The sequence below is a fragment of the Kogia breviceps genome, chromosome X (assembly GCF_026419965.1).
Source record: "Kogia breviceps isolate mKogBre1 chromosome X, mKogBre1 haplotype 1, whole genome shotgun sequence".
NCBI lineage: Eukaryota > Metazoa > Chordata > Mammalia > Artiodactyla > Physeteridae > Kogia > Kogia breviceps.
Window position 1 is genome coordinate 69,543,918 of NC_081330.1, and position 72,089 is coordinate 69,616,006.

Sequence of the window (72,089 nt, forward strand, 5' to 3'; positions counted from 1 at the left end):
TATGGCCTTCAAAACCTAAAATATTTACTACCTGGCCATTAAAGAAAAACTTGGAAAGTTGCTCTATTGCAACAGTTGCCAGATCCCTCACAGCATCATCTTTGATGGCTTTAAATGCCTAATTAACAGCTCTGTCATGGCCTCCTAGTGGCTATTATCATTCTATTCTAATATGTGGGGGGATTCTCACTTCCTTATCCCCTACTGTGACACCCTAACCAAATCGAGCAAACTCACATTCTTGGTGAGCTTCAGTTATGCCTGGAATTCTGTTAGCAATTTCTGGTATTGTAGGTTCTTTTATTTTTAAGAAACGGACCTCTCTTGGGTCAGCCAGGCAATTTGGACCACCCATGGCTATGCATAGCCAGCCTCTAGTAAGGTAGACAAAGGTTTCATAAGAGTCCAAATAAAGAAAATCCAGTATTTGAATAAGACAATTAAAAAATAAAGAAAATGAAATTCAGTTTCCTCTCTGAGGAAAATGCTTTAAGGATTGGAAACGGTTCCAAGATAGATGCAAGCAACAGGGGTTTGTATCATTCATCTAGTATGCCACCTTTAACATCTTTTTTATAAATAAATATTCTATATATTTAAGGTACAACTTGATGATTTGATATACATAGTGAAATGATTACTATAGTCAACCGTCAAACTAATTAACTTCTCACCTAGTTACCTATTTTTTTGTGATGAGAGTACCTGCAATCTATTCTCTTAGCAAATTTTCAGTATTCACTATAGTATTATTAACTGACCTTATGCCATATATCTATCACATGTCTTCATTCCTCCTTTTCTCTGCTTTTCTGCCTTCCTCATTATCTACTTAAGATTTAGTTTACTTCCTAGCTTTGTTTATATTCTGCTTCCTCATAAATTTTAAGTTATTCATCACTAAACCTTGCTTATAGTTCCAGTGTCCTTGGCTGTATCTCATGTTTCCCAGCGCTGTCATTTAATATTCAGCTCCCTCTGCTATGGGCCTCACTCTTCTTGTATTTCACAAATTTTATTCCTCAATGCAAGGATTTAAATGGCTTAGCTCACCCCCTGCTTGGGTAGTCAGTTTCTGAGTCTTGCAATGACACAGCACTTAGGTAGAGTGTCCCACACCTGGTACATTCAGCTTTGGGTGACAGGACAGGTCATATTCTAAAATTCATTGCTCTCTCAGACTGCCTCATCTCCAGAACTGTGAGTGGGACAGTTTACCTTAGATGAGGCTGTGAGTGTAGCCACCACTTGATTCAGGTGTGTTTGTATTGCATTTCTACATTTTGACCACTAATCACATATACCCCTCATCTCATTTTCTCATTTTTAAAGATGCTTCTGTTTATATTTTTCCAGCTCTTACTTAAGCAGAAATGTTGGAGAGTAACTAAGTCACGGCCGGATGCTATAGTCTGATGTCATGAGGCCACTTTAGAAATTTCCCTGCCAATTTTAGAAGCATCCACCTGTTTGATCTTCTTGGCCACTTCAGTTTTCTCTGTTGCGATTGTACCACAAGTTACCTTCATTGGATGTGTGGTCCTGTGACAATAACTTGGCTGCAGTTCCTGTAGGCCCTTAACCTTCTAGCCTGGGTTGTGGTGGGGTGTGTCTGTTCTCTGCCCCACCACCAAGTCATAACCAGGTCTAAATATTTTACTTCCTGCCAAAGTTCTGTTTATGTAGCCCAACTCTACATTATTTTCTAAATTACATAAGATTTCTGGTTTCAAGAAATAAGACGCAGGATTAGCTCAAGAAATAGACATTTATCAAATAGATACATATAGTAAGATACACACAGTAAGGTAGATAGGATTTCATAGGAATCTTAAGAACAGTGTGGTATGGAATTGCATTTGTGGTGGCTCTAGGAGCTTAAGCACATGGAGTTTGTAGACCTTTTCCATTGTGCCGTTGACTTGAATTAAATCAGTTATTTGTTCAGCTATTCTCTTCCTCTCTACTTTTTTTTTTTCTTCCTCATGACTGACTTTGCTACTACTTCAGTGAGGCTTTCAGCTTCAGCTTTTACTGGTAATGACCTAGTTTTCATTGTTTCTACTCAAATTCCAAAGAGTGAGAATCTAATTGGCCTAGTTTATCTTTACTTATGCAGTGCTTTTTCACGCTTAGACATGCTGGAAATGTATGGATTGGTCCCGACAATCGTGCTCATTGGAGAGGATGTGGTACTAGATAATGTGAAACAAAAGCTGGTCATTAAGGGCTGTGCTACAGCTGTGACAATAGATAGGGTGGTGATCTTTAGAAGGATGCGGGTGTACATTTGTAGGAACCTGAACACTGGACACATTTAGTCCAGTGGTTCTCAAGCTTGGGAACCTATGGTCTGATCCATGTTATTCCATGTCTATTGGAATGGTAACTGAGCACCATGTCTAGCTATAAGAGAGATAAAATCATGCTTTCCAGGGTCAGCACCTCATGGTTATGTTGGAATTTGCACATCATTGTCAGAAGAGAAATAACTGCCAAACCCTGCTCTGCTTATTTTTTTGTTGTTGCTATAATACAACCACTACCAATAGCCTCAGTGCTTCACCTTAAGTGGCTGTATGTATCAGGCAATTATGCAATTAGTGGCTTTGCCACAACATAACCTGGACTTGTAAAAAAAACTTTGCATCCTGGTATCTGGAGGGGATTGTGTATGATTTTCTACCCTACAGTCATACCCTAACAATTCCAAATGTTTTATATTTCTCCTGGGGGTCTGTTTTCATGCAACTGTATTTCTGATACAAATTTCTATACAAAATTGGCTCTTTTGGTCTCAAGAAATGAAGAATCACTCAGCCTGCCTCATTAATAGGGGTTTATTTTATATAAATATGTTGAACAATGTGGAAAATGGGGCTATAATGGGAATCTAAATATAGGAACAATATTGAGTATGGGAACTGGATTCGAGCAGCTCTGGGCACCTTAACAGCAGGTATTTTTGGTTCATTACTCTTGTGCTACACCACTGACATTACTCAGCCACTGTGCGTTTGCTGTTCCTTCTAGCTCAGTGGCTCTCTATCAGAGCTGTACATTAGAATCAACTGAGGAACTTTAAAAATAAACCAGGGTGAGATATTGTGATTTAATTGCCACAGGCATCAGTATTTTTTAACTTCCTTCATGCTTCTTTTGCTTTTATTTTTATTTTATTTTTATTTTTTTTTTTGGCTGCACTGCATGTGGGATCTTAGTTCCCCGACCAGGGATCGAACCCGTGCCCCCTGCAGTGGAAGTGCAGAGTCTTAACCACTGGACTGCCAAGGAAGTCCTCTTTTGCTATTAACTGGCTTCCCCAACCTTTATTTCTCTACCTGCCAGCTTCTGCTTACTTGTGATATTCATGGATTGTATTACCTGGTAAATTTGCCTTCTCTTGGTCTTAATGAGCTCCCTTAGAGAAGAGCCTATGGCATGACAGCAAAATTAAAGTGTCTATTGCAAGGGTTGGCAAACATTTTCTATAAAATTCCAGATAGCAAATATATGAGGCTTGTAGGCCACAGAGTCTCTGTTGCAACTATTCACTCAGGGACTCAACCAGAGACAGTGAATGCAAGATCTGTCTGCAGCCAGATTTGACCCATTGGCTGTAGTTTGCTGACCCCTGGTCTGTTCTTCCTTGTTCATAGTAAAATTTCTTGTTTATTCTTTCTCAATATCTTCTTAGCTACTGTTCTCCAATTCATCATTAACTTGAATATAAGAATTACTTTGGGGACTTCCCTGGTGGCGCAGTGGTTAAGAATCCACCTGCCAATGCAGGGGACACGGGTTCAAGGCCTAGTCCAGGAAGATCCCACATACTGCAGATCAGCTAAGCCCGTGCGCCACAACTACTGAGCCTGCGCTCTAGAGCCCACGAGCCCCAACTACTGAGTCCGTGTGTTACAACTACTGAAACTGCACGCCTAGAGCCCGTGTGCCACAGCAAGAGAAGCCACCACAATGAGAAGCCCACGCACCGCAATGAAGAGTAGCCCCTCCTCGGCGCAACTAGAGAAAGCCCGCATGCAGCAACGAAGACCCAATACAGCCGAAAAAAATAATAATTTAAAAATTAAAAAAAAATACTTTGTAAAATTCTACTTCATCTAAAAAAATTCATTTAGAGATATTTATCGTAGTAGCATTTGATTTATAAATTCATTTGGTCAGAATTAACTTGCTTGTAACATTTCTTCTAGAGACATTTAGTCAAGTCTTTTTATGTCCTAATAATCATAATTTTCATCGTGTAGATCCCCCCAGTATTTCTTATGTTACTCCTTAGGTATTTTATGCCATATGTAGCCACAATTTTCTATTAATTTTAATGACTTTATTTTTCCTAGCTTATTTCAAAATGGAAGTGCTATTTTTCCTGGTTATAAAGAGGTATTTATAATAAGCAATTCAAATAATACAAGGATATAAAGAGTACAGTCAAGATAAGCTTTAATCCCATCATTCATCTAAAACCACTGTTAATGGTGTATAGGCTTCAATGTTGGGCTGTCTTTGTTATTGAGCATTTATTTTATCTAATTATGCCACCTGTTCAGATTCTGTGCTGATTAAGCAATTTCATGATTACAATTTGGCTACAAGAAAAGCATATGCTCCTCACGTGGAAACAAGTATTCTGGTTACATAGATGAGTATGTTTCTTGTAGTAATTGGCATGTTGAAGATTATTTACCTCTCGTTATATGTCAGCTATGATGAATGCCCTTGTAATTTATCTTTGCACAGTTGACTTATCATTTCCTTACCAACCATAATTTTTAGTCACAGAAGCTGCAGTGAATTCTCTCAGGGCCCTTAAGCCTGGTTTGTCTCCATGGAAAAGAGCCTAACAAAAGACTGATAGTATCGACATGTTCCTGGCAGCAGGCATGAGCATAAGTATGTATTTGAAGAAGTATTAGAGAATATGATAAAAATCAGTGGTTACAGTTTGTTAGGAGAAACTCCCTCATTTTCTAATTTACCTAGAAAATTACTTTAGTCAGTTCAGAGATAGCACCATGTATATGTTTTGTCTTGTTCCTGAGGCACAGTTGTTGGAAGTTGGCTACAATGGGCCACCAAAGGATTTTTACACTCCTTGAATACATCCAACTAGGGAGAATTGCATGAAGTATTTGTAATTGAAAAGTGTGCGTGCCTGCTTTTAGTAGCCTGGAACTTGATAGAAATATCATTAACTAAAGGTAGGATATAAAATATTTTAACTCAGAGTAACAGCTTAATATCTAAAAAGAACTTCTGCATCACTAAGAAGAAAAATGTCTTGCTGGGAACAAGTTTGGGAAACAAATGTACTTTTTTTTAGTTCTGGGGGGAGTAAAGTGCCCTCTCAAAACAAACAAACAAACAAACAAAAAACACAAAAGCACCTTGCCTAGTTCAGAAAATGCATTGTTTTGCTTAAAAACCAGCTTAACATTTTGTTCTAAGTCAGAGTTTTATGATAGTTGTAACCTCATTTATTGACAGTTCTAATCCAGTGATTTAAAAAATGTGACAGTAAGGATAATTATAACCAAAACCATCTAATTGTTATAATGTAAATATATATTATATTTGATTGTGGTTGTAAAAATGCATTTTGAAACTTCAAGGAAAACAAAGGTGGCCTATATGATTTGGCTACTTAATATCAAAAAATGGATGGTATGTGGGGGTGTCACTGGGTCACAGGACTCAGCATATAGTTCTACTTAGGGCTAACATAGTAAGGATACATAGCCTTTCTAAAGTTAGCATAAAGAAAAAGACACACGTGGAGTCTGGAGGAGTCCCTGTGCAGGCTTCCATCTGCTTTCTCCTTCCCATGAGCAGTCACACAGAGCATCCCCTTGCAATAAAAATACAGCAGCATGGGTGCAGTGTTTCTGCCAGGGAAACCTGTTAAGAGACTCAGCAACCAGGGCTTTTATTGTGGGCTGGTCACATAGGCACTTTCTGCTTAGCACATACCAAGATATCAGACTTCCAGAAGGAAAGTAGGTATTCAACGTGATCCACATTATTTATATAAGCAATTTAGGCACAGTGAGCCACCCTTATCAGTTAGGGAAAGTTTTCTATCGGTGCAGGGAACTGTTTACCAGTAGTTTCCTGATGCCAGCCAAGGGCCAACCTTGCAAGCGGGGCTTTCTGAGGATAGTAGTCGTAGGCCTGCTATGTTAACTCTTTCCTGTGTACATGGGTTGAATGTATAATAATCAAAATTATAGCATTCTATGATTGATCACATTCAGGTCCTGCTTAAGGTGATAAGAGTGAGTTTAAATATATGATTTTCGTTCTGTTTGGGGCATGTAAAAAAATTTGGGGGAACCTTTTAGATTATGTCAAAGAGTGACTTAAGCTTAACTTGTGAAGTGTTTTTAACAAAATCTTTGATATATTGGCTATTTTTCCCTTTTTTCCTCCTTATACTGTTGCAAATAGTTAACTGAGAGAAGTGTGTTAATTTAAAATTTTGGGTGTCATTCCCCACACATTAATTAGGAAATTGACCATCAAGGAACCATTCTTTAAGAAGTCCAAGGGAATATTAGTTTTGTTCTATGGTTTCACATGAATTCAATTAAAAAACTGAAAGTTAGTTTAAAGTAACAGGCCTCTCCATTTGAGAAGGTTTAAAAGCAGATTGATTGTGCTATCGGCATAATTCGATTCAGGTAATACTATTTTTCTCCCTTACCAGAAATTGAAGAAATTGCTGTAACCCCTTTGATGCATTTTCCTGCATCAAAAGTAAAAATGTGGAAGTCTATTAAGACACCAAAATGTTCACATTGGTTATCTTTTGAGACAGGTTTACATAAGTAATTATTATTTCTTATGGGGTGTTTTGATTTGATTTTTTTTCTTAATGAAAATATACTATGTTGGAAAAAATAAATAGTTGGTAGGTTGACAGTGAGAGATTGATACTGTTATGACACCAGGTCTCTGACACCACCTGGCTTCAATTCAATTCTGATGCTAACTACCCCAAGTTAATACCAGATCCCACAAGTTAAGGGCAACATCTTCCTGAAGACTGCCTTCCCTTTAGTAAATCTTAGGGCAACCTATACTGACCAATCAGCTAAATTCAGGGATTCCTGTGACCATCTTGGGTTTGTTAATTTGCTAGAATAATTTCTAGAACTCCCTGAAAGTGCTATACTTACAATTACAGTTTTATTATAAAGGATACAACTCAGGAGCAGCCAAATGAAAAAGATACATAGGACAAAGTCTGGGAGCACCCTGGATAAGGAACTTCCATTCTCTCACCCCTTGGACTCAGGATATGTCACTTCCTGGCACATCAAAGTGTTCACCAACCAGGAAGCTCCTTGAGCTCTGGGTTTCTAGAGTTTTATTGGGGTCTTATCATTGGTTACTTGGTTAAGTTCAGTCACCAGCCCCTCTCCTCTCTCTGAAGGTCTAGAGGATAGGGCTGAAAGTTCCAGTCTTCTACTAATATGCTTGGTCTTTCTGGCAACTAAGCCCATCTTGAGTCACCTTGTTAGCATAAACTCAGGTGTGCTCAAAATGGACTTCTTGTAAATAACAAGCACACTCCATCACTCATGCTTTTTAGAGATCTGTGCTTCCAACAGAGGACAAAGACCAAATTTATATTATACATTTTTATATTTTATCTCTGATTTTGTAAAGTTTTTTGTTATGAGGCGTGCAAATGATAGATCCAATGAAGGGATAATAATTTGCAAGGTTACAAGGGATCGTGAGCAGTAAGAGAGGTAAGAATTTTACTGGAAACCCACCAAAGGAACTGGTGAGTGGCTGTGCCTCTCTGGCATGGTAACTAGAAGGCCACCAGAAAATGGAGGCATCAGGAGAAACCCTTTATGGGTTTGTTTTTATTTATGGGCCATGTTCTGCTCTTTTTCTTTTCTTTTTTTTTTTTTTTGGTGGCTTGTGGGATCTTAGTTCCCCGACCAGGGATCAAACCCAGGCCCTCAGCAGTGAAAACGTGGAGTCCTGACCAGTGGACTGCCAGGGATTTCCCCTGTTCTGCATTTCTGCTCTATCATTATCTTACCTCTGATTGTTTTGCTCTTTCCTTTGACCTTTTATATCCTTCTCTACATTAGAGCTTCTGCTTACTCATAGTTTATGCTTTTGCATGAATCCTTAGAGATCCAGTTCTAGCTCTCACTTCGTAATGCATATTTAAAACTTGAGTGCGTGTAAATTGTCAGCCTGTCATCCTGATTGGCTCTTTCCTAGGCTAGGTTGGGAATTAACAGTAGTAGACTCAGAAGACTACTACTTCAGAGAAGTTTCACTTAGGAGTCAAGGGAAGAGAGGCTTATTACAATGGAAAGCACTTCTAAAACAACATTAAAATGTTTATCTTTAAAGAGTGCTTAAAATATTAAGGATATCAATGCTTTTCCTAATACCAAAAGCAAAATTCTTAATATGGAAGATTGATAAATGTCATAATATTTAATCGAGTTTAATGTATTAAAAAATGTTTGACTTTGGATTTACTTTTAGAAAGGAATTCTAAATCTCAAGACTAAATCAGTATATTTGTTTATATATTTTTTCTTATTCTGTCAAAATCTTGCAATCCTTAATTAATCTTTTTTTTTTTAAGTGGAAAGGATTTACTTTTTTCTCTCTCCCAATTGTTTGGTTATTATATTTGTCAGTTAATCCATTCTTTGCTCACTGATTTGTAAACACATCTTTATCTTTCTATGTCTTCAAACATAGAAGCCATAAAATGATTCATAAGTGCAGCTAACATAATAAAATACTTCACGTCAAAAACACTAAATGAAGTCAAAAGAAAATGAGAAATTTGGAAAATATATGCAACATGTATTACTTAGTGCTAATCTCCGTTAATGTATAAAAAGACTCTAAATAAAGAAAAACAAAAGACCACAGTTTAAAATGAGCAGTGGGCATGAACAGAGACAGTTCACAGGAAAACAACACTTAAACCTATGAAAGAATGCTCAAGCTCATTTATAAGAGAAATGCAAAACAAAACTACAGAGAAAGTTAATACTTGAGAACTTTGCTGGAAGGACCATGGGAAAACTGGCATTTATAGAATGTTTGTTAAGAGTACAAAATAGTATAATACTTATGGAGGGCACTTTGGAGATATTTATCAAAACTATAGTTGCCTTTATTCTTTGATCCAGTGATGCTGTGTATCTGCACATGTGAAACAAATTGCATATGTAACATTGCAGATGGTTATATAATAGTAAAAGATTGGAAACAACCCAGGAGCCCATGAGTGTGGAATACTAGGTTGCTGTAAAAACACATGAGGAAGCAGTCTCTGCAGTGATATATTGTTAAGTGAAAAAGTGAAATATACAATGTTCACTATGTTAAAAAAAATAACAGATTATATAAAGGTGGTTACCTGTAGGTGTTGGGAGAATGGGGCAGGTGTATCCAGGGATGAGAGCAAGAATTTTCTATATATAATTTTAGATAGAGAGGGGGAAGGTAGCAGAATTGATAGGTTTGGAAGGTTCTGGTAACAAGATACACCTTTAATTTTTACTGTAATGTTTTATATATTGTGTATATTTCTAAGGTATATTGTGTTCGCTGATCTCTTGTTTTCTTTTACACGCTGGTCTTTAAACTATGTTTTTTGGTTTCTTTTAAATCTTTTTTTAAACATCTTTATTGGAGTATAATTGCTTTACATTGGTGTGTTAGTTTCTGCTTTATAACAAAGTGAATCAGTTATATATATACATGTGTTCCCATATCTCTTCCCTCTTGCGTCTCCTTCCCTCCCACCCTCCCTATCCCACCCCTCTAGGTGGTCACAAACCACGGAGCTGATCTCCCTGTGCTATGCGGCTGCTTCCCACTAGCTATCTATTTTACATTTGGTAGTGTATATATGTCCATGCCACTCTCACTTTGTCACAGCTTACCCTTCCCCCTCTGTCATACAGAGTGAAGTAAGTCAGAAAGAGAAAAACAAATACCGTACGCTAACACATATATATGGAATCTAAGAAAAAAAAAAGTCATGAAGAACCTAGGGGCAAGACAGGAATAAAGACACAGACCTACTAGAGAATGGACTTGAGGATAAACTATGTTTTAATAAGAGGTTTTCTTTTTTTAAAAAAAAAACGATGTTCACTCATTTTTCCTCTTGATAAGCTTTTTATTCAACTGGTATACATTAAATTTCTCCTGTACCATGCATGGATACTGTACATAATTTACACATGCAGTAGGTTCTAGGTTTTCTCTGGGAGATCAATAAGCTAGGGGAAGTATAATAGAGTTAAGTACGAGGTATGTAAGAAGGAAGGTTACCTAACAGTAGAGGTGATAGGAGGGTAGCGGAGGAGGACTTTGCAACATTGGACTTAAGGGGAATTTTATCATCAAAGTTGTACCCTAAGGCAGAACCCATATTTGGGACCAAGTAACCAAGCTAACATTGGTAGATCTTGTTCCCTGAAGGACTTTTGGTATTTTTGCAGTGGACTTAATCACCATATATATCAATATATTGCCACCAAGGGGCTTAAATTCCAATTATTAGAGGTTCCAAGGGACCTACTTTTGTCCATTAGGTGTTCTTGCTAAAGTTTTTTGTAATTCTGGCTCAGGAATCATGTCAGTCATAAATGCAGCCTTTTTCATGATGTCTCTAGATAAATTTTGTCATTTTTAAATTTCACGTTGTTGATCATCAACCATTCCTTTCTCTTGGAATCATGATACCTTGGCAGCCTGGCATAATTTCCAGTTTATTTTCACTTTGTAGAAACTTAAAAATCTGTTGAAGTAGTGTTAAGTGTCTGGCTTAAGTTCTGCTTGGGGGGTTCCTTTGATCCAGAATGTTCCCTCTGATGTTAGACCAAATATTGTGATCCAAGCCCAAGGGGTCAGTATATCTTATAGTAACTTTAGTGACTGATCTATAATTGGTAGTTTGATACTTTCGGCTCTTATTATTTTCTAGTTGAGAGATTACATGATGTCTGTCAGTACCTGGGATTGAACAGTTGGCATATCATATTATACAAGCATTGCACCCTGGGTCTGAAATTACATTGTAATGTAGGGTGTAGACATATCTACTTCCAACAGGTTGTATGAACAAATTTAAAACCAATGAATTTCTACCAAAGTCATGGAACTCAAAGGTATATTGTAGAAATTGTAGGAGTCTGCTAAGCATTAACACTTTCAACTCAGGTTAGGTTGAATATCATAAGGTGGCCTGCCATCTTGCATTGGTGTATTTCCCTATAACCCCTGATTGATTGGCAGCCTAGTGGCAATTTGGTTGTTGCTGCTGATACGTAAGCTCTTTGCTGATATATACAGGGTTTGTGTCTTTGTAGACCAAGCATTTTTGTCCTTTTAGAATGCTGTAATTCCATCTCTTAAAACTGCCTGGCACTTAGTAGGTGCTCATTAAATGTTGAATAAACATTGGTATGAATATAATACCAATATGTCTACAATACCATATGTGTCATCCCCTAAATGCAAACAGTGTGTTACATGTCATTTATATTGTTCTGTATCTTGTACACTTGTTTGGGGGTACTTGCACTAGTAATTCTGTATGATAATTTGAGTAAAGAGAATATGTACATTTAATAATATGATTCATTAGGTTGCTAGATTGCCCTTTGAAATGTTCCAGTTTTACTGTCACTCACAGACTATAATAGATTTTTTTAAAAAACAATGATACATGCAAATAGTAAATAGTTCAGTTTGTACTAAAGTGGATATAGTTAAAAGCTGCCTTTCCACCCCTGGTTTCTAATCCTCAATCTTCCTTCTTCCCAGATACAAGTACTGTTACTAATTTCATGTGTAATTTTTCAGAGATAGTCTCTACATATATAAGTTGATACTCTTGTTATAAAGTCAGCGTATTGTAGAAACAATAGCCTGATAAAAATACAGCTGTGGACCAGTCTCTGACAGTGATATACAGTTGATCCTTGAACAACAGGGGTTTGAACTGCCAGGGTCCACTTATATACGAGTATTAAGTTTTTCAATAAATACATTCTATACTACACCATCCCCAGTTGGTTGAATCCTTGGATGTGGAACCCCAGGTCTGGAGGGCTGACTGTAAAGTTGTGTGTGGAGTTTTGACTGCGTGTGGGGGGTCAGCACCCCTAACCCTAGCGGTGTTCAAGGGTCAAGGGTGTAAGCAAATAACCTAAATATAAACTTGGTGAGAAGAATCCAGGAGCAAATTCATAACTAGTATACAAGCAAGTAGTGTTCATGCCAGCCATGCAAGGCTGATTCAATTTTAGGAAATCTGTGAATATAAGTACCACATGGTTAGGCCAGAGGAAAAAAACATCACATGAGCAGCCCTACAAGTTGAACTTTTTAGTATTTTTATAATTTAATCAAAATCATTGTTCCATTTAGATCTTATTTTGATGTCAGTAGTCATATAGTCTCACATTCTATTTTAAAAGGCTAACCAATTGCCCAGTACTATTTATTGAAAATTCATCTTTTTCTCACTCATTTAAAATTACATCTTGTCAAATACTAAATTTCATAATTTATTTGGGTCTACTTCTGGACTCATTGGTGTGTGAGTCCATTAACTGTCTGTCTGTGACAGTATGGAATTATTTTGATTGTGTAAGTATTATGTTACTATTTGCTGTGCCCACTTGCTGCCTGTCCATATTTAGATTCGTTTATTTGACAGCATTCCATATACTCTAAATTTCTCGGTTCTACATAATATTTGTGTCAATGACTGTTCATCATGGCTCTTGACTTTCCCACTTTAACAATTTACTAGAGTAGTCTCCATCTGAATATTTTTCATTATTCTATTTTGTGTCAGTTCTGCCCAGGGTTTTTGTTTTTCCCAGCTGCTTTTATACTTTTTTTTCCTGCCAGGTGTACCGTAAAGATGTATAGTGTATATATATATATATATATATATATATATATATATATATATATATATATATACACATGGGCTTTATAACAGGAAATATTACATGTTAAAATTAATATGCAGGGTGATTTTAATCAGCATACACATAGCATAATAAAAGAGCTAAAGCAGAAAAAATACTATAATATTTCATGATCTGTGCTTTCTTGCATGCCTATTGCTGCACATTGCTTGTGTTCTTGGTTGAGATAGTCTTATCAAAGTAATATTTATGGGATGTTTTATGACTGCCATATTCATAGAGTCCTCTGTCTTGCCTTGTGTCTTTGCATGTCTTAAACAGGACCCCCTTGTCATACACAAGTCATTCAATTTTATGTTCTAAAAATTATCAATTTTGGCACTTAACATGTGACTCTGGACTATACATCAGAATATTTGGCTGTTTGAAATTAAAATTTATGCATAATATAATTTATTTAACATTACTTTAAAGCCTTTTGTTCCTTTCACAAATAATGGTGAAGTGAAAACATGATCCATATTTCCTTGTGTGAGTATTTTTATATGATTTCTATATGATGGTATCTTTGCAAAAGTTGGAAAAATATGAACAATTTTTATTAAACTTCTTCTCAGTTGCCCATCCAGAAATGTTTTACTTAACCATTTTTATAGTTGCTTAATTAATTTTCTTCAAAATACAAGGCTGTGGATTGTTTAACACGTATTTTAGCACAATATCACAAAACATGTTATCCCCAAATTTTCCTTGCACATCAGGGGCCTCAACAAGGATATTATAAACTTGATTCAATTTCCTTTATTGAATTTGTAATGAGTCTAATTTTTAGTACATGGAAAGATCAAAATGTGTGGTGACCTATTTATAGAGTAAAATTTGGGGGGAGGTGGATGTCATCATTCTGGTTATTTCTTTTTAAATAAACTTTTTGTTTTTAGAACAGTTTTTGGTATACACAAAGTTACAAAGAGTTCTCATATATGCCCCACTCAGGGTCCCCTATATTAACATTTTATATCAGTTACTGTGGTACATTTGTCACATTCCCTCTCTCCTTAACCCCTGGTAACCTCTAAATATACTTTTGGTCTCTGTGAATTTGCCTATTATGAGTATCTCATATAATTGGAGCATTATAATATTTGTCATTTTGTGTGTGGTTTATTTTACTTAGCATATATATATTCAAGGTTTATCAGTATTGCATGTACCAGAACTTCATTGCTTTTTTTTATGGCCAAATGATATTTCATTGTGTGTTTATGTATATATCACTTTATTTATGCACTCAGTTTGTTTATATGATACATTCTGTTTTTATACAACATATATTAGTATATATTTGTTTATATATACACTGTTTATAAAACATTTTGTTTACTGTCTAATGGATAGCCCTGCTCTACAACATGCATGTAATGTTTTTGGTTAATTGTTTCTACATTTTATTAAGCTAATTAAATTGCTCATAGTAAACTGTACAGTAGAGAATTATTTAACCCTTGCAATAAAAATCTTGAAATTGGCTCTGTAATATTAAGGTAAAACTTTGGTCTGCTGAAATTATGAGGCATCTATATTAATATCAGCATGGGCTATCCAAAAATTAACAAAAATATTTTCCTATTTTAGTTGAGATACCTTTGGCATCAGTGTCTGTTTTCCTTGATTAAAATTGAACAGTAATACTAATTGGGTAATTGGTTTTATGTGATTTAAAATATATTTTTATTTTAGCTATAATTTTTAATATAGGTCAGTATTTTGTGTAGAATTGCTATCTATTTCCTGAACATTTGCTCTTTACTTTCCTTTTCTCCTTATTCTCTTCATATTTTCTGAGGATGTTTAGTCAATTTCTTTAGGGAGGAATAAGTTCAAATCTATGTATCTATCACTCAAAGAATCATTTTCTTTCCCCCATTATACAATGTATTAAAAAATTATAAAAGGCTTAGGTGTTCATTGCAAAAAATTGAAGTAAAAAAGCATAGCACAATTAAAAGAAGAATATCCAGAACCACTCAGATTTTTGGTACATTTCTTTTTAGTATATGTATGTATACTGATAACAATTTTAGATGGCTCTTAAATTAACAAAAACATTTTCCTGTCTTTATGAATACACACTAATCTCATTTGGACCATGATTTTTTGGTATAACATCTACCTCTTTTTTAGACATTAGAATTATTTTAAGTTTTTTTAAAAATAAAATTTGAACATATCAGTACAGTTGACGTACTTACAGAAACATCTTTGTGTACGTATCTCCCTGATAATGTCTTTTATTATAAACTTGTTAGAGACCTGATTATTTTTTATTTTGCACCTCTTGATTAGCTGATGTGAAGACAGTCAAGTGTAAAGTAATTAGACCCACATTCAAGAAGCACATGTTGTCCATACATCCTTACATCCCTTCACACTTAATTTAGTCTCACCTCTGACAGACATACTCATTCTGTGCCCTGCTGTCTGTCATCCACCATCCTTTGCCTTCCTCTTTCAGTTCTGTTATGAGATGCCTCTGTTCCTTTCACTTTCACTAGTTGATAACACTTTTAATGGTTGAAAGATTATTTTAACCTTTTAATCTGTTTTCCTAGCACTTTCTACCAAATACAACTATCCCTTCTCATTTAAATACCTCTTAATCATACCTATTTGTTCTATTACAGACAGCAGTCGGTTTTATACAATATCCTTTTTCTTTTATAATAGTCTTGATAACAATAGTTTACATTAACTGAGCACATAGTAAGTGTTAACACACTGTTCTATGTGTGCTTTGACTCAGTTTTAATGGTCAGGAAATAAATTCTAATATTATCCCTTGTTTTCTTCAGCTGCCGTAATTGAGGTCAGTTAAACTTAGTAACATTGCTCCCCAAATGTCACAGAGCGATTCAAGCAGTCCATCCGCAGAGTCTCTGCTCTGTAGGTTCTCTCTCATTATCTTTATCAATGATGCTTTAGTTGGAGGTAAATTGAGGTCCTTTTCAATGTGCAGGGGTAACTGCTCCTAGGAAGATTAGGAACTCTTTAAGATTTGCCCTTTTTTTAAAGTTTAAATGCTGGACCAGCAAAGTAGAGGCAATCAGAAGAGTATATAGGATAGGTGTATTAGGATTAACTGGGGTACCTTTCTAATAGAACACCTGGATATGACCCTTATCTCCACATCTGGTTTCCAGACACACAGTGAACCATACAGAAAAGACCATTAATAAAGGCCATTTCCTCCCAAGGTTGGTTCATTTTAGAGATAGCCAAACCTAGAATTGTTCTAATTGCTTCTACTTGATATAATAATCTCACCAACTCTGGTGTTAGTATCATTTTTATTACATTTCAAAGACAGGTTATCAAACCAAGAGAAGTTCAAAACTCATCCAAGAATGGCCAGACAGTAAATTGTAGACTCCCTTTTTGAACCCATGTCTTATGATGGAAGAGCCTAAGCTCTTAATTGCCCCAGGATACTACAGTGTCATCTTTGGACTTTCTTAATTACCCTTGACCTCTCTGGTATTTCCTCTTGTGATGTCTCCATCCTAACAACCTTTATTATACACATGTTTTCGTAATTTAACCACACTCCATGGAAGAAGCATTTTTATTTATTTATTTATTTTTTAATTTTTTAATTTTTTTATTTTTGGGCCATGCCACATGTGGGATCTTAGTTCCCCGACCAGGGATCAAACCCCTGCCCCTTGCATTGGAAGGGCAGAGTCTTGACCACTGGACTGCCAGGGAAGTCCAAGGAAGAAGCATTTTTTAAAAAAAATTTTACTGGAGTATAGTTGATTTACAGTGTTGTGTTAGTTTCAGGTGTACAGCAAAGTGAATCAATTATACATATGCATATATCCACTCTTTTTTAGATTCATTTTCCATCTAGGCCATTACAAGAGTATTGAGTAGAGTTCCCTGTGCTGTACAGTAGGTCCTTATTAGTTCTCTTTTTTATTATTCTGTGTGTGTGTGCGGTACACATGCCTCTCACTGTTGTGGCCTCTCCCATTGCGGAGCACAGGCTCCGGACGCACAGGCTCAGCAGCCATGGCTCATGGGCCCAGCCGCTCTGCAGCATGTGGGATCTTCCCGGACTGGGGCACGAACCCATGTCCCCTGCATCGGCAGGCGAACTCTGAACCACTGCGCCACCAGGGAAGCCCAGTTCTCTATTTTATATATAGTAGTGTGTATATGTCAATCTCAGTCTCCCAATTTATGCCCCCCCACCCCGAAGAAGCACTTTAGAATGAGACTTGTTCCGAATTACTCAATTGATTTCCCAAGTAGAGATCTGTCTTTTGGTTCCTTTATCTGGCTACCAGGACAGAGAGATTCCTGGGAGCCAACCTGCTGTCAAGTCAACTGTTTTACCCCAGATGTTTCTGTCCAGGTTCAACTTTGGAAATTCAGGCTCCTCTATCTTCAGGTCTTCAGCCTCCATTTGACTTTCCATCTCGTGCACGGAGGACTGCTGAGTTAAGTCAGGTGAGCAGTCATTCCATCTCATTATCTTTCATGTTGGGACAAGGGCTGTCTTTCTGTCAGAGGGGGAAAGTTTTATTCCTTTAAACTACAGAATAATTTATAAACTGTAATGCATAGTCCAATTGGTTGGTTTTAAAGAAAATCCATTAAAAACAGAGCTTTGTTGTGCCTTAACTGAATATCTGTGTTCCTATTGATTATTACCTACCATCGGCCTTGCAGATATGCTCTTCCCCATATCCTCTGATAAGTAAATTATAATTGGTGTTAATATCATGTACATTGTACAGATAATCGGAGTGTGAATTGGAGAGAAAATAATTTTAACAAGATCAGAATGCTTTTTTTTTGCAGTAGGCGGGCCTCTCACTGTTGTGGCCTCTCCTGTTGCGGAGCACAGGATCTGGACGTGCAGGCTCAGCAGCCATGGCTTATGGGCCCAGCCGCTCTATGGCATGTGGGATCTTCGCGGACCGGGGCACGAACCCGTGTCCCCTGCATCGGCAGGTGGATTCTCAACCACTGCGCCACCAGGGAAGCCCAATCAGAATGCTTTTTAAGTTACAGTTTGAATTTGAAGTCTCCGTTTGTGGTATTTTACATTCCAAGGAAAGCTTTGAATTGTTTGGGATTCAGTTAACTCACATTTCTCAAAGGAAGAGAAGCATGGCTAACCTTCACACCTGTGAAAATTTCCCCATATTTGCTTGGGAACAGATAACCCATATGTACTTACACATTTGTCTAAGGGATACATTTGTCTAAGGGATACAGCACTTAAACCTTCAATTCAACTGAAGTGCAGTTAGCCTTCCCCAACAGGACAGTGTTTTCTCAATAAGTTTTCTTTTTTAATAGGAAAGAAAACGGCCATGGACAGAGGGAGAATTGATCACCGTCTGTTCTTCAAAGGCCCTTCTGTGGCAGTGGTTGGGGCTACTAGTGTCACTGCCCTGACAGAGACCTGCTTCGAAAGGGTAGGAGGAGGGTGGGCTTTGGGTATCAGACCTGCATCTCCACTGTTAACTACAGCCCTTTTGAAAGTCAGGCTTTACTACTTTTCCAGGGACTCCTTTGGGATTGAGAAGATTTCTTTCTATTTATTGGCCTTCAGCCTTGACTTGGCCTTGAAGTTTCTGAATTTCTAGCTCACAAGTTTTTTCAGGTTGAAGTTAAACATACTTAATTCACGTACGTGTGAGTCACTTCAGTTGTAAAGTGCGCAAGTCCTTAGACCAGGCACAGTTTCTTACCTGGACACGTGGCCCTAGTGAGAATAGCATCCCTGTGTCAGGGCTGAAACAGCAAAGCAAAGTGACTGATAGACCCAGATTGCTGGAGCCCAGATTCAGAAGCAACTAACATTTATTGGGTAATTCCTGTGTGTTAGACACTGTTCATGTATTAAAGTATTTAATACAGTAACCCTTTCCTTTAGGTGCTGTGAGTAGTCTTATCCAAATTTTACAGATGGGGTAATTACAGCTTACACAGTCCAGATGACCTTTCAAGGGCCACACAGCAAGTCATTTGTAAAGCAGGGATTTGTACCCAGGTGATCATACTGCAGGGTCTACACTCTTAGCCCCTACATTCAAGGCCTGTCATAGATTGCTGTTTCACTCTCCTTCCCCTGGCATGTGCAGTTATTCCTTCTTGCCCCCTTTAATTTATCTGAGTCTAATACTCTCTTTTTTTTTAAATCGTCCTTCTCACCTCCACCTTCTCCAACCCTTCATATTCAGAGTTTAACCATCTGGCTGGGAAAGCTGGCAGGCTTGCTTATACAAAAAATAAATCCTCATAAAATTCTCAGCAAAGCAGATGGAGGTGAGTTTGGGGTCATTTATCCTTCTTTTGGAATATAAATGGGGTATGGGGTGTAGGGATTATGGCCACTGGGCATCATTGTCTCCTGGGAGCTCGGGAGCATCAGTGATTCAGCTATAGTGGTGTGCTGGCTTTTTGGGATCCGTGTTGAGCCAGACAAGTGAGGGGCTTTGTGGAGTCACTGAAGAATGAGTTATGTGCCCCTTGGTGCCTCTTGGTGTCTTTCATTTGTCTCATTTTAAGACTTCTCCTTTTACCTTTAAAATGATGTTTGTGTGTGGTGGGCTTACTTGTTGAAGGCTTCTGTTTTTAGACTCTAGCTTATTCTCTGTGCCTTACCTCCCTGCTTTTGCCTATGAGGCTTTAACCCCAGGTGACTGAGCTAGTTTGGTAGCAGCTTGACTGTTAAGTAAATGAGTGTTCACAACAGGAGGAATTTTGAACTGACCTACTAAGAGGGTGAGCAGGGCAATTTAGAGAGTCCTTTGTAGGTTTTCCCCATTAATCTTTAGCCTTGTACCATATCACTAGTAAGCTCTCATTTCACAGTGCCTATGAGTTAGTTTAGTCTGTCTAGGAAGTCACTTATTTTACCCTGGCTCCCAAGGAATGCCAAATATCAGGAACTGTAATCACTTACACTTACCCTGCTGTTGGATGCCTAATGTCCCCTCAAACCAAAGTGTAACATAGCTTGAGGTAGAATCTGGGAGGTGCCTTTAGGTCCAAGGAGCAGGGTGGTAGGATGAAGGCTCACTTGGCATTATTAGACTTTGCCATGGTTGACAACCTGCTGCTGCATCAGAAGAACTGGTGCATCTCAGAAGATGTTTGCGATTGAGTTCTTTGGGGCCACTGCTAACACCAGAGCTGTCCTGGGGTGGACAGTGCCCCTCCCGAGCCTCAAGGAAAGGGGTGTGTGGTTAAGAGAGGGAATACAAATCCATATTCTGTAGAGTATTAGAGCTGAATAGACTAGTTGCTGATTAGGCCCTATCAGTTTCTGTGTGTGAACACTGAGATCCATGGGTTGGGTGTGGGTGGATTGTCTGGCCCAGGATAGATTGAAAACTCAAGCAAACTGCATGAGCCCTTCTAGTACTTTTGCTTTTGGTATTTAAGGGATTTTAGAGTCTTGGCTTCCCATCTATTAAGAAACAGTTAAGAGGGAAATAGGGAGTAAGGTGTGGGATAGTCAGCATTTCCTGTCATACAGGTTGATGCTATTAGGAGTTCTGTTTGAGAGTTATTAGGTAAGGGAGATAGGTAGGGGTGAGGGCCTGAGGGCTTGGGGCAAGAAGGGAAGAAGGGAAGGGATGGAAGATCCATCTGGAATCGGTTTCAAAGAAGAAAAACTGCATAGTGCTTTGAAGAAATCAAGCATCAGTCCAAGAAGACATGTGATCTCAGCAGCTATCTTCACATCACCCCATCTCCTTGGCAGGGCTCAGCCTCACCTCTGCTCCCTTAATGCCCATCCTGGTTCTGTGTGTTTGGGGGCCCAGCAATTGTCTATGATCTGGGTAAGCTCAGGCACTGGGAGAGGGACCACTTGTGGCTGTCATTTAGGCCACAAAAGCATCAGGGAAGGGATGGTTTCCTGTGGAATGGGGATGTGGTGTCAAGCTGATGAGCAGCAGAGGAGGTATTTGGGGCAGCATGGAGGAAAGGATGCATATCCTGTAGGAATCAGGGGACACAGGTTTTTGTCACCTATCAAGTGCCCTCAGTCGGGGATGGCTGCAGCTCTATTGCACAACCCTATCAAGCAGGCACTGTAGTTATTAGCAGTGACTTTGAAAAAAATTATTCTTTTTTCTCTTCTCTCTTTCACTCCCAAGCTGCTCAATATGTTGAAAATGGAGTCCAGGGACCATCGTCTTTATATAGAAAGTTCCAACTTGAGATGCCTTTATTATTACATCCAAGAATCCTCTCCACTCTTTCCCTGGCTTCTCATGCCTGTGGGATTGGTGGGCTAGGCTGTGTCCTACCAGTGTTTCCTGAGTATTTATCACTGTTCAATTTGGGGGTTAATGGGAGAGGGATGGGGGGACTACGATGGATAATCGAGTGTGTTAAGATCTTAAAGATTTTCTGTGGATTTCGACATGCCTCAAAGAAGCTTCCTGTCCGGTAAGTACAGGATAGTTGAGCAACATACATAACTACAGACATTAGACTGTAGGCCATCTGATTCAGTAATTTGACTTGAAGCACTTCCTAGTTTGCATGTTTTACACTTGAGGATAAGGTTAAGAGAAGTTAACCTATTGAGAAGTTTTAGTTGCTACTGGAACTATGTTCACTTAATACAGGAAGCCAGTATTCTTCAAAGATGAGAATTCCTCTATAGGACAATAGGAAGAACATGCAACATTTGTTCCCCAGGGAATAGTACACCACGGTAGACAAGATTCTGGGTCCCCTGATGGGTCTCCAATCATAGTATTGCTGAAATTCCAGCTGTCCTTTGGGATGGAATGTCTTTGGCTTAGCTGTACTTTTTACTGGCTTCTGCTTATCAGGGTCAGAAGGCTGTCCAGACAGATGCTGCTATGATGAACTCTTGGTGCTCATCTCAGGAACTCACTGCCCTTACAGCCTTTTAACTAAGTACAGTAGTTCAGTATGTACTCTAGAGTTAGGAGGTCTTAGATGAAACTCCAAAATAAAAGATTTAAGAAATCCCATACCTTATGTTAGGACTAGAGCACGTATTCAAGGATGTAGTGAGATGGTTTTTTGTTTGTTTGTTTATTTATTTATTTTTAACATCTTTATTGGAGTATAATTGCTTTACAATGGTGTTAGTTTCTGCTCTATAACAAAGTGAATCAGTTATACATATACAAATGTTCCCATATCTCTTCCCTCTTGCATCTCCCTCCCTCCCACCCTCCCTATCCCACCCCTCTAGGTGGTCACAAAGCACCGAGCTGATCTCCCTGTGCTATGCAGCTGCTTCCCACTAGCTATCTATTTTACGTTTGGTAGTGTATATATGTCCATGCCACTCTTAATGAGATGGTTTTTAACCAGAAGGATGGTTGTGGGTATTGACCTCAAGAATAATCTGGAACAGGTTTGCAATGAAAGAGAACAAAGTTTACCCCTGCTTTTATCGGGAGGAGGAATGAGCCTGATGCCTTTTGTTTGTGGTATACTTAGCCCATAGAGCTTTGTGATGCCTACATTGATATAGGCAATCTTTGATCACTGCCAGAATGGCCAGTGCACTTTGCATTTATTACCCTGTATTGAGTTACCCATCCTTCGGATGCGTTCTTTCTGTGCTTAGTTTCTGAGCTTCCTTTGCACTTCCTGGTTCACATCTCAAACGCATATTAAGAGCAGTCAAGAAAGGAAAGATTTTGTTTATTTCAACCTTTAAAAGTGACATACTGGCAGAGATGGGAATAAAGCCAGCTTCTGAATCATCAGTTTCAGATTCCAGCACAAAAAAATTGGCATTTTTAAGTGAAAAGCATATGGTTTTATACGTGTGGGAACTACAAACTGGGCATGCTTTCCACAAGAGTGGGGGAATAAATACTTTTTAATGTGTCCTTGGAGTATGGGTGGGACTCATGAATATACTTCCCTGCTTGCCTGTTTTATTGATTTGAAGGAGTCTCATGCGGCGGCACCAAAGATCTCTCATCGTTGGAAGTTAAGGTTAGTTCACGTTTGCTGCTCCCTCTCTACGTTGCACTGGAGTGTGTGAACTAGAAATGTAGGTCTCCTTATAGTTTGTCCTAGACCCTGTCCATACAAAGGCCCTTTTCTAGAACCTCTCAGCATATTGTGAAGTGCCTCGCATTATGCTCCAGCACTACTAAGAAGAAATCAGTGTTGCCTAATGACAGCATTGGTCAAAGTGTCCCTGAAAGTGAACTAGGAAGCAGAACTTCAGATGGGAGTTTGCCATCGCTGTTAGCAAATATGCAACAATCTTTTAGGTGGTGAAATTATTTAATGCCTAGTTAGTAATAGTGCCTATCTTCAACGAACTTGCTATCTGAAAATATTCTAATATAATTTTGTCACCCGTAGTGCCCCCCTGCTCTTTGGGAATCATGTTTTCAATAGATTCTCCACTCATTGGCTTTAAGGGCAGTTTTCCTGTAAGTGGACAAGAAGCTGTTGTATACTGCTAGCACTTTTTGTCCTAGCCACCTGGGGTTCTGGGACTCTGGTCCTCAAATATCCCCTGATGGGCTGGGTTGTATTTTCCCAGATAATCTCTGTTAATACTATTAGTAGACATTACTATTCCTTTCAAGCATTCTACTGCCTAGGACATGTTACTTGAATTTTCATTAAGTTAAGGTTATTCGGACAATTCCCTACATTGGTAGTGCAGGTGAGCTTTCTTAGTTTTTCAAGAAATGCCTTTAAAATAATTTGGTTCTTTGAAAGCATATAAGTGCCTAACTCCTTTTCTAGTTGTCTGTCTCCCAAGTATGCTCCTGTAGACTGCTTTGTTGCATTATAGACAGCCACTGCTGGAGAATTGGCTGTCCTGAGACAGGATAAACGTCTTAGACGTGGTGCTACTGTATTTTTCTAGTTTAATTGATTCTTCAGATGGAATGTAACACCCAATTGGCAGCTTAAGCTCAGCAAATCTTCCCATGTTATGGTTGTAATGAACTTCCAATTTTGGTTTCTCTATGGACAAATTAGCAAGAAAATCAAATGTAATTGCATGACTTATCCTTTGGAAATCTCTGGTGCAGAGCACTGTGTTCCAAAGTTTAGACCTAGTAAAAATTTTAGTAAAATTTTGCTGCTTATTGAAAAACTCATTGTATCTTAAGGTCCTTTATTTCTAGTAACTATATATTCATGCTTACGTGTATGATAAACCAGTCACTGTTTTTTAGGTGCAATATTAATTTACCTGTGCTGCTTCCATCTTGTGCAAACAGGCAATGCAATCAAGTTGTCCAATAAAGTCACAGGTTTGGCATCCGTCTTTGAAATATTGAGCCACTAATTGGAATTTGTAGTGCAATAATGTAGCCATTTGCTATTGGATGTCAGTTTTCTCTGGGAAGTTTGGTCTTGTCATCACTTTATGGCAGATAATACTGCATACCTGGATAGCTATACTTTTCCATATTTGTGTCTTTACATTAAGTAGCATTACTACTGTCATATACCTATAACGTCAGTCACCTACTTTTTATTCGTTGACGCTGCCAGAGGCTTTCAGTGGAGTTCCCCAGTTGTCCACTCTGCTTTGCCTCTGCAGAGGTGACATTACAAGTCAATGTCTCAGGGTCTCTTCCAGTTGCATTTCATTAGGATCCCTTGATTCTATACCAATACAATAAGGCTTTTTAAAAAAGAAAGTTTTCTAGGTATCCTTAGGTGCCTATTTACTTTTTTAGGGAGTCAGTTTTGTCTGAATATTTGGCAGCGTTAAGTAGGACCCCACTGCCAATCATATCTTTCACGGGCCTTGACGAATTTGGTGCTATGTTTTGGGCAAAAGACCCATTACCGTGGATCTTATGTATATTTCATTTGTCTTTACAGTGTTGTCTTTTATAAGCTATTAGATGAATTTTAAGAAAATTACTCTTAGTAATGCACTACTTGCAGCGTTGGAAACCAAGTCAGTAATAAAGGCATTTGGTGGCAAAACATTTTTAATTAAACTGTATGTCTGCTCTTGGTCCTTTATGCTGAACATTTCATGAAAGTATTTGATTTATCACCATTATCATTTGCAAATAATTTTACAATACCACTCTCTCTAACGCACTGATAGCATGTGTTTATCCGGGCATATTTCTAAATGTTAGGTTTGGCACTGTCTCAGAGTTAGGTAATGCTCTGTACTAAATTTACCCACACTGCTATTTAACAGGTGATGAGCTTGCATTCTAAGTTTGGTTCTTGACAGGCCAAAGTATACATAGGTAAATTTAGTCGTAAATATATGCGTCATTCTCTGGGCTCCAATATTTTATGGCCATTGTTTCATTATTAATTCCACTGCCTATTAAATCTGAGGTAATAGTGTGTTTTCATAGGTTGTAATGGGTGTTTTCACATTTGTAACTGAACTATAGAGAAGTTGGAGCTAATCCGAACTTGTATCCAATTGGTACATGCATCATTACCCTTTGGGAATTTAGACGGTTTGATGTTCACGTGAATGTAGGAAATTAGTGTCATCAGCAGTGCAGTTTAATACCTCTGCTACATAATCAAATATTGAGATTGGTAGGAATTTGGCGCCATCTTGTGGGTACAAGATAACCACTATGTTAGCTTTTATGTTGTACCTCATTTGTCCACGGGGCAGCACCCTTTGCGAAATCACTACAGATCAGAAATGGCTCCCCAATTTTCCAGTAACATTACAATCTGGTTCCTCCATTTTGAGTCACTAATATATTTCAGGGTTGTTGTTGAGTGTCTTTTATTGTTAGACATTTAAATACTTTTAAAGAGTAATAGGGTTTTAAGGCCCAATAGTTGTGTTTTTTGGTTGTTAAAGGTATTAATAAGGCTATTTACTGGTACATTTCGTGTCTTATTCAACCATTTACAGTATACCTCCAAAGTTTGTGCATTTCTGAGAACAATTAGCAATGATTGTGGAACTTTTCCACAGCTTGTATTAGTGGTATTGGTTGCATATTTCCCTTCAGGGATTATTACTCTAAATGTAAATGCTCCAGTGATGGTAAGACAACAATAATGCTGTAGGGTTTTTGAGGACATTGAGATTGTCAACTATTGTAGGTTATATATGGCATGTATATCATCTATAGTGTGATTTTCTTATTTATAGATCACTTTGATCATGCGATATATAAAGTAGTAGTCTTGCCAATTACTGTAGATCCTCCATAACATGATAGGAGTGAGGTTTTCACTTATAAAAACTCCAAGAAAAGTTCATCCAGGTTTTGCATAGTTTAGTGGACAAAGAGGAAACATAACGGAAACTGTGTTACTCAATTTACCCATAATATGATGCCTTTTGGATATGTTAGGTTCATCACTCTCACAGAAATTTGGTCTCTTCAGTCTCTTCCAGAAATGGAAGTTTGTTAATGGAAACTTCCATTAACATCACAGTCTAATAGTACTAAAGAGCAAAAAATAATTTAGTATTGATAAAAGCTGCTTATTTGCTTGTAATATCATTAACTTTATCTCCACATTCACTGAGGTGTGTGACATTTTTAAAGTAGGTCAGTGTAATTATTATGTATATTACAGTGGCTGTTTTTCTTGAATTTTAGGTGTCTTGCCTCCAAATTTATAGAGGGCTTTGTGCCCCTTGTCAGGAAATATTTCAAGGTTTGTTGCCACCTTGTGGACACAGTTTTTTTCCCCCCAAGACTCTAGTACCGCATTAGTCCACAACGTGTCGCCCTTTCAAGTGATACTGCATTGCTTGCATCACAAGTATGGTTCTGATTGAGAGTACAGTAACCTGATGACTGTGCAGTGAGCCAAAAATACATTTGAGGAATTTCAAAGGTGTTTGTTTCATTTCTTGATTTTTCCCAGTTACAGGTTCTGGCTTATAAAATTTGACATTGGTGTTTGTGTGCAGTATAGTGTAGTGCTGATGTACAATTGGTTTAATTCGATATTCCTACTTATTAGCTTTGTTCTGGTTTATCACTAGCAATTTAAAAATTTCACTAGCAAATTAAAAACACATGGATGATGTCTTTATATCAGATAACAAGGACCGTGTTTCTCCTAAAACCAGTTGACCTCACTGGAGTACATTACTCCATATATGAAAAAATGCCTGAGGGAGTGTATTGTTAAAGACTTAATGTGCTTTTCTGAAATTTCTAAGTGTTGTTATTTGATATACTTTTATTGTACTATTGTTGCAGTAACTTCAGCTGACTTTTGTCACACATAACATTGCCCTAGTAAGCACATGCTCTGTGATAATCTGATATGGATACCAAAAAGCATAGTATGTGTTAATGTATTATTGGTTATAATTGTGCTCTGTTTTCCAAATTATTTTAAAAATTATCTAGCATGCATATGTATAATGCAGTGATGAGTGGTGGTTTAATTTTGCTGGTGTTCTCTAGCAACCACTATTGTTTGTTAAACAGTACTTTGAGCTGCGTCTCACTTGGTTTCAAAAATTTTTGCTTTTTTTGTCATGGCAAAACTTGTTTAGGTGGTGTGCTTTAGTGTTGTCACCTAGGTTGCTCAGTACGTTATAGTGCTTTACATGGAGAACTTTTCACTGTTTACTTTTAGTTCAGTGTTGCTATTTAGATTGGGGTATTCTAATATTGTTAACCATTTAGCCTTTCTTTGCTCCTCCAGTTGACTGCCTGGAATTTTGTTAATTAGCAAAACGTTAGGTATTAGGATCAGTCAACCATGGACTGAGTGGTTCTGGAGGGCCTGTTACTTGCTGTATTATGAAACCATAGATCCATGATTTGTTATACTGCCAATGTTAATTTAATCATGTGATCAACAAATGTGTCCCAGAATTTTATCATGGTGAGTGGTCATTGTTTCTGTCTGCTGTCGTTATTTGTTGAATAGCATTAATCTAAACCGTAGTCACCAAGGTGGTTGAAATATATTTGGTAGGTCTTAGGCTTTTTACACCATTAAGAAAATTTTGGCTTTTTTACTGCCTTGTATTGGTACTGAATTGTCATATTTTCCTATCTGTTACGAAAAATAAATGTCTAGTTGTTGGCTCAGCAATCCCTTTGTATTATAGATGTGGTCCTGCTAAGATTTTTCACCACCTGTGGTCAAATGTGGTACTTTTCTGTTTTTGAGGTTCTTTAGTGACTGTTCTTTACAGTCTTGCCTCTGCTACTTCTCTGCTAGATCATTATTTAGCCCAGCTGTATTACGGGATCATCTTTTGACTTCATGGTGTCACTGGAAAGCTTACATGTCCTAGTGGATGAAAATATTTCAATGGTAAGACTAATCTCCATGTGGTATTTTATTTTATCTCTAATCTTTGCTTATATGTTTGTGGGTTATGCCTACACAGATTGGGCAGTTTGATGCTGGCATAATGTTGAAGGACATATCAGGTTTTGTGTGGACATGTTTTCATTTCCTTGGGTATCTACTTAGCATTGCAGTAGCTTTGTAATATGGCAACTCTACATTTAATGTTTTGAGTAATTGACAAACTGCTAAAGTAACTGCACCATTTTACATTCTCACCAAGAAATTTATGAGGATGTTAATTTAACTCCATTCTCACTTATTTTTCTATCTTATAATAGCCATCCTAGTAGATGTTAAGTACAGTTGACTCTTGAACAACAGAGGGGGTTGGGGACGCTCATCCTCCTCACAGTGGAAAATCCACATGTAACTTACAGTCCGCCTTCCATACATGCAGTTCCTCCTATCCGAGGTTCCGCATATGCACAGATTGTGTAATACTGCAGCATTTACTATTGAAAAAAAAATCCACCTGTAAGTGGACCCATGCAGTTCCATCCCATGTTGTTCAAGGGTCATTTGTTTCTTGTATCTCGTGGTTTTGCCTAGTATATCTGTGTTGAGCAACTTTTCATATGCTGATTGGCCATTTGTATTTCTTTGGAGAAATGTCTATTAAAATCCTGTGTTCACTGGAATTGAGTTATATATCTTTTTATATGTTGTTTAGATTTTCATTCAAAATAAATTCTGATTCTTTTTGTGATTCCTTCTTTGACCCATTGGTTATTTAGGAGTTTGTTGTTTAATATGCACATATTTGTGAATTTCCCAAATTTAATTCTGTTATTGATTTATAATTTCATCATGGGAGAACATACTTTGTATGATTTCAGTTCTCTTAAGTTTGTTGAGACTTGTTTCATTTCTTAGCATCTAGTCTATTCTGGAGAATGTTCCATGTGCATTTGAGAATAATGTGTATTCTGCAGTTGTGTGGATGTTTTGTAGATGTTTAATAGATCAAGTGGTTATTTATAAAGTTGTTCAGGTCTTCTCTTTCCTTGTAGATCTTCTACCTAGTTGTTCTATTACTGAAACTTCTTTCTGAATTATCTATTTTTTTTCTCTGTTTCTACCATTTTCTCCTTATTTTTGGTGCTGTGTTGTTAGGTACATATATGTTTATAATTATACTTTCCTGATGGATTGATCCTTTGATTGTAATAAAATATCCTTATTCATGTCTAGTAATAATCTTTTCTTAATTGTGTGTTTTATTAGTATAGCTAACTCCAGCTCTCTTTTGGTTAGTGTTTTTGACTGGTACGTCTTTTTCTATCCTTTTACTTGTAAACTTTTTGTGTGTTTGAATTTAAACTGTGTCTTGTAGATAAGATATAGGTAGATTATATTTTTTAAATCTGTTTTTCCAAGCTCTGTCTTTTGACTGCATTATTTAAAATTTTTTAATCTTTAATGTAATTACTGACAAGGTAGGATTGATGTCTGTTTTGCTGCTTGTTTTCCATGAGTCTTATGTCTTTTTGTTCCTCTGTTCCTGTATTACTACCTTCTTTTATTTTTGTTAAATATTTTAAGCATTTTCTTGTACCATTTAAATTCCCTCTTTTCTTTTATTATATTTTTTGAGTTGTTTTTCTCATGGTTGCTCTGATCTTTCAATTAACAACTTACCTTAAAAGAATTGATTTCAGATTAATACCAACTTAATTTCAATTGTGTATACAATTTGTTCTACTATGTCTTTGTTCCCTCTCTTTTCCTTTGTGATGTTATTATTATGTAAATTACATCTACATGATGTAAGCATATCAACACAATTTTCTAGTTATTCCTTTATGCTATTGTCTTTAAGTCAGAAATGAGAAGAAAAGTGTTACAAATAAATACAGATTTTTTTTGTCTGTTACATTTATTTATGGAGTTATCTTATTGGTGCTCTTTATTTTTCATGTGCATGTGAGTTACTGTCTAATGTCTTCATTTCTGCCTGAAGGACTTGATTTTTGTATCTCTTGTAGATGGCATGTCTGCTAGCACTGAATTATTTTAATTTTTGTTTATTTGGTAATGTTATAATTCTTAATTTATCAAGGATAGTTTTGCTGAACATAGAATTCTCAGTTTACATTATTTTTCCTTCAACAGTTTGAATATATCACCCACTGTTTTTTGGTCTCCATTGTTTATGATGAGAAGTCAGCTATAACTTACTGAGGAGCCATTGTACATGATGAGTTGTTTTTCTCTTGCTGCATTCAAGATTCTGAAGTCAGTCATGAGTCTAGATTTGAGTGTCTGACTTTATCCTTTTGGGCATACATTGATCTTGCATGTATAGATTAATATTTTTTCATCAAATTTGGCAAGTTTTGAGCTATTATTTATTCACATATTCTTTCTATCCCCTATTCTTCTCCTTTGTTTGACTCTCATTTTGTTTGTTATCTTTACTGAAAGTAATTCTTTTTATTACCTTATAATAAGAGAATGTAAGGCTATGTATAGTATTGGCTTTATGTTATAGTGTTCCTTTTTTACTTGCTAAATTGGCTTGATTGTAATTTACATTTCTTTTTTGACCCAATTGTTATTTACTGTGATGATTCATGTTGAGGTTTTCTGGTTTAAGCACATATTTCATATATATATGAAGTATATATGTTGAAATATATACATATAATGAAATGTGTACATGTATATATGGTTTTATTGCATTGTGATTAGACAATGTGACTGCTGTATGTTCCTACATGTCTAGTTTTAAATAACAACTTTATCTAGTAGGGAAAGACCCTCATTCGTTTTTTTTTTAAATTTCTTTATTTTCATATACTTGTTCTTCCAGGAGCCTCTTAGAAAGAATATGTCAAGTTCTCACCACAAATACCATTGGAGTTACAGTTGGAATGGCATTGAATTATAGAATAATTTTTGGAGAGCTGTCATCTTTATAATTTTCTCATACATGAATGTGGTATGTTTCTCCTTTTATTCAGGTCTTCATTATTGTGTGCTTGTCTTTTCCACTTATTATTTTCAGTATTTTTCCCTAGTTTCTGGAAAAAGTAGGCAGATGTCTTAGGAACTGAGATTCTGGTGGGAAAAGTACAGAGGTGTCATCTGCATAGACTAGACTCTATTAGTATAAAAGGTCATATAAAATGTATTTTTGAATATGACGTTACCATTTCTTCCACAAGGCCCTAGGAGCCTGCATTTTATAATGTTCCATATCCCTGTTCTGCATAAGTACAGAGGTGGTTGCTAATAATGGGAAATCATGTGGTACGCCATTTGTTTTTAATACTGTCAACATCCCTTTGACCCTCCCCTTTCCCATTTTGAAATGCTTCTTCCATCCTGCAAGCTTTTGGGGACTCTGCTTATTGTTTATAGCATATGTACCCATTGAAGACCTTCAAACTCTCCAATATAGAGCTAACTGGTTGTGTTTTCACTACAAAAGTTTAGAGTTTCGGAGAGGTGAGAATCCTGTTCCACTTGATGGTTTTGTTTCAATTTTAAGAGCAACTTTCTGAGAGGGAGCTAAAGGAGAACATCCAGGATACAGAGAGAGATTTGAACTTAGATTCTATGAGAAGCATTATAGGAATTAGAGCTGTTTAGATTGTGGGAGACAACTCCAAAATGGAAAGCTTGCTGGTCTGAAGTCAGAGATAGTTGGTTTTGTTGTGTAAAGGCAGTTCTAGTTAATGGAGTAACAGATTCAAGAATGTCCAAAGATGAAAATACTCTTGGAAATAATAACCTAGTGGAATTTGAGAATCTCCTTGCATGGAGTGAAAGTTGGATTACATGCACTTTAAGGTCACATTTATAACTGAGATTCTGTCTCAGTCAGGGCAGATGAAACTGATTTTTATTGTGTGCCTACTTCACATGTTCCCATTTAATCATCACAACCTTCTGAGGCATCCCAGAGGGGTAGAATAAGTTTGCTCACGTAACTAATCTCATTAATGGCAGAGCATACTTCTTTTACCTCTCTCCTCCTACATATCTTAATTTTCAATAGTAATTCCTTACATTTGTATCACAGTTTATCATTTAGAAGCCTTTCAGAAACATAGTTTTATTTGACCCTTATAAAAATCTGGTGAAGTTGGAAGAACCGATTCCACTTGTCTATTTTATAGGTGAGGAACATATATTTCTCTGGGGTAAAAGGGATTTGAGAGACTATTCAATACAATGTCCATATTTTACAGTTGAAGAAACAGTACCAGAATTAAAAATCAGAATATTTTGCAGGCATTCATTCTTTGATTTGTGTTGGGTGGAGGGGAAGGTGAGACTAGATGATTTCATGAGGTACAGAAGGTTGTATTGTTTTTATCCATCCTATAGTATACACTTGATTGGTGCGAGCTCGCCATATTAGATTAAGTGGCATTTTAACAAACTGATCAAAGGCACTACAAGTTTAAGGAAGAAATGTAAGGCTTCAGGTAGCAGGTTGTGGAAGATATTTGGGGTCATGAGGTTCTACTTGGTGGCCTTTAAAGCATTTAAAGTATTTCCTGCTCCAGGTTCAAGGGTCACCAGGGAATCAGGCCACCGGAAAATGAGTTATGTTACACAATCAGTCTGCTAATGGATAGGAATGAGATGAAGCCTCAACAGTTGTCCACAACTCTGGAAGCCACCATTCACTGTGACATGGGCTCAGAGTGATGGCTCTTTTGATTATAGCATAGGTTGTAGATTTAGAACCTCAAGGATAGAAGGACCTTAAAAAAAAAAAATCTCATATCTAAAACAGCTTATTTTAATTTGACCCTAATTCAAGCCCTTTTATAATATACCCAACAAATGGTCTTTTTGCCTCCAAGTAAGTGTACTTAGTGATGGGGAACTCCTCCCTGAGTTAACTTATCTCTTCTTTCAAGAGCTCTATGCAATACTGAGCTGAAATATATTTTTCTATAGCTACAACTCATTCATCATATTTGTATTATGCCTCAGTTTAAGAATATTGCTTTATTGTTCTCTCTCCTGCATCTTCAGCTTCTCTCTGCTGCCTTTTGTGCTGCCAGGCACTGTGCTTAGTGATGGGGATATGGAGATGAATTAGACACCATTCCTGCCCTCAAGGAGTTCTCAGTCTAGTGAGAGAGTTTGACACGTACACAGATACTTCACAACAGTATGGTATGCTCTACAGTGGAGGTATGTACAAGATACTGTGGGGTTCAGAAGAGAAATCATTTGACTGAGTCTGGAGATGCAGAGGTTGGAGGAACTGATGCTTCAGTTGATTCTTTAAAAAAGTAAAGGTTGACTAGGCAGAAAACAGAGGGAAGTACCTTGTAAGCAAAGGTATGGGGATTAGAAATAGAATGATGAATTGGCAAACTACAAGTAGTTCATGAAATTAGATTGGAAATGTGCCATGAAATTTGGATTTCATTTTGAATGTTTTAAGGGGATGCTTTTGATGGTCACTCTGGTAAGTATGGAAGATTTCAAATCTGGCCAGGGAGATCAGTTAGAAGGATACGGTAGTAGTTAAGATGATAAGTGATCTAAGGCTAGAAGGAGTGGGAGTGAAGAAGAGGGGATAACCTCTCAAATAAGGGTTTATACAAAATACAGATATAATTAGAACATGGGAAAATTTAGGCTTTCAGACTTTGGCAAGTGTGTATCCCCCATCCCCACCCCTGGCCTTCATGAAAGATCCTCATGTGTTCTTTAGATGGGTGAACATCTAAAGATGTTCCTTCTAGACCAGGGCTTTGCTGCACAGATTTTGCAAGTTTCTTTGGTTTGGGGGGCAGCTATATATGAAATGTTGACTCTCGGGAAGACATCTGAACAGCTGCAGACTTCTCATAGTATTACTAAGTTCCTGGTCCTGCTTATCAATAGCAGGGCTAATCTCACTGTCATATATCTCTCAAAATATTTTTTTTACTAAAAATGGAGGCTTTTATATTTAAAACCCATTCAGGGAAGAAATGGCCTTAGTTATTGTCTCAATTGCTTTATTTTGCTTAGGGATTTTTAAATGTTTATGGTTAATATCTCTTGGTAAAAAAAATACATTCAATAATTAAAAATCTAAATATATCCAGTATTTATTTTCTCTTTTCTCAAAGCAGTATAAAAAGAATATTTGGGAAATTTTCCCCTTAAGGCTCAGAGTGGTGACCCTAGGGATTCAGAGAATGGCTTTCTGTGACTGGAATGATTAATAGGAGATTATGTTTAAGTAGACCTTATGTATTTTCAGTGGACCTTATGTCACTAGCCATCCTGGAGGGCAGTAGGGGGAAGAAGGTTTGGGACAGGAAGCCCTGAGCAGGAGAGCAAAGCAGTACAGTGACAGTTTGGGCCTTGGACTCAAATTGAGTCTCACACTTACCAATGTGGTTTTGAGCATGGTCTTTCACCTCTCTGGTACTTCTTATGTAAAATAGAATTAATAATATATTTTTGCAATGATGAGTGAGGGTGGGAATGTAAGTATTTAATGGGATTATTTCTGTAAATTGCTTGGAACTGGTGTGGAATATGCTAAATGCTATATGAACTGTAGTTGCTGCAGATAATGATGTTGACCTTGACGAGGATCAAAAGAAGATAGTTAGAGGTACTTATATTTTATATTGTCAATAAGGATGTTGGGGTTTGCAAAAGAAAGTAAAACTAACTGACTTCAAGGTTTTCAATGGCATGCTAGTGTGAAGCCACTTCTCTGCCTTTTTTTTTCCCTCTGCCAAATAGGTTGGGAAAACAGATGACTTTTGTCCATGCCATGATCACTAATCTATTGCATTTGCTCTTATTTCCAAATATAAAGTTGTTGAAAATTTGTACAATACTCAAACTGAATAAAAGTATCCTAAAAAATGTAGTAAAATGCTTTGGAATTGGTCAAAACTGGATTTGAAACCTGGCTCAACTACTTAGTAACTGTGTGATCTAAGGCATGTTACTTAACCTCATTGAACCTCAATTTCTTCATCTATTATAATAATTAATTTGCAGGGTTTTCATAAGGATATTGTAAAGTGTATGTTATAAGCACGTTATAAATTGCAGGTATCATTGTTAGTTCTTGGGACATTCACCGCGTGACAGAAACAACAGCAGGCCCTGGTGGCTGGGAGGACTTCATGGATCCAACAGCAACCTGAAGAAATCCTACTCGGATGGATATAATACAACCTGCTAAGTGTCCTAGCACTTATCAGGTTGTATTATCATTGTCCGTGTCTATGGCTCTCGTCTACCAGACTCTAAATTCCTAACGGGCAAGGACAGTGCCTTATTCATCTTTGTATTCGCAGTGCCTAATCCGGTGCACATTGTAGGCCTCATTAAATGTTTGTTGAATGAAAAAATGAATCATCAACAGACATTAATTGGGCGCCTGCTCTGTGATCTCCATGGGCCCAGCTTGTCCCCGCCAGTTGCCTACAACGTCCAAGCTGTCTTCAGTATGCTTTCTCCTGAAGCTTACTCCTATCTTCTAATTCTTTTGCCAAGGACTTTTCTGTGTAGTACAAAGATAGCAAATATACTTCATCTCAAGTACCATCTCCAGTTGATTGATAGTACCTGTCTTGATTATGTTTTATAAAAAGGATTCTGAAGCCAGATCTCAGCTCAGTATGAAAGAGGATTATAACTAATTAGTGATGTTTGCTGGGGGTGGGAGAAGGGGAGTAGCAGCACAAGTGCCACATATATGTCATATTTAATATTGTATTTTCCATGAAATACTCTGTTTCTATGCCTGTATTTTAGCCTTGGCTACTTGCAGATGTTGCATTGTTGCTGCTGCCACTACTACACTTGCTGCCAGTTGCTCCTTGGGTAGGGCCAGAGTGATCATTGATCAGAAACTTCATCCTCAGAGTCTGGGGTTTGCTCCTGTGGCTGGTATTCACAGTTTCCCCCTTTCAACTATACCTCAGCTATCCCCTTACCTAAATTAACAGGTAGGCCTCCAGATTATGTTCACCACTCAACAGGCTCATACTTCCTTTTTCTTATTTAGTGTGATTAATCATTATTGCTTCATGAGAAGCCTTTATGTTAGAAGATGTGACAACTAGAATACAAGTTAACCAATTCCATCAGGGCCCTACAGTGAGTCTTAAAAGCTCCCTTTTAATGTAGGAGCAGATTGAGCATGCTCACAGACTACAGGGCAGGGAAAAGGGAGACATTGTACATGTGGGAGAGAGATGGTAACTTTTGGCTCTTAGAACACGGGTGGAGGGTTAGCCTTAGATGAAAGGAGTTACCTCTTCACTGGGGCATAGTGATAAGAATAAGAGTTAGGAAGAGTACCTGATAAGGGTGTTGAAGATTTGTAATTGGAGAGGTGGATGATAGAGAGGAAGGTGACCAGGGACAGGATTATGGAGACAAGAGTCTAAGGAATATCCAGGCCAAAAGGCTGGATTGGAGAGTTTATGACATATCAAAGTGAACAACTAGTTTGAAACTTGATAATAGACTCAGGAAAATATAAAGTGGTCTTGGGCCATTGTTACAAGTAACATTTGGTTGCCTGGAACTGATCTTGATTGATTGACGGATGGACAGCTAGCAAGAGAGGAGTTACACAGAAATGGATTTGAGGATCCAGACTATATATGGAAGGAAGCTCAGAGTCTGTAAAGAAAAAGAGGCCTTAGTGCAATCAAGATGGGTGCTGAGTAGTTGGAAAACTAGAATGATAGGACCTGTATCAGAGGCTGAACTTCGGAATGTTAAAATTTTAAAATTGGAGTGATCAAGATACCTGTGATGGTAGGATGTCAGATGGTTGTTTACCTGGATACTGAAGTGACCCAGGATTATAGCAAAAGCTGGGCTAGGAATGAACACTGTGGACTAGATAAAATAGGCTTCAGTGACTGAGGAATGATCTGGAGGTTGGCACATGACAGTTGTGCAGATGCAAGAGAAGAGAGGATGTAGTGGGATGGTAGTATGAGCCTCAGAAGAGTGGTGGGGATTACTAGAAGATGCAAAAACTGTGGTTTGCCCATTGCACTGAGGTTTTGGCTGGCAGAATGCACATCTAAAATGATCCCCTCCTTTATTAAGTGCTTGTTCTATATCCGACACTTTGCTGTGTGCCATCTGTTTATCCCTTTTGGGTTTGTCAACATTTCATGTGTGAAAATGAGCAGCAATCCCAGGCAAGGATAGCTAGGCTGCTGGCCCTTAGCACTGGTGGAATCCTGTGGCCATCTCCTAACTCTTTGAAAGAGCAGCAAGGCTGGTCATCTGGAAGTATGATAAAAAGATTTGTTTAGGATTAAAATTTTCCCTTGACCTTGATGTAACTTCATTACATGGTACAGGCTTTTTTTGGTTGTGTTCCATAATGTGCTTTGGCTTCTGAGCCTCTGAGTTGAGGAGTGAACTAGAACTGCCCTTTGAAAAAGACAGGCACAGTACTTTAAAAGCACACGTGTTGATTAGAACAAGACACAGTCCTATTATCTAATTGAGCTTTTAAGATAAAGAGTAGACAAAAGAAAGCCCACATCAGTGGGTGAATAACAAAACCACTTTGTAAAAGCCATTTAGGGTCAGGATACATCCAGTCTGGTGGCCATATTGTAGATGTTCCCTGTGCTGTTGGGAAGGATGGCTGGAAATTGATGCAAAGAGATGACCCTTAGGACTTGGAAGGTAAAGTTTAGGAAGAGAGTCTCTGTGAACCCTCTGAAACTGCATGCAGTCATTTTTCTTTTGTTATAGTCTTCAAATGAGCTAATATTCCAATAAAGGTTTAGAGCCACTGTGTTAGGGTGACCAGGCCCTCAGACAGCCCATCCCCTCCCGTGGGGGCTGCTCTATATTTATTCCTCAGGAGGAGCTGGTAGAAGACTTCATGAAGAAGAAAAGGAAAAAATCAGAGGATGACTACAGCCTCTCTTCATCCCATCTTTGCAGAGCATGACTCAATAGATAGATCACTCTTTTGAAGACTCTCCAGACCACAGGTTGCTCTTTTCAATTGCATGCTTAGCCCTCTTGGCTCCTTTCAGAAGTTGTACTCTATGTATATATATATGAACTATCACTTCCCATAAAGAGGACAGCATGTAGTCAAATATTGCCAGATCCCCAATGCTAGAATATAGGCCACCAGAGATGAGTTTGAGTTTCAGCAACATAAGACCCCAACTTCATGGAAGGAAGGTAGTCAATTGACTTGAAAATAACCCCAATCCCTGCATTAATATTCTTTTTCCTTCAGTCCCATGACTAAGATATCACTGATTAAAGCAAACAAAAGCCATGACTTTCTCCTTCCACTGGCACTTCTCTGTCCCACGTATATGCCACTCTGAGTCAAGTCACTGTCTTTCATTAGCACTTCTTTCCATCTCTTAAAACCCAAGGAGGTATGAATACTAAGGTTGAATTTGTCATAATTACTCTGTAGTTGGAGAATACTCATGTTAATCACCCTGAAACCAACTCCCACCTTATCTCCTGGGGCAGCCACAGGAGACACTGTAGCCACGGGCAACTGGACCCCAGCCCCAGGGTTTACTCCTGATGTCTCAACTGATTATGAAATACCAGTAGGAGGGCTTGTATCCCTTTCTAACTTGGTCATCAGAGATTAGGATTTGCATACATATGGTATATAAGGACACACATCTTATGGGTTAATAGTAAACAGTGTCAGGTTACTTTTTGTCTCTTGGGGATGGTCAAGATAGGGTATGGGGGAAGTGGAAAGTCTTGAACCTTTCAAATATTCCCAGTGATTGTTCAGGACACCCCTAGTCACATCTTCTGGTGCCTTATCCTCTGCCTTGCCTCTCCTTTCTTCATAATCCTTCTAGTGCACTCCTTGCTCTCTCTAGCCACCTTTCATCTCCTGCCCCACCCTGATGGGTTTCAGCAGGTGTTTATTTTCTTTTCCTTCCCCCAGGCCATCTGTCTGTAACAGGCCCCAGCTGGGAAGAGCCTTACTGTGAATGAAGATTCAGTGAGTGTTGGTAGTGACCCCATGTTTCTCTCTGGATTTAAGGAGAGAAGGAGTGCAGTGCAGAGGGGAAGGAGAGGGAAGCTATGAAATACCATTATGGAGTAACAAATGCTTGACATTTTAGTGGATATTAGACCTAGAAGCCTACATGATTGAAGGAAGCAAACCTGAGATTTCTGATATTTGTGAGTGAAGATAGGAGTTAACTTCTTATTGCCATTAAGAATGAAGGGAGGAGAGAAAAGTAAAGGTCATAAAATCCTTTACCTCAGTGGAGAAGGCACTGAGACTCGCTTCATGAACCTGTTAATTTTAGAGGTAGAGTGAAGATAAGTTGTTGTGTGCACTTTCTTTTGTTACTCGTGAGAGTCACTGTCAGCCACTTTTCTTAGGTAGGTCTGCCCTTGTGGAGGTTTCTGTTGACCCGTATAAAAAAAACAACCCAGAAAAAAGTTTGCAACTTAGAAGAACTCTCCAGTTCAACGACAGGGTGTTAAAGGGGTTGAGGACAGAGGAAATAGCACAAGTAGTACCAAATAGCTCAGTTTTTTGTTTTTCTTTTTAATAGGATGAATGAGCCAGAGACAGTGGGCAGAATGGCTTCAGGCAACCCCAAACACCAGATAGGACATAAGGAAACAGTACAATGAAAGGTCAATACTTGGACCTTTGTCATTCCCCAGAGAATGATGGAATATCTAAAATAAAATTAGGAGCTGCTTTGGAAAAGGGTTTTAAAAGATTATTTCATAGAAGAAAGAGATTTAGAAGAGGGGAAACTTCCAGTTATGTAAGATGGGCATTATAGCTTTTAAAGACATCTGTTCCCTGTATAGGTCATAGAGATTGATACCAGTATCAGCCTGTGGCTGATCAGGCCAGTTTAACTAAGCAGTTTCATGTTCCTGGAGAGATGCTGCCACTCTGTCTCTCACTTTGGCAGGTATTCATTCATCTGCAATGAGTCCAGTACCTTTGGCAGGTATTCATTCTTCTGCAGTGAGTCCAGTACCTGAAGGAGCAAGACAACAACAGGCATCCAGGGGGACAACAGTGTGGCCTTCTGAGTGAAGATAGCAACTGAAAAGATCATGGGATTAGTTGCATTAGGCTGGGCTTGTTTCTTTTTTGAAAATAAAAAGTTTTCTTTTTGATGACAAAAGTAACAAGTGGTCATTGTTAAAAAATAAAGTGAAAGGTATAAATTTAAAAGTAAATAATACCTATAATCTTATAACCCAGAAAATAATTCATAACATTTGCATGTATTTCCTTTTACTCTTTAGAAAAAGTGTATATAACATAGTTTAAAAATAAAATTGACATTGTATGTTATTCTCTAACTTTTCTCATTTGAGAATAAACAAGCATTCTCCTATATCATTAACATTATTTAAAAATACAGTATTGTCACATAATATTTCATATGGTTCTAACAAAATTCATTTACAGTAAGTCCCCCTACATATGAACTCTCAAGTTGCAAACTTTCAAAGATGCGAATGTGTTAACATGTCCAGTCATGTAAGTTAGTTCACGTGTCTGGCGTACATGGTCATGTGCATGCATCCTCTACAAGTGGTTGTGCTTTTGTGTACTTTACCGTACTGTATACAACATAGTAGTACAGTATCTTTATTTCAGGCCCAGAATGTGAGTGAAACTGAAGCTTACCCAGCCACATAGCCCAGGGAGATCAGCTCAGTGCTTTGTGACCACCTAGAGGGGTGGGATAGGGAGGATGGGAGGGAGACGCAAGAGGGAGGAAATATGGGGATATATGTATATGTATAGCTGATTCACTTTGTTATAAAGCAGAAACTAACACACCATTGTAAAGCAGTTATACTCCAATAAAGATGTTAAATTTTAAAAGTATTTTTAAATTAAGGTAAAAAAAAATTGAAGCTTACCATATTGCTGATGATCCTTCAGCTCTACCGTCTCCCACTTCCTCTCCCTCCAGTCAGTTACTCTTCTTGCCTGTTCACTCGATGCCAGCCCTTGTATACCAGCTGTTATACTGTACTACTGTACTTTTCAAGGTACTGTTAAGATTAAAAATGTTTTCTTTATTTTTTGTGTTTGTTTTTTATGTATTATTTGTGTGAAAAGTATTATAAACCTATTACAGTACAGTACTTATAGCCTATTGTGTTAGTTGGGTACCTAGGCTAACTTTGTTGGACTTACGAACAAACAGGACTTATGAACACTCTCTTGGAATGGAACTTGTTTGTATATAGGGGACTTACTGTGGATGATCCCATGATGCAGACATTTTGGATATTATCAATTCTGTCTATAAAATTAAAATACAAAGAACATAAAAAAAATAAAAATACAATGAACATAATTGTACATTAACCTTTATGTGCATCTCTATTTCTTTAGAATAAATTTCTAGAATTGGAATTACTGAGTTTGATGAGAGCATTATTAGGGCACCTGAAAGGTGTTGTTGAATTGTCCTCAATATTGTTGGACAAATGACATTCCCATCAGTGGTGCATAAATGTGCATCAAAATAAGCTCTTTCCTTTTATAAATCTCTCATCACTTGACAGGCAAAAATATCCATTTGTTTGAGATTTTCATTTCTAATTTGCATACACTAAAATTCACTCATCATGTATAGTTCTGTAGTTTTGACAAATATAGAGTCATGTATCTTTCCACTCCAGTACCATACAGAATGGCTTTAGCATTAATAATTTCTCTTGATTGCTCTTTTTGTTGTAAACCCCTTTCCCTCAATCCCTGGAAACCACCTATTTGTTCTCCATCCCTATGGTTTTGCCTTTTCCAGAAGGTCATATGAATGGAGTCGTGCAATATGTAGACCTTTTGATCTGGCTTCTTTCACTTAGTAAAATGCATTTAAGTATCATCTATATTGTTATGTAAATCAATATTCATTATTTTTATTGTTGTACTTCACTGTATGGATATACCAGCTTTTAATCCATTCACTAATTGATGGACATGAGAGATATGTCCAGTTTAGGCCATTATGAATAAAGTTGCTATAAACTCTCAGATACCAGTTTTGTGTAAATATAAATGTTCACGTCTATAGGGTAAATGCCTAGGAGTGAGAGTGAGTGTTAAACTTTTCCAGAGTTTCTGTATCACTTTACATTCCTACCACAAATATGAGTTCCAGTTGCTCCACTTCTTCCACATCTTAACCAGCACTTGGCATTATCATATGTTTTTAAAAATTTTACCCATTGGGTGTGTGGTGATCTCTCATTGTGGTTTTAATTTGCAGTGCCCTAATGGCATATGAGTTTGAACATCTTTTCATATGCTTATTTTCCATTTGAATATCTTTGGTGCAGTCTCTGTTCAAATCTTTTGCCCCCCCCCTTCTGTTTAGGTGGTTCTTTTTCTTACTATTGAGTGTTTAGACTTTCTTATATATTCTTGCTACAAGTCCTTTGTCAGATTATTTGGAATTGGATTCTCCAAGTCTGTGGCTTGTCTTTCTATTAGCAGTGCCTTTTTCAGAGTAAAAGTGTTTAATTTGACAAAGTCTACTTGGTCAAATACATGACAATGTAATTTGGGGTGGGTATAAATGAAATCAAAATGTTCAAAGCCACTTAAATTATCCAGGTGGTGTTTAATACAACAAATATTTATTGTTGAAGTGAGAATCTAAGGATACATCTAAAAGATCTGTCCTAGTCCTTACACTGTGTAATCTCCTTGCCTTCAGTGTGGGCAGGATCTGTTTCTTGCTTCTAACCAACAGGATACGGCGGTCATCATTTTCATAAAAATGTTACATAATATTACATTTACACGTAAAAGTAGCCTCAAAATACACAGAGCTTTAATTAATAGAAGTTCACAGAGAAAGCGAAAAATCCACCAAGCAACTGAGAGAATTAAACAGCTCTTTTTCAATTGTTGAGTAATCCCATATACAAATCAACAGCATACAGAAAATTTAAACAACACAAATTACAAGCCTGACCAAATGGGAGTGGAAATACAAACACTTCTGCCTTGAAGGGTTACAGAAAACAAAATTCATTTGAAGCACACTTGGAACAGTTACAAGAATTGATTCTAGGGAGAGCAAGGTGGCAGAGTAGCATGACATGACTCACCCTCTCCCACAAATACAGCAAAAATACATCTACGTGTGGAGTGATTCTCACAGAATATCTACTAAATGCTGGCAGAAGACCTCAAACTTCTGAAAAGGCAAGAAAATCTCAACGTAACTGGGTAGGAGAAAAGAAAAAAGTGAGAAAGGAATCAGGATGAGACCTGCGCCCCTGGGAGGGAGCTGTAAAAGAGGAAAGGTTTTTGTGCCCTGGGAAGCCCCCTCACCAGCAGGGAGATTGGCCAAGACAGAAGGGGAGCTTCAGAGCCTCAGAGGAGAATGCAGCAGCCAGTTTACTGCAGCCAGAGCACAGGGAGAACTACACAGGTGGTCAGTGCTGCTGTCCAGCACTCCACAGCCTGACATGCATGTCCACCAGTGCTGGTGGGGGCTGGTTGCTGGAACTCAGGCTTCAGAGATCAGAACTGGGAGAGGACTGGGATTGGCTGTGTGTAGACAGACTGGGGTGGGGGTGGGGCTGGAATCCAGTGCAACTGTGGCTGGGTGTGTAAGCAGAGGAAGCCTGGGCCACTTTAGAGGCCAGTCGCCATTGTTTGCAGGGTGCATGAGGGGAGGGGTGGGACCAGATTGTAGACTTTTTCCTCTGTGTACACTCTCAGAGGGCAGGACATTGCCTGAATGGGTTCCAGAGGCAGTGGCAAGCCTCCACTGCTGCCTCCCCAGACGCTAGGAGCAGTTGTGGGACACTGCCACCCCCCACTCAGACACCAGGAGTGGTTGTGGGCCCCTGCTGACTCCCTCCCAGACCCTGGGAATGGTCATGAACCCACCCAAATTCCAGTCGTCGTTGCAAGCTGCCTCTACTCCCATCACATGTCCCAAGTGCACGCCTGAGCTGCTTGCCTGAGCTGAGAACCCCAAGACTGGGCATGAGCCACTGCATCTGCACACCCCCTATCAAGGGGAAAACAACCAGCACACGCTGGGGAAAGAGGCGACAGGCATCCATACTAAAAACAGCCCTCACACCAAAAATATTATACCCACACAAGCTACACAGGGACAGCCCCACATATAAATAGCCATCCAAGACCACAGTAGATAACTTTCTCCTAAACTCACAGAGTAAGAGAAATATAAGTAAAATGAAGGAACAGAGGAACAACTCCCAGTTAAAATATCAAGAGCATTCCCCTGAAATAATTAACAATGAAACAGGTCTATGACACTGAGTTCAAAAAGGAGATAATGAAAATAATGAAGGAATTAAGAAAAGCTATCAAAAGATAGCCTGCTATCAAAATGCAGAGCACTGTAAAAAGGAACTAGAAACTATAAAGAGGAACCAAGAAAAATTAGAAAACTCATTTACAGAGATGAAAGCTGCACTAAAGGCAATGAATAGCAGAATGAATAATGCAGAAGAATGAATAAGTGACCTGGAAATCACCCAATCAGGAGAGCAGATAGAACGCCCCCCCCCAAAAAAAAGAAAATAGTATGAGACCAATGGGATAATATAAAGTGTGCCAACCCACACATAATAGGGATTCCAGGAAAAGAAACAGAAAAGGGGACCAAAAATATATTTGAAGAAATTATGGCTGAAAACTTCCCAAACCTAAAGAAGAAAACAGATATCCAGGTACAGGAAGCACAGAGGGTCCCAAGCAGGATAAACCTGAACAGACCTACACCAAGACATATTATAATACAAATGGCAAAAGTTAAAGATAAAGAGGGAATTCTAAAGGCAGCAAGAGAAAAACAAAGAGTGAATTACAAGGGAACCCCCATTAGGCTATCAGCTGATTTCTCTATGGAAACGTTGCAGGCCAGAAGGGAGTGCCAAGATATATTCGAAGTCCTGAAAGGGAAAAATCTACAAACTAGGATACTCTACCCAGCAAGATTATCATTTAGAATAGAAGGAGAGATAAAGAATCTCTCATAGCAATACTAAACCTATCCTAAAGGAAATATTGAAAGGTCTTCTCTAAATAGAAAAGAAGTAAGAATCCGTAGGGAAGAGAAAAATCACAATTGGAAAATAAATCACTTAAATAAGCCAGTACACAGATTAAAAACAAAAAATTTTCTGTGAAAGTGATGATAACCACAATGAACAGCGTAAGAATGAACATGAAGATGTAAAAGAGGACATTGAAATCATAAGACGTGGGGGAGGAGAGTAAGAAAACATAGATATTTTTTCCCCCTAGAAAGTGTTTGAGCCTATATGACTACTAGTCTAAGGCAAGTAGATATAGGAAGGGGTTAACATACTTGAAAAACAGGGTGACCACAAATCAAAAACATACAGTAGATTCACAAAAACCAAAAAGAAGAGAACACAAGTACAATACAAAAGAAAATCAAGTCACAAAAGGAAAAACAAAGAGAAAAAGAAAGAAAGAAGAAATACAGAATCAATGGGAAAACAAGGTTCAAAATGGCAATAAATACATATCTATCAATAATTACCTTAAATGTCAGTGGACTAAATGCTCCAATCAAAAGACACAGAGTGGCAGATTGGATTTTTAAAAAAACCAGGAGATTATGATATGCTGCCTACAGGAGACCCACTCTGGGGCAAAGGACACATAGATTGAAAGTCAGGGGATGGAAAAAGATATTTCATGCAAACGGAAATGACAAGAAAGCAGAGGTCTCAGTACTCATATCAGACAAAATAGACTTTAAAACAAAGGCCATAAAGAAAGATAAAGAAGGACACTATATAATGACAAAAAGATCAATATAAGAAGAGGATTTTACACTCATCAACATATATACACATAATATAGGAGCACCCACATAGATAAAACAAATACTAACAGACATAAAGGGAGAAACTGACAGGAATACAATAATAGTAGGAGACTTTAACACCGCACTCACATCAATGGACAGATCTTCCAGACAGAATCAATAAGGCAACAGAGATACAAAGTGATACAATAGAGCAGTTTGACTTAATTGATATTTTCAGGACATTACACTAAAAAAATCCTTAGAATACACATTATTTTCAAGTGCACATGCAACATTGTCTAGGACTGACAACATACTAGGGCACAAAACAAGCCTCCACAAATTTAAGAGTATAGAAGTTATCTCAAGCATCTTTTCTGACCACAATGGCATGAAACTAGAAATTAACCACAGAGAAAGAAATGAGAATAAAAAGATTTCATGGAGACTAAACAACATGCTACTACAAAACCAATGGGTGAATGATGAAATCAAAGAGGACGTTTAAAAATACCTTGATACAAATGACAATGAAAATATAACCATACAAAATCTATGGCACGCAGCAAAAGCAGTTATTAGAGGGAAGTTCACAGTGATACAGGCTTTCCTCAAAGAATAAGAAAAATCTCAAACAACCTAATTTATCACTTAAAAGAATTAGAAAAAGAAGAACAAATAAAACCTAAAGTCAGCAGAAGGAAGGAAATAATAAAGATCAGAGAGGAAACAAACAAAATAGAGAACTAAAAAACAATAGAAAAAGTCAATAAAAGTCAAGACAAGCTGGTTCTTTGAAAAGATAAACAAAATTGACAAACCTCTGCCCAGGCTCACCCAGAACCAAAGAGAGAACATAAAAAAACAAAATAAGAAATGAAAAAGGAGGCATAACAACTGATACTGCAGAAATACAAAAAAACATAAGGGAATACTATGAATAATTATTAGCCAACAAATTCAACAACCTAGAAGAAGTGGACACGTTTCTAGAAACATACAGCCCACCAAAATTGAATCAAGGAGAAATAGATAATTTGAACAGACTGATCACTAGAACTGAAATAGAATCTGTAATTTAAAAACTCCCTACAAACAGAAGTGTAGGACCAGATGGTTCCAGAGGCAAATTCTACCAAACATACAGAGAACTTATTCCAATCCTTCTCAAACTCTTCCAGAAAACTGAACAAGAGGGAACACTCCCAAGGACATTCTATGAAGCCACCATCACCCTGATACCAAAACCAGAGAAAGACACCACCAAAAAAGAAAATTATGGGCCAATATCTTTGATGAATATAGATGCAAAAATTCTCAACAATATATTAGTAAACTGAATCCAACAGCACATAAAAAAGATCATACACCACAACCAAGTGGGATTCATCCTAAGTTTACAAGGATGGTTCAACATACGCAAATCAATCAACATGATACATCACATCAACAAAGGAAAAGACAAAAAATACATGATCATCTTAATAGATGCAGAAAAAGCATTTGACAAAATTCAACATCCATTCATGATAAAAACCTCTTACCAAAGTGGGTATAGAGGGAACATATCTCAAAATAATAAAAGCTATTTATGACAAACCCACAGCCAATATAATACTCAATGTTGAAAAGTTGAAAGCCTTCCCACTAAAATCTGGAACAAGACAAGGATGCCCATTCTCACCATTTCTCTTCAACATAGTGTTGGAAATCCTAGCCACAGAAATCAGACAAGGAAAAGAAAAAGTATCCAAGTTGGAAGGGAACAGGTGAAAATTTCATTATATGCAGGTGATATGATATTACATATAGAAAACCCTAAAGATTCCACACAAAAGCTACTAGAATTGATCAGCAAATTCAGCAAGGTAGCAGAATACAAGATTAACATACAGAAAAAAAAGATTGCATTTCTTTACACCAACAATGAAATATCAGAAAGGGAAGGTAAAAACAAATACTTTTAAAATTTGCAGCTCCAAAAATAAAATACTGAGGAATAAACTTGACCAAGGAGGTGAAAGACTTATACACTGAGAACTATAAAACATTAGTAAAGGAAACTGAAGATGATTCAAAGTAGGAAGATATCCCATGCTCCTCAACTGGAAGAATTAATATTGTTAAAATGACCATACTACCCAAAGCAATCTACAGATTTAATGTGATCCCTATTAAATTACCCATGACATTTTTCACAGAAATAGAACAAATAATCCTAAAATTCATATGGAACCATAAAAGACACAGAATTGCTAAAGCAATCTGGAATAAAAAGAACAAAGCAGGAGGCATAACCATCCCAGACTTCAAACAATACTACAAAGCTACAGAAATCAAACAGCATGGTAATTGCACAAGAACAAACATATGGATCAAGGGAAGAGAATAGAGAGCTCATAAATAAACCTACACACCTATGGTCAATTAACCTTCAACAAAGGAGGCAAGAATATACAGTGGGAGAAGACAGTCTCTTCAAGTGTTGGTGGGAAAGTTGGACAGCCACATGTAAGTCAATGAAATTAGAACCTACCCTCTTGTCATACACAAAAATAAACTCAGAAGAGCTTATAGACTTAAACATAAGACATGACACCATAAAACGCCTAGAAGAGAACATAGACAAAACATTCTCTGACATATATCATACAAATGTTTTCTTAGGTCAGTCTCCAAGGCAATAGAAATAAAAATAAAAAGCAAATGGGACCTAATCAAACTTACAAGCTTTTGCACAGCAAAGGAAACCATAAACAAAGCAAAAAGACAACCTAGAGAATTGGAGAAAATATTTGCATTAATGAAATTGACAAGGGCTTAATTTCCAAAACATACAAACAGCTCATACAACTCAACCACAAAAATACAAACAACCCAATTGGAAAATGGGCAAAAGACCTAAAGAGACATTTCTCCAAAGAAGAAATACAGATGGCCAATAGGCACATGAAAAGATGCTCAACATCATTAATTATTAGAGAACTGCAAATCACAACTACAATGAGGTACCACCTCACACCGGTCAGAATGGCCATCATTAAAATGTTGACAAATAATAAATGTTGGAGAAGGTGTAGAGAAAAGGGAACCCTCCTACAGTGTTGATGGGACTGTAAGTTGGTGCAGCCACTATGGAAAACAGTATGGAGGTTCCTCAGAAAACTAAAAGTAGAATTACCATATGATTCAGCAATCCCACTCCTGGGCATATATCCAGACAAAAGTATAAATCAAAAAGATACATGTGGGACTTCCCTGGTGGCACAGTGGTTAAGAATTCACCTGCCAATGCAGGGGACACAGGTTCGAGCCCTGGTCCGGGAAGATTCCACATGCTGTGGAGCAACTAAGCCCATGCACCACAACTACTGAGCCTGTGTTCTAGAGCCCACAAGCCACAACTACTGAGCCCTCACACCAAGACTACTGAAGCCCATGCGCTTAGAATCTGTGCTCTGCAACAAGAGAAGCCACGGCAATGAGAAGCCCGCACACCACAACGAAGAGTAGTCCCCACTTGCCACAACTAGAGAAAGCCCTTGCACAGCAGTGAAGACCCAACACAGCCAAAAATAAATATAAAGAAATTTATATTAAAAAAAGATACATGCACCGCTGTGTTCGTAGCAGCACTATTCACAATAGCAAAGACATGGAAACAACCAAAATGCCCATAGACAGGTGAGTGGATAAAGATGTGGTACATATATACAATGGAATATTACTCAGCCATAAAAAAGAACAATATAATGCCATTTTGCAGCAACATACATGCAACTAGAGATTATCATACTAAGTGAAGTAAGAAAGAGAAAGACAAATACCATATGATATTACTTATATGTGGAATCTAAAATATGACACAAATGAACCTATCTATGAAACAACTGAATCAGGGACATAAAGAATAGACTGGTGGTTGCCAAGGGGGAGGCAGGTGGGAGAGGGTTGGATTGAGAGCTTGGGATTAGCAGATGTAAACTGATATATATAAAATGGATAAATAGGGGACTTCCCTGGTGGTCCAGTGGTTAAGAATCCACCTTCTAATGCAGGGGATATGGGTTTGATCCCTGGTCAGAGAACTAAGACTCCACATGCCACGGGGCAACTAACCCCATGAACCACAACTACAGGGCCCATGTGCTCTAGAGCCCTGTGTCACAACTACAGAGAAGCCCACATACCACAATGAAGAGCCCGGGTGTCACAATGAAGAGCCTGCATGCTGCAACAAAATATCCCACATGCTGCAATGAATATCCCAGGTGCTGCAGCTAAGATCCAATGCAGCCAAAAATAAAATAAATAAATATTTTTTTAAAAAGAGAAAAGTTACTTAAAAAACAAAGAAGGGATAAATAACAGGGTCCTACTACATAGCACAAGGAACTATATTCAATATCCTGTGATAAACCATAATGGAAAAGAATATGAAAAAGAATGTATACATATATGTATAACTGAGTCACTTTGCCGTACAGCAGTAATTAAGAGAACACTGTAATTCAACTATAATTCAATAAAAAATAAAAAAATGTTAGTTCTGCGTCAATGTCCGGAGAAGCTTATTTTGATTCATAATATACAAGACAGTGTTCCAGTGGGATAAATGGCACAGTTTCATTAGAATGATTCAAGAAAGTTTTAATAAAGGGACTGTTTTAAAGATATGTGTGAGGAATTAGAAAATCATGAAGGGAAAAAAAGTTTAGGAACACTGAGTGAAGAAGAAATTATTTTTAATTCCAAAAATGACAAGAAGAGGGAGTGGCTACAAGAACTTGAGAACTGTAGGCAGAGACACTCTTAGTGGAGTCATGCACTGTATTTGAGGAATACAGTCAGCCCAAGTCCCTCACATGGAGAGAACTGTGGAAATATAAAACAAAACCTCATCCCTTTCTAATTTCTTACTCTGGTTCTCCACTGGCTAATCCAACTGGAAGCCAAAAAACAATTATACAGCCTATTGTCTTATCATGAAAAAAAAACTACTACAGAAAATACCAATTACTAGAGAAATACCAATTCAGGGGCATTCTACAAAATACCCGAATAATACTTTTCCAAAATATCAAGGCCATCAAAAATAAGGTACAAAAGTGTCACAACCAAGAAGAGACTAAGAAGACATGATCACTAAATGTAATGTAGTATTCTAGATGGGACCCTAGAACAGAAAAAAAAAAGGTATTAGGTAAAAACTGAGTAAATCTGCATGAAGTATGGGCTTTAGTTAATAATAAAGTATCAGTTTTAGTTTACTAATTCTAAAATATTACTATAACAATGAAAGATGTTAAATACAGGGGGAACTAGGTGTGAGTATATGGAAAATTTCTGTACCATCTTTGCAATTTTCTGTAAATCAAGAATTGTTCTAAAAAAAGAGTTTATTAAAAAATAAAATTCAAAAAAAGAATAGATTCTCCATAAATTATTTACTAATTTTAAAGAATTGGTATAATAGCAACCATGTTGTCTTACCATACTGCAATTAAGTTATATATGAATAAAGAAGGTAAATAAAACATCAACACAGACTAGTGAACAATACAGTCAAGATGGCTAAAGGTGATCCCAAGAAACCAAAGGGCAAGATATCTGCTTATGCCTTCTTTGTGCAGACGTGCAGAGAGGAACATAAGAAGAAAAACCCTGAGGTCACTGTCAATTTTTCAGAATTTTCCAAGAAATGCTCTGAGAGGTGGAAGACAATGTCTGGAAAAGAGAAGTCTACATTTGATGAAATGGCAAAGGCAGATAAAGTGCACTATGATCGGGAAATGAAGGATTATGGACCAGCTAAGGGAGGCAAGAAGGACCCAAATGCCCCCAAGAGGCCACCATCTGGATTTTTCCTGTTCTGTTCTGAATTCCGCCCCAAGATCAAATATACAAATCCCGGTATCTCTATTGGAGATGTGGCAAAGAAGCTGGGCGAGATGTGGAATAACTTAAGTGACAGCAAGAAGCAGCCATACATCAACAAGGCAGCAAAGCTGAAGGAGAAATACGAGAAGGATGTCACAGACTATAAGTCTAAAGGGAAGTTTGATGGTGCCAAGGGTCCTGCTAAAGTTGCCCAGAAAAAGGTGGAGGAGGAAGATGAAGAAGACGAGGATGAAGAAGAGGAGGAGGAGGATGAATTTTTAAAAATTGTTGATCTGTCTCCTCATGAATACCTTGGAGTAGGGAGCGCCGTGATTGACACACCTCTCGCCTGAGACGAGTCTGTTGCCTTCATTAGGTTTAATTACCCAGTTGGATCATGATCATATTGTAGTCTCTCAAAGTGCTCTAGCAATTGTCAGTGGTTTACATGAAATGGCCATGGGTGTCTGGAGCACCCGGAAACTATCAAAGTTGTACATATTTCCAAACATTTTTAAAATGAAAAGGCTCTCGTGTTCTCCTCACTCTGTGTGCTTTGCTGTTGGTGTGACAAGGCATTTAAAGATGTTTCTGACATTTTCTTTTTTTTAAAATTTGTGAGGTGGTGTGTTAACTCTATGGTCATTGGCTAGGAATCCGGTGTTCTCAACTGTACATATCTATAGTTTGTAAAAAGAACAAAGCAACCGAGACACACTCTTGAAGTCCTTGCTTGGCATGGAGGCTGTAGGAGCGATGCCTTCTGGAGGGGCCATAGCTCAGGGTGTGCACTGTGGGGCTGGACCTCTGGACACTGTAGTGGGCATCCATTTAGCTTCAAGTTGTCTTGTTTCTGTATATAGAGACATAGCATCCCGCTGTCATTCTTAGCTATGGAAAAAGTGGGGGGGTCAGCTGGCATGAGAAGTGTTTTGGATCCTTTTTAGTTGAAGTGTGGTAGTTTTAAACTGTTTTTTAAACAAACCATAGAACTCTTCATTGTCAGCAAAGCCAAGAGCCACTGCATTGATGAAAGTTAAAGAACCTTCTGTACTAAACACGATCTGCAATGTTCTGTTATTTTTTTGATATGTTTAGAATGCTGAAATGTTTTTGAAGTTAAATAAACAGTATTACATTTTAAAACAAAACAAAACATCTACATATATTGTATAATTTAAAACACACTTCTAAATATATGAATCAAAGAAGAAATCATGAGGGACATCTTAAAATACCTAATGTTTAAAAATAATGAAAATAATACATATAAAAACCTATGAGATATGATGAAAGGCATGTTTTAAGGGAAGTTTATAGCCTTAAATATTTATATTAGATGAGGGGGTGAAAATTAAACAGCTAGGTATCCAATCTAAGAATATAGTAAGAAAAAATGGGAGGGGGGAAGTAGAAGGAAGAAGGTATTAAAGGCAAACCATAAATTCATAAAATAGAAAACAAAGACAATAAATGTCAATAAAACCCCATATTTGTTTGTTTTACAAAACTAATAAAATAGACAAACATTTGGGAGATTCATCAAGATGGAAAGGTACAACGAAATAATATAAAAGAAGGAAATCATAACAAAGGAAAAAAGATTAAGAAGAGTAAGGAACAGTATTAACAATTTATGTCAATAGGATTGAAAATTTAGAGGAAATACATGAATTCCTAGAAAAATGTGGCTTAACAAAACCAACACAAGGAAAAATAGGAAAGCTGTATAGTCCCATAAAATATTTAGTTATTAAAATGAGACAAAACTATATGCTTTCTACCAGAAACACATTTCAAATAAAAATACATAGATAATATTATATTATGCAAACACAAATCAAAAGGAAGTTGGAATGGCTATATTAATATTAAAAAGTAGACTTCAGAAGAAGAAATATCCCTAGGATAAATAGTGACATTACATAATGATAAAGCTGGCACTATACCAAGAAGATATAACAATACCTGAAACAAGAACCGACAGAACTGCAAGGAGACAGACAAATCCACAATTATATCTGGAGATTTCAATACTTTACTCTTAAGAATTAATAGAGAGGCATCACACTCCCTAATCTGTACTACAAAGCTATAGTAATCAAAAGAATATGGCGGGAGGAGGAAAAGAAGATGGCGGAAGAGTAAGAGGCGGAGATCACCTCCCCCCCCCAAGATACATCAGAAATACATCTACACGTGGAACTGCTCCTATAGAACACCCACTGAACGCTGGCAGAAGACCTCAGACCTCCCAAAAGGCAAGAAACTCCCCCACGTACCTGGGTAGGGCAAAAGAAAAAAGAATAAACAGAGACAAATGAATAAGGACGGGACCTGCACCAGTGGAAGGGAGCTGTGAAAGAGGAAAGTTTTCCACACACTAGAAGCCCCTTCACAGGCAGAGACTGCAGGTGGCAGAGGGGGAAGCTTCAGAGCCACGGAGGAGAGTTCAGTAACAGGGCGTGGAGGGCAAAGCAGAGAGATTCCTGCACAGAGGATCGATGCTGACTGGCACTCACCAGCCTGAGAGGTTTGTCTGCTCATCCGCCAGGATGGGTGGGGGGCTGGGAGCTGAGGCTTGGACTTTGGTCGGATGCCCAGAGAGGACTGGGCTTGGCTGCGTGAACACAGCCTGAAGGGGTTAGTGCACCACAGCTAGCTGGGAGGGAGTCCGGGAGAAGTCTGGAGCTGCTGAAGACAAGAGACTTTATCTTGCCTCTTTGTTTCCTGGTGCTCGAGGAGAGGGGATTAAGTGCGCCACTTAAAGGAGCTCCAGAAAAGGGCACGAGCTGCGGCTATCAGTGCGGACACCAGAGAGGGACATGAGATGCTAAGGCTGCTGCTGCCGCCACCAAGAAGCCTGTGTTCAAGCACAGGATACTCACCACACCTCCCCTCCTGGGAGCCTGTGCAACCCGCCACTGCCAGGGTCCTGGGATCCAGGGACAACTTCCCCGGGAGAACGCACGGCACAACTCAGGCTGGTGCAATGTCACACCAGCCTCTGCTGCCACAGGCTCGTCCCACATCTGTACCCCTCCCACCCCCTGGCCTGAGTGAGCCAGAGCCTCCGAAACAGCTGCTCCTTTAACCCCATCCTGTCTGAGCGAACAGCAGATGCCCTTAGGTGACCTACACGCAGAGGTGGGAACAAATCCAAAGCTGAACCCCAGGAGCTGTGCGAACAAAGAAGAGAAAGGGAAATCTCTCCCAGCAGCCTCAGAAGCAGCGGATTAAAGCTCCACAATCAACTTGATGTACCCTGCATCTGTGGAGTACCTGAATAGACAACGAATCATCCCAAATTGAGGAGGTGGACTTTGGGAGCAAGATATATCATTTTTCCCCCTTTTTCTCTTTTTGTGAGTGTATATGTGTATGCTTCTGTGTGAGATTTTGTCTGTATAGCTTTGCTTTCACCATTTGTCCTAGGGTTCTGACCTTCACTTTAAAAATTTTTTCTTCTTAATAATTATTTTTAATGTAATTATTTTATTTTAACCTACTTTATTTTATCCTCTTTCTTTCTTTCTCTCTCTCTCTCTCCCTCTCTCTCTCTCTCCTCTCTCTCTCTTTCTTTCTTTCTATTTTTTCTCCCTTTTATTCTCAGCCGTGTGGATTAAAGCCTCTTGGTGCTCCAGCCAGGCATCAGGGCTTTGCCTCTGAGGTACGAGAACCAACTTCAGGACACTAGTCCACAAGAGACCTCCCAGCTCCATGTAATATCAAATGGTGAAAATCTCCCAGAGATCTCCATCTCAACACCAAGATCCAGCTTCACTCAATGACTGGCAAGCTACAGTGCTGGGCACCCTATGCCAAACAACTAGCAGGACAGGAACACAGCTCCATCCCTTAGCAGAGAGGCTGCCTGAAATCATAAGGGTACAGACATCTGAAAACACACCACCAGATGTGGACCTACCCAAAAGAAACACAAGATCCAGCCTCATCTACCAGAACACAGGCACTAGTCCCCTCAACCAGGAAACCTATTCAACCCACTAAACCTACCTTAGCCACTGGGGACAGACACCAAAAACAATGGGAACTACAAACCTGCAACCTGCAAAAAGGAGACCCCAAACACAGTAAGATAAGCAAAATGAAAAGACAGAAAAACACACAGCAGATGAAGGAGCAAGGTAAAAGACCACCAGACCTAACAAATGAAAAGGAAATAGGCAGTCTACATGAAAAAGAATTCAGAATAATGATAGTAAAGATGATCCAAAATATTGGAAATAGAATAGAAAAAATGCAAGAAACATTTAACAAGAACTAGAAGAACTAAAGAGGAAGTAAGCAACAATGACCAACACAATAAATGAAATTAAAAATACTCTAGATGGGATCAATAGCAGAATAACTGAGGCAGAAGAATGGATAAGTGACCCAGAAGACAAAATTGGGGAAATAACTACTGCAGAGCAGAATAAAGAAAAAAGAATGAAAAGAACTGAGGACAGTCTCAGAGACCTCTGGGACAACATTAAATGCACCAACATTCGAATTATAGGGGTCCCAGAAGAAGAAGAGAAAAAGAAAGGGACTGAGAAAATATTTGAAGACATTATAGTTGAAAACTTCCCTTATATGGGAAAGGAAATAGTTAATCAAGTCCTGGAATCAAAGGGAGTCCCATACAGGATAAATCCAAGGAGAAACACACCAAGACACAAATTAATCAAACTATCAAAAATTTAATACAAAGAACAAATATTAAAAGACACAAGGGAAAAACAACAAATAACACACAAGGGAATCCCCATAAGGTTAACATCTGATCTTTCAGCAGAAACTCGGCAAGCCAAAAGGGCATGGCAGGACATATTTAAAGTGATGAAGGAGAAAAACCTACAACCAAGATTACTCTACTCAGCAAGGATCTCATTCAGATTTGATGCAGAAATGAAAATCTTTAAAGACAAGCAAAAGCTGAGAGAGTTCAGCACCACCAAACCAGCTTTACAACAAATGGTAAAGGAACTTCTCTAGGCAAGAAACACAAGAGAAGGAAAAGACCTACAAAAACAAACTCAAAACAATTAAGTAAATGGTAATAGGAACATACATACATATCGATAATTACCTTAAATGTAAATGGATTAAATGCTCCCACCAAAAGACACAGACTGGCTGAATGTATACAGAAACAAGACCCATATATACACTGTCGACAAGAGACACACTTCAGACCTAGGGACACATACAAACTGAAAGTGAGGGGATGGAAAAAGATATTCCATGCAAATGGAAATCAGAAGTAAGCTGGAGTAGCAATTCTCATATCAGACAAAATAGACTTTAAAATAAAGACTATTACAAGAAACAAAGAAGGACACTACATAATGACCAAGGGATCGATCCATGAAGAAGATAGAACAATTGTAAATATTTGTGCAGCCAACATAGGAGCACCTGAATACATAAGGCAAATACTAACAGCCATAAAAGGGGAAATTGACAATAACACAATCTTAGCAGGGGACTTTAACACCCCATTTTCACCAATGGACAGATCATCTAAAATGAAAATAAATAAGGAAACACAAGTTCTAAATTACACATTACACAAGATGGACTTAATTGATATTCATAGGACATTCCATCCAAAACCAACAGAATACACATTTTTCTCAAGTGCTTATGGAACATTCTCCAGGATAGATCATATCTTGGGTCACTAATCTACCCTTGGTAAATTTAAGAAAACTGAAATCATATCAAGTATCTCTTTTGACCACAATGCTATGAGACTACATATCAATTATAGGAAAAGATCTGTAAAAAATACAAACACATGGAGCTAAAAAATACACTACTTAATAACGAAGTGATCACTGAAGAAAACAAGGAGGAAATAAAAAAATACCTAGAAAGAAACGACAATGGAGACACGATGACCTAAAACCTATGGGATGCAGCAAAAGCAGTTCTAAGAGGGAAGTTTATAGCAATACAATCCTACCTAAAGAAACAGGAAACATCTCAAATAAACAACCTAACCTTGCACCTAAAGCAATTGGAGAAAGAAGAACAAAAACCCCCCAAATTTAGCAGAAGGAAAGAAATCATAAAGATCAGATCAGAAATAAATGAAATAAAATGAAGGAAATGATAGCAAAGACCAATAAAACGAAAAGCTGGTTCTTTGAGAAGATAAACAAAATTGATAAACCATTAGCCAGACTCATCAAGAAAAAAAGGGAGAAGACTCAAATCAATAGAATTAGAAATGAAAAAGGAGAAGTAACAACTGACACTGCAGAAATACAAGATTATGAGAGATTATTACAAGCAACTCTATGCCAATAAAATGGGCAACCTGGAATAAATGGACAAATTCTTAGAAATGCACAACCTGCCGAGACTGAACCAGGAAGAAATAGAAAATATGAACAGACCAATCACAAGCACTGAAATTGAAACTGTGATTCAAAATCTTCCAACAAACAAAAGCTCAGGACCAGGTGGCTTCACAGGCGAATTCTATCAAACATTTAGAGAAGAGCTAACTCCTATAATTCTCAAACTCTTCCAAAGGATAGCAGAGGGAGAACCATGCCCAAACTCATTCTATGAGGCCACCATCACACTGATACTAAAACCAGACAAAGATGTCACAAAGAAAGAAAACTACAGGCCAATATCACTGATGAAAATAGATGCAAAAATCCTCAACAAAATACTAGCAAGCAGAATCCAACAGCACATTAAAAGGATCATACACCATGATCAAGTGGGATTTATTCCAGGAATGCAAGGATTTTTCAATATATGCAAATCAATCAATGTGATACACCATATCAACAAACTGAAGGAGAAAAACCATAGGATCATCTCAATAGATGCAGAGAAAGCTTTTGACAAAATTCAACACCCATTTATGATAAAAACCCTGCAGAAAGTAAGCATAGAGGGAAATTTTCTCAACATAATAAAGGCCATATATGACAAACCCAGAGCCAACATCATCCGCAATGGTGAAAAACTGAAACCATTTCCACTAAGATCAGGAATAAGACAAGGTTTCCCACTCCCACCACTTTTATTCAACATAGTTTTGGAAGTTCTAGCCACAGCAATCAGAGAAGAAAAAGAAATAAAAGGAATCCAAATCGGAAAAGAAGAAGTAAAGCTGTCACTGTTTGCAGATGACATGATACTATACATAGAGAATCCTAAGGATGCTACCAGAAAACTACTAGAGCTAATCAATGAATTTGGTAAAGTAGCAGGATACAAAATTAATGCACAGAAATCTCTGGCATTCTTATACACTAATGATGAAAAAATATGAGAGTGAAATTAAGAAAACACTCCCATTTACCATTGCAACAAAAAGAATAAAATATATAGGAATAAACCTACCTAAGGAGACAAAAGACCTGTATGCAAAAAATTATAAGACACTGATGAATGAAATTAAAGATGAGACAAATAGATGGAGAGATATACCATGTTCTTGGATTGGAAGAATCAACATTGTGAAAATGACTCTACTACCCAAAGCAATCTACAGATTCAATGCAATCCCTATTAAACTACCACTGGCAATTTTTACAGAAATAGAACAAAAAATTTCACAATTTGTATGGAAACACAAAAGAGCCCGAATAGCCAATGCAATCTTGAGAATGAAAAATGGAGCTGGAGGAATCAGTCTCCCTGACTTCAGACTATATTACAAAGCTACAGTAATCAAGATGGTAGGGTACTGGCACAAAAACAGAAATATAGATCAATGGAACAGGATAGAAAGCTCAGAGATAAACCCACACACATATGGTCACCTTATCTTTGATAAAGGAGGCAACAATATACAGTGGAGAAAAGACAGCCTCTTCAATAAGTGGTGCTGGGAAAACTGGACAGGTACATGTAAAAGTATGAAATTAGAACACTAACTCAAAATTGGTTAAAGACCTAAGTGTAAGGCCAGACACTATCAAACTCTTAGAGGAAAACATAGGCAGAACACTCTATGACATAAATCACAGCAAGATCCTTTTTGACCCATCTCCTAGAGAAATGGAAATAAAAACAAAAATAAACAAATGGGACCTAATGAACTTTAAAAGCTTTTGCACAGCAAAGGATACCATAAACAAGACCAAAAGACAACCCTCAGAATGAGAGAAAATAGTTGCAAATGAAGCAACTGACAAAGGATTAATCTCCAAAATTTGCAAGCACCTCATGCAGCTCAATAACAACAACAAAAAAACAACCCAATCCAAAAATGGGCAGAAGACCTAAATAGACATTTCTCCAAAGAAGATATACAGATTGCCAACAAACACATGAAAGAATGCTCAACATCATTAATCATTAGAGAAATGCAAATCAAAACTACAATGAGATATCATCTCACACCGGTCAGAATGGCAATCATCAAAAAATCTAGAAACAATAAATGCTGGAGAGGATGTGGAGAAAACGAACACTCTTGCACTGCTGGTGGGAATGTAAGTTGATACAGCCACTATGGAGAACAGTATGGACGTTCCTTAAAAAACTACAAATAGAACTACCATATGACTCAGCAGTCACACTACTGGGCATATACCCTGAGAAAACCATAACTCAAAAAGGGTCATGTACCAAAATATTCATTGTAGCTCTATTTATGATAGCCAGGACATGGAAGCAACCTAAGTGTCCATCAACAGATGAATGGTTAAAGAAGATGTGGCACATATATACAATGGAATATTACTCAGCCATAAAAAGAAATGAAACTGAGTTATTTGTAGTGAGGTGGATGGACCTGGAGTCTGTCATACAGAGTGAAGTAAGTCAGAAGGAGAAAAACAAATACCATATGCTAACACATATATATGGAATCTAAGAAAAAAAATGTCATGAAGAGCCTAGGGGTAGGACAGGAATACAACCCAAACCTACTAGAGCATGGACCTGAGGATATGGGGAGGTGGACGGGTAAGCTGGGATGAAGTGAGAGAGTGGCATGGACATATATACACTACCAAACGTAGGGTGGATAGCTAGTGGGAAGCAGCCGCATGGCACAGAGAGATCAGCTAGGTGGTTTGTGACCACCTAGAGGGGTGGGATTAGAAGGGTTGGAGGGAGGGAGATGTAAGAGGGAAGAGATATGGGAACATATGTATATGTGTAACTGATTCACTGTTTTAAACAGAAACTAACTCACCATTGTAAAGCAATTATACTCCAATGAAGATGTTAAAAAAATAATTATTGATGAGTATGTGCTTATTGCCATTTTGTTCATTGTTTCCTATCTATGAGTCTGTTATAAGTTGATAACAACTTTAGTTTAATTCCATTCTAAAGCTCAACATTTTTACTCTCTTCCCCACATTTTATGTTGTTGATGTCACATTTCACATCTTTTATCTTATGTATCCGTTAACTAACTATAATATAGTTATTTTTACTACTTTTGTCTTTTAGCTTTAATCCTAGCTTTATAAGTGATTAATACACTACATTTACTGTATATTTACCTTTACCAGTGAGATTTATACTTTCATATGTTTTCTTGTTATTAGTTAGCACTCTTTGTTTTTGACTTAAAGAAGTCCATTTAATATTTCTTGTAAGTCTGGTTTAGTGGTAATGAATCCCTTAATTTTTGCTTGTTTGGAAAACTCTATCTCTTCTTCAATTCTGAATGATAACTTTGTTGGATAGAAGATTCCTGGTTGGAAATATTTTCTTTCAGCACTTTGAATATATTGTGTCACTCCCTTCTTTCCTGCAAAGTTTGTGCTGTAAAACCTGCTGATAGCCTTATGGAGGTTCCCTTGTATGTAACAGGTTGTCTTTTTCTTGCTACTTTAAATATTCTTTCACTGACTTTAACTTTTGTCATTTTAAATATAATGTGTCTTCATGTGGGTCCCTTTGGGTTTATCTTATTTGTAATTTTTTGGGCTTCCTGGATATGGATTTCTGTTTCTTTCCCCAATTTAGGAACGTTTTTAGCCGTTATTTCTTCAAATAAGATTTCTGCCTCTTTCCCTCTCTTTTGCTTCTCCTTCTGGGAGCCCTATAATGTGAATGTTAGTCTGCTTTATGTTGTTCTTTAAGTCCCTTAAGCTGTCTTTACATTAAAAAAAATTTTTTTTAAATTTTCTTGCTGCTCTGATTGGATGAGTTCCCCTGCCTTGTCTTTGAGTAGACTGATGCTTCTGCTTCATCTAATCTTCTCTTGGACCCCTCTAGTATATTTTTCATTTCAGTTGTATTCTTCAGCTCTGTGACTTTTATTTGTTACTTTCTTATATTTTGCACCTCTTTGTTGAAGTTCTCACTGTGTTCATCCATTCTTCTACCCACTCCAGTATTTTTTATGACCACTACTTTGAACTCTTTATCAAGTAAATTTTATATATGTTTCATTAAGTTATTTTTTTCTGATGTTTCCTTTTGTGCATGCATTTGGAATATATTTTTCTATTTCTTCATTTTGCTTGACTCTCTGTGTTGGTTGCTCTACAGTAGATGAAACAACCACCTCTCCCAGTCTTGAAGGAGTGGCTTCATGTAGGAAATGAAACTTTTCATTCATTCCTGCCCCAGCCTTTTTTCATCTCTCAACCATCTGTACTTATCCAATCAGTCTATTATATTTGTAATAGCTCCCGGTAGTTGAGGATGTGTCAATACTTGTTAGTGTCACAAGGGGAGCATCTCAGAATCTAGATTCAGGGTGACTGGAAGACAGACCCTCAGGCAGTAGCTTTTAAAAGTATATCTATATCTATATCTTTATCTATATCTATATCTATATCCACAGTCACGAGGGTCTGCAAGTATTAGCCTCACTGGCTACCAAAACCAGGCAATCTAGAGGTGTCTTCTGGGCAGCAGTCACAAAAACTGTGGCTCCAGGTGAGTGGGTAAGCTCCTTTCTGGGAGATAACAGTGAACTGAAATAAGGCAAAGAGAGAGTGCCAAGATGGCATCCACAATATATGTTCCTTGAGAGCAGCTGTGTAGGCCACTAAGTGTGGCCAAACCTGAAGCCTGATCCTCAGTCTGGAGCTCTAGGACAAGTAAAGTGGCCTCCTTCACAGAAAGAGTGGGGGAGTATGTGTCTCATTCTGCTGTCTGTGCAATGCCCTGGCGTGGTAGCCTGCTGAGAACTGTCCCTCTGAATGCTACAGTCATGTTGGACTCAGGAATGCAAACCATTCTGGCCACCAGTGCCAAGCAATCAAGGGTTATCCTCTGGGCATCAACCATAAGATCCAGGAACCTGACACATGTAAAGCTCCCCTCCAAGAGACACTGGTGCTCTGGAGCATGGCAGAGGGTGAGTGTGAAGATAGTGCCTGCCCTCCAAGGTCTCTGGAAAGGATTACAGTCAGCCTCTAGATGCATGTTTAATTAGAACCCTGTGCCTCAGTCACAGTCATGATGATTAGCTAATAGGCCTCTTTCACAGAAAGACCAAGCTCTTGGATTTATTTTCTCTTTCTGTGCCCTGGAGGTGGTAGTTGTTTATGAACTCTTTTTCCATTGGTTACAGTCCAGTGGGACCCAGCAGCATAAGTCCCACTGGCCACCAGAGCCAGGCAATAATCACAAAAGCTGGGGTGCTAAATAAGAGTATGAGCTTCTTTGTGGGTGACACAAATTATTACAGTCTCATGGTACCAGAAAAGATAACTCCCCTGGCCTCCAGAGCCAGGCAATGAAGAGACATTCCCTGGGTGTCAGCTGCCAAAAATTGGGACATGAGATGAATGTGAAGTCTGGAACATGGTAAAGGGAGAGCACAAAAATGGCACCCACCAATCTCCATCCCAGGAGAGTTTTCCAGCAGGCTCCTAGATGTGTGTGTTAAATTAAATGCCTGACCCTCAGCCGAGGTTTCAACATGAGTAGGTGAGCCTCTTTCACTTTAAGTCTAGGCACTATCGGCTGCCTCTGAGTTGGACCATGGGGCAGATGAGTCTGAGTGCATGAGTCCTTTAAGATGTGTTTCTCAGATTGCTACTTTCTTGTGGGTCTCAGTATGTGAGCCTTGTTGGTTTTCAAATTTAGATGTTTGGGGGGCTTGTCTCTTTGGTGCACATCTTAAAATTTGGGGTGCCTAATGTGGGGTCTGAACCCTCTGCTCTTCAGAGAGAAGCTCTGGGATTTTGGTTCCCTTCCAGTTGTGGATTGCTATGCCAGGGGAGGGATTTATGGCAAGATTGTGTCCCAGCCTCTCCTACCTGTTTTGATGTGGTTTTCTTTTCCTTTGCCCAATGTGTAGTCATCACTCAGCCAGACTTTGTCTTTTTAGGAAGAAATTGTTCCATATGTAGCTGTAGAATCAGTGTGTGAGTGAGAAGGGAGTTTCAGGATCTTCCTATGGTGCCATCTTGAACTAACTAAACTTAAATTCTTGCCATAAATTCCATTTGGCCATAATGAATTATGCTTTTTATATATTATTGGATACAATTTACTAAATTGTTATTGGAATTTTGCATCTCTGGTCATCATGGATATTGTTCTGTAGTTCTATAATCTTGTGATGTGGTATCAGAGTAACACCTCATGAAATGGGTTGGTAAGTGTTACCTCCTCCCCTATTTTCTAATATTTGTATAGGTTGTTAATATTTCTTATTTAAATATTTGACATAATCCACCAGTGAAGTCATCTGGGCCTGGACTTTCCTTTGTGGGAAGAATATTTTCACCAATTTAAATTTGTTCATTGATATAAGTTGTATTTCTTTCCTATTGCTTCCCTAACAAATTACCACAAAACTCATGTCTTAAAAGTATACAAAAAAAGTATACAAATTTATTATCCATTAATATTTAATGGTGTTATTTATATGGTTGGACATCTTCTTACAATTTTATTATTTCTTTTCTACATGTCTCCTCTGTTTTTTTCCCTCTTCCTCCTTCCCTTCCTTTATTTAGATTACTTGAATATTTTCTAGCATCACTTAATTTACCTTTGGGTTTTTTATTTTAAATACCCAAAGGTTTCTCTATGTGTTATAATATACATTCTAAACATTTTACAATACACTTATGGCTAGTGTTATACCATTTAATGAAAAAAATGGAAACCCTGCAACTGTATAAGTTCATATGCTTGACATCTCCCCTCATTGATATTACAATTGTTATATTTATTACTTATAAATAGATAATAAATCCCACAAGTGAACATTATAATTTTTGCTATAATTAGTGTGTGACTCATAAAAAAGGTAAATAGCAAAGAAAAAAATTATCTTTTCTATTTATCCAGAGGCATAATTTTCAATAATTTTCATTCTATTCTGAGTGTCTCTGTTTCAACCTGGTGTCATTTTCCTTCAGTCTGAAGAACATATTTTAGCATTTCTTGAAGTACAGGTCTGCTAGTAACAAATTCTCATAATTTTCCTTTTCCCTTTTTCTTTTATTCCTTTCTAACCACTTTATTAAGGTATGATTGACATACAAATAGTTATACTTAATGTACACAATTTCATGAGTTTAGAGATACATCTGTGAAACCATCATCACAATCTATGTCAATAAACATATACATCACCTACAAAACTTTCATCTTGCCTTCTTTACCTACTACTATTACTACTACCACCACCACCACCACCACCGTTATTGTTGTTATTATTTTGAAACACCTAAAATAAAATCTACCACTTAGCCAATTTTTAAGTATACAATACAGTATTAATGCTAGGCACCATGTTGTACAACAGATCTCTAAGAATCATTCATTTTTCATAACTGAAACTTTATACACTTTGACTAACATCTCCCCATTTCCATCTTACCCCCAGACCCTGGAAACCAGCATTCTACTCTCTGCTTTCATAAGTTTGGCTAGTTTAGATCCTTCGTATAAGTGGTATTATGTAGTATTTGTACTTCTGTGTCTGGCTTATTTCACTTAGGATAATGTCCTCCAGTTTCATCCATGTTGTGGCAAATGGCAGGATTTTGTGCTTTTTAAAAGGCTGAATAATATTCTATTTATGTATATATTATACTACATTTTCTTTTTTTAAATTGAAGTATAACTGATTTACAATGTTGTGTTTCTGGTGTACAGCAAAAGTGATTTATATATATATATTCTTTTTCATTTTATTTTCCATTATAGGTTATTGCAAGATATTGAACATAGTTCCCTGTGTTATACACTAGGACTTTGTTGTTTATCTGTTTTATATATGGTAGTTTGTATCTGCTAATCACAAACTCCCCACCCTTTCCCCTTTGGTAACCATAATTTTGTTTTTTATGTCTGTGAGTCTGTTTCTATTTTATAAATAAGTTCATTTGTATCATATTTTAGATTTTCCATTTTTAATATTCTCTATTTCTTATTTATTTCTAATCTTTATTATTTTCTTCCTTCTGCTAACTTTGGGCTTTGTTCTTTTTTTCTAGTTCCTTGAGGGTAAACTTAGGTTGTTTATTTGAAATCTTCTTCTTTGTAAATGTAGGTGGTTATCTCTACAAACTTCCCTCTTAGTGCTTTTATTACTTTCAAGTCACACATTTAAGTCTTTAATCCATTTTGAGTTGGTTTTTTGTGTATGGTATAAGAAAGGGCCCAGTTTCAGTCTTTTGCATGTGGATATACAGTTTTCCCAATACCATTCATTGAAGAGATTATCCTTTCTCCATTGTGTGTTCTGGGCGACTTTGTCAAAAATTAATTGAGCGTATGTACCTGGGTTTATTTCTGGACTCTCTATTTTGTTCCAGTGGTCTACATGCCTGTTTTTATGCCAGTACCACACTGTTTTGACTACTATAGCTTTGTAATATAATTTGAGATCAGAAAGTGTGATGTCTTCAACTTCGTTTTTCTTTCTCAAGATTGCTTTTGTTATTCAGGGCCTTTTGTGGTTCTATACCAATTTTTAAATTGTTTTTTTCTATTTCTGTGAAAACATCTTTGGAATTTTGATAGGGATTACAATGAGTCTGTAGGTCTTTTTGGGTAGTATGGACATTCTAACAATATTAACTCTTCCAATTCATGAACACAGGATATTTTTCCATTTATTTGTGTCTGGTTCAATTTCTTTCATTAATGTTTTATAGTTTTCAGTGTACAGATCTTTCACTTCCTTAGATAATTTTATTCCTAGGTGTTTTATTCTTTCTGATGCTATTGTATATGGGATTGTTTTCTTTATTTCCTTTTCAGATTAGTCATTGTTGGCATAAAGAAATACAACTGATTTTAGATGTTGATTTTTGTATCCTCCAATTTTACTGAATTCATTTATTTGTTGTAAGAGTTTCTGTTTATGGACTCTTTAGGGTTTTCCACATATAGGATCATGTCATGTACAAACGAAGATAATTTTATTTCTTCCTTTCTGATTTGAAGGCCTTTTATTTCTTTTTCTTGTCTAGCTCTTACTAGTACTTCAGTACTATATTAAATAGAAATGGCAAAGTGGAGATTCTTGCCCTGTACTCAGTCTTAGAGGAAAAGCTTTTCAGTTTTTCTCCATTGATTAGGATGCTAGCTGTGGGCTTTTCTAAATGGCTTTCATTTTGTTAAGGAATGTTCTTTCTATTCTTATTTTGTGTAGAATTTTTATTGTGAATGTATGTTGAACAAATTATTTTCTGCTTCTATTGAGATAATTGTGTGATATTTATCCTTTATTCGGATAATATGGTATATCATATTGATTGATTTTCATATGTTAAACCAACATTTTATCTCAGGAATAAACCTCACCTGGTCATAGTGTGTAATCTATTTGATGAGTTGAATTCAGTTTGGTAGTATTTTATTGAGGATTTTTGCATCTATATTCATCAGAGATGTTGGCTTATAGTTTTCTCTTCTTGTCATATCTTTGTTTTTAGTGTCAGGGCAATGCTGACCTCATAAAATAAATTTGGAAGTATTCCTTTTACTTTTATTTTTTGGAAGAATTTGAGAACAATTAGCATTAAGTCTTCTTTGAATATTTGATAGAATTCAGCAGTGAAGCCAATTGGGCCTGGGCTTTTCTTTTTTGGGAAGCTTTTTGTGTGTGTGTGTGTGTGTGTTATGCGGGCCTCTCACTGTTGTGGCCTCTCCCCTTGTGGAGCACAGGCTCTGGACGCACAGGCTCAGTGGCCACGGCTCACGGGCCCAGCCGCTCCGCGGCATGTGGGATCTTCCCGGACCGGGGCACGAACCCGTGTCTCCTGCATCGGCAGGTGGATTCTCAACCACTGCGCCACCAGGGAAGCCCCTTGGGAAGCTTTTGATTACTACTTCAATCTCCTTATATTTTTATTGGTCTGTTCAGGCTTTCTATTTCTTCTTGACTCATTCTTGTTAGGTTGTACATTTCTAGGAATTTATCAATTTATTGTAGGTTATCTAATTTGTTGGCATATAATTGTTCATAATAATTTCGTATGATCTTTTAAAATTTGGAGGCATCCATTGTAATGTCTCTTTTGTAATTTCCAATTGATTTTGAGTCTTTTCTCTTTTTTTAATTTAATCTAGCTAAGGGTTTGTCATCATTGTTCATTTTTTTCTAAAATCCATCTCTTCCAAAATTTTATTTTCAGGGGCCTTACCTCTTTTAATAGTGTAATAGTTGTTATAGGAGTATCAGTTGATGTTTATTCCATTTTAAAGAAATAGGTCTTATTTGTGACTCATTAATAATTTGCAATTCATTTTCATTTAACTGTCCAATGAATATCAATACTCAGAGAATCAAAGTTTTGTTGACTTTTTTGATTGTTTTTCTAGTTTTAAAAAATTCTGCTAAATCTTTATTATTTCCTTCCTTATTTTAACTTTGGGTTTATTTTGTTCTTTTTATAATTCCTTAAGGTATAAAGTTAGATTATTTGAGATCTTTTTAAATGTAGGCCTTTATTACTATAGAAATCCCTTTTGGTACTGCTTCTGCTGCATCCTGTAGGTTTTGGTAAGTTGTGTTTTCATTTTCTTTTGTCTTCAGATATTTTAAAAATTCCCTTTTGATTTCCTCTTTTACCCAGTGGTTGTTAAATAGTGTGTTATTTAGTTTCCACATATTTGTGAATTTTCCCATTTTCTTGCCACTATTGATTTCTAGTTTTATTCCATTGTGGTAGGAAATGATCTATGGTATGATTTTAATCTTCTTAAATTTGTTAAGATTTATTTTGTGATCTAATGTGTGATCTATCCTAGTGTATGTTCCATGTGCACTTTAAATGTATTCTTCTGCTGTTGTATGATAAGTTCTGTATATGTCCGTTAGGTCCATTTGGTCTACAGCATTGCTCAATTCTGCTCTTTATTGACTTTCTGTCTGGATGTTCTATTTATTATTGAAAGTGGGTTTATTGACATCTCTTATTATTGTATTACTGTCAGTTTCTCCTTTCAGTTTGTCAGTGTACTTATGCACCCAACATCAGAGCACATATGTATTTAGAATTGTTATATCTTCCAGTTGCATTGACCCTTTTATTATATAATGTCTTTATCTCTAGAAACAGTTTTTGACTTAAAGTCTGTGTCTCATAATAAAAAGAAAACAAAGCAGGAGTGGCTAATATCTTTTTCCATTCTTTCATTTTCAGCCTATGTGTATCCTTAAATCTAAAGTGAGTTTCTTACAGATGGCATAAAGTTGGATCTTCCTTATTTAATCTGTTCAGTAACTCTCCTTATTGGGGTATGTAGTCCATTTACACCTAATGTAATTATTAATAGGAAAGGATTTACTATTGCCATTTTGTTAGCTGTTTTCTGTTTGTCTTGTGATTCTTTTGTCCCTCTTTTTCTCTCTTACTATCTTCCTTTGTCTTCCCATTGGATTTTTTTTTGTATTGATAGATTTTGATTTTTTAAAAAAAATTTTGTATAACTTCTACAGGTATTCTATTTGTGGTCATATAGGGGCTTACCTAAAATATCTTAGAGCTATAATAGTCTACTTTAAGCTGATAACAACTTAAAGTAAGTTGATAACAACTTCACTTGCATACAAAAAGTCTCAGCTTTATCTCTCCTCTTCACTCATTATATACTATTATATGTATCATTAACATAATTTATAATTTTTTTAAATACTTTTATCTTTTATAGTAGAATTAAAAGTTATTGTTACTGAGTGCAAGCTTGTACTGCTTGCTTCACAACAGACCAATAAATCAAGAGATGTGTTGTTGGGGCAAGGAATAATGACTTTATTTAGAAAGCCAGCAGACCAAGAAGATAGTGGACTCACATCCTAAAAAAACATCTTGCCCAAGTTAGAATTCAGGAATTCAGGCTTCTTCTGAAAGGGGATGGAATCAAGTAAAATTTTTCCTGATTCTGGTCAGCCTCTGGAGAGGATGTGTTCCTGCAGTCATTCACAGGTGAGCCTGGTCAGGATACTTCCTGTGAGCTAAACAAAAGTAGCTTAGCTTAATGCTCATTACCTGGGAGGCAGGGTTCCAGACATGGGCCATTATGTATATTTAAGCTTACATGCAACATCCCTTTAGTGATTAACTTGTAATAGAATACAAAGATTCTTCCCTGTTACAATTCCGCACTGTCAATGTCCATTCCACAGTCTTGTGGAAAAAGGGACAAAGACCACTCTGGCTACTTCCTGCTGAATGGAGGCAAGAAATATTCCTTATAATCTTTAGTTGGTCCTTTTTTAGCTACAACTATTTGAACCTGATGAAACCCCTTAGCACTCTGTCTAATTTGTAATTGAACTTGAGGTGTTGGTTCCAGTTCCCAATATGTACACTAAATTCCTGTTGTAATTATTTGGACAAAGTTAAACAAATTGATTAACCCTTCTCCAGCTGCCATGAAATTACCATCTACTTCAGTTGGACATGCAGACTTGTTGGAGGCAAACTCATGAACAGAGGTTAGTATAGTGCCCAAAGTTTTAATGTATTTGGCAACTGCTAGTTCTTTTAGAGCACTTATAGATTCTTTCACCTGGGCAGACACCTGGAATGGCCTACCATGTAATATTTCAAAAGGGCTTAATTTAAGCTTGCTTCTTAGAAGGAGCCACTGATCAATATCAGAGCAACTGGCAAGGCCTTATCCCAAGTTAAGTTACTATTCATTTTCTTGGTTTCTCCTGTTGACTGTGGGCTCCAGGATGAATGTAATTCCAATGTCTTAATCCAAATCAGGGGATAATTTCCTTAAGGAGGGCTTTAGCCAATTAACTACTGATTTTAAAAACTAATAACTTTGCCACACACAAAACAAATGGTCCCCAAAACATTTTCCTTTCCTTCTGAAGATTTTATGATGCATTGTTATCATTAACCAGTCTTTTACTATTAAACTTAAATGACCAATTAAAACAAACAGTTCTGAGACCATTCTTCCACCACTGATTAAGACTGGGGTGGCAAGTATTGGGGATAATATTCAATTAGACTTCTGAGATTTCTGGGAAGACTTGGTGACCTTGCCAGCTTCAGCTGCCTTCTTGTCCACTGCTTTCATACCCACAGCAACTGTCTGGCTCATGTCATGAACTGCAAAAATGGCCCAGAGGAGGACAGTCAGAGAAGCTCTCAACACACATGGGTTTGCCAGGAACCATATCAACAATGGCATCATCACCAGTTTTCGAGAATTTGGGGCCATGTTCCAGCTTTTCCCCATAACAATCAATCTTCTTCAGCTCAGCAAACTTGCAAGCATTGTGAGCTGTGTGACAACCCAGCACAGGTGCATATCCAGCACTGATTTGGCCTGGATGGTTCAAGTAATCTCCTGAGCTGTTCAGCCAGCTTCTTCCATCACTGGTCATTTTTGCTGTCACCAGCCACATTGCCACAACAAATATCTTTGACAGATATGTCCTTGACATTGAAGCCCACATTGTCCCCAGGAAGGGCTTTACTCAAAGCTTTATGGTATGTACCAAAATGTTTATTGCAGCTCTATTTACAATAGCCAGGACATGGAAGCAACCTAAATGTCCATCAACAGATGAATGGATAAAGAAGATGTGGCACATATATACAATGGAATATTACTCAGCCATAAAAAGAAATGAAACTGAGTTATTCATAATGAGGTGGATGGACCTGGACTCTGTCATACAGAGTGAAGTAAGTCAGAAGGA

The 72,089-nt window shown here is 37.5% G+C and overlaps 1 long non-coding RNA gene and 2 pseudogenes across 2 annotated transcripts; 2 read left to right on the forward strand and 1 right to left on the reverse strand.

The window, feature by feature from the left end:
- The first annotated feature begins 15,653 nt into the window (after positions 1 to 15,653).
- Positions 15,654 to 40,572, forward strand: LOC136793441 (uncharacterized). 2 transcript variants are annotated; one of them, XR_010838710.1, is made up of 8 exons: positions 15,654 to 16,225; positions 17,389 to 17,483; positions 18,342 to 19,313; positions 22,945 to 22,991; positions 28,176 to 28,271; positions 31,123 to 31,251; positions 33,306 to 33,467; positions 35,346 to 40,572. It is a non-coding gene; the product is annotated as an uncharacterized lncRNA (long non-coding RNA). The 2 variants fall into 2 exon arrangements; XR_010838709.1 differs by having other exon boundaries at positions 17,389 to 19,313.
- Positions 40,573 to 51,670: 11,098 nt separating this feature from the next.
- Positions 51,671 to 52,347, forward strand: LOC131748111 (high mobility group protein B3 pseudogene; annotated as a pseudogene).
- Positions 52,348 to 71,383: 19,036 nt separating this feature from the next.
- The window catches only part of LOC131748112 (elongation factor 1-alpha 1 pseudogene), a 1,530-nt pseudogene continuing 824 nt past the window's right edge, over positions 71,384 to 72,089 (reverse strand).